This window comes from Ammospiza caudacuta, chromosome 20, assembly GCF_027887145.1.
Source record: "Ammospiza caudacuta isolate bAmmCau1 chromosome 20, bAmmCau1.pri, whole genome shotgun sequence".
NCBI lineage: Eukaryota > Metazoa > Chordata > Aves > Passeriformes > Passerellidae > Ammospiza > Ammospiza caudacuta.
The window spans coordinates 1,554,481-1,622,603 of record NC_080612.1 but is presented as its reverse complement, the minus strand read 5'-3'; the positions used below and the strand labels follow the sequence as shown (position 1 = coordinate 1,622,603).

The following is a 68,123-nucleotide window of genomic DNA, read 5'->3' as shown; positions in this document are numbered from 1 at the left end:
CCCAGTCCAGACAATTTATTCACTAGAAGACTCCTAAAGCATCATCCAGGATGTCTGCAGAGAATTGGAGAGAGACAATTTACAAGGGCCTGGAGTGGCAGGACAAGGGGGAATGGCTGCCCCGTGCCAGAGGGCAGGGTTAGATGGGACATGGGAAAGAGTTCTTCCCTCTGAGGGTGGGGAGGCCCTGGCGCAGGTTGCCCAGGGAAGCTGTCGCTGCCCCAGCCCTGGGAGTGTCCAAGGCCAGGCTGGACAGGGCTTGGAACAACCTGGGATAGTGCAAGGTGTCCCTGCCCATGGCAGGGGGTGGAACATGAGCTTTAAAGTCCTTTCCAACCCAAACCAGTCCAGGACTCTATGATAAATTGTGCTGAGCATTTCAGATTACATTTTACCAAATCTCATTTTATTTGCATTGAATTTATTTGCAGGGAAGGCTGTAGATGTTGTTTTTCTGGATTTCAGAAAGGCCTTCGACACTGTTTCCCATAGCATACTCCTACACAAGCTAGCTGGCCGTGGTCTGGATAGGAATACCCTTTGCTGGGTTCAAAACTGGCTGGATGGCCGGGCCCAAAGAGTGCTGGTGAATGGTGTCACATCTAGCTGGCGACCAGTCACCAGTGGTGTCCCTCAGGGTTCTGTGTTGGGACCAGTTTTGTTCAATATTTTTATTGATGATATGGATGAGGGCTTAGAGTCTTTTATTAGTAGTTTCGCTGATGATACCAAATTGGGTATGAGTGTAGATCAACTAGAGGGGTGTAGGGCTCTCCAGAGAGACTTGGAACGGCTGGACATATGGACAGAATCAAACGGGATGAACTTCAATAAGTCCAAGTGCCGAGTATTGCACTTCGGCCACAATAACCCCCTGTACCGATACAAGCTGGGGATGGAGTGGCTGGATAGTGCCCAGGTGGAAAGGGACCTGGGGGTGCTGGTTGACAGTCGATTGAATATGAGCCAGCAGTGTGCCCAGGTAGCCAAGAGGGCCAATGCCATCCTGGCCAGTATCAGAAATGGTATGGCCAGCAGGAACAGAGAGGTCATTCTTCCCCTGTACTCGGCACTGGTGAGGCCTCACTTGGAGTACTGTATCCAGTTCTGGGCCCCTCACTTTAAGAGGGACGTTGAGTTACTTGAGCGTGTCCAGAGGAGAGCAACGAAACTAATAAGGGGCTTGGAACACAAGCCATATGAAGAGCGACTGAGGGAGCTGGGGTTGTTCAGCCTGGAGAAAAGGAGACTAAGGGGTGACCTCATCACTCTCTACAACTTCCTGAAGGGTGGCTGTGGTGAGCTGGGGGTCGGCCTCTTTCTCCGGGTGACAACAGATAGAACAAGAGGACACAGTCTCAAGTTGCGTCAAGCTAGATGTAAGTTAGAAGTAAGAAGGAAATACTTCACAGAAAGAGTGGTCAGAAACTGGAATCATTTACCCAGTGAGGTGGTAGAGGCATCATCCCTTGAAGAATTTAAAAAAAGACTGGATGTGGCACTTGCTGCCATGATCTAGCTGAACAGTTAGAACATCGGCTGGACTAGATGATCTTATAGGTCTCTTCCAGTCTTGAAAATTCTGTGATTCTGTGATTCTGTGAATCGGACTTCAAATTAGGCAGCCTCTTGGTTTCTGTCTGAAGGACACACTGCATAGCTACTCCAGCTGGTAGTCCAGGGCTGGTGGCACTGCTGGCACCCCATGTGCCACAGGGTAGTGTCTTGTGCACCCAGAGCAGTGTCTCGTCCTCCTGGCCCTGTGCAAAGAGACCATGGCCCCACTCAGGTTCAGACGAACTTTTCCTCCAGTGACACACTGTCAGCCTGGCAAGAGCCTTGGGGCAGCCTGGCAAGAGCCTTGGAGGAGAACGGATGTACCAGGGGATGGACAGACCAAGGGTGAACACTGGAGACAGAGTTTGGGCTATTTTTCTTTCCCTGGATCTTGCAGCCCTGAAGCACCCCTGCCCTGCGATGGGCAAACTCCCCACACTTGGAGCTTTCCCACTCATGGGGTTTTGAGGGGGGTGGAGGGGCTGGAGCTGACAGACCTGGAGGGATCTCCTGAGGAGGGGACCAGAGACAGCAGCATAGGGACCACCCACATCCAAACAGAAGTCCTCTCTCTTCACCCCAGGCCCCAGTACCACAAGGTTGGGGTGAAGCCACCACACAGGCATCTGCCACTCCCAAATCCCTGCCTGGAGAGTGCTGCTGTGTCCCACAGATGCCACAATGGGATCTCTCAAGGATCCTCTGGGCTGGAGAGGATCAGGTCCAGCAGCACCCTTTGCCTTATGAGATATTTCAGAGTAGCAGCAGTCATACCATTAACCACACAAGGTTCCCCAAATCAAGCCTTTATTATTTTATTCCAATACAATTCACAACAAAGTCAGCACTACATGGCAGGCTGAGCACACACACTGCTCCAGCAGCCTGTGAGATGAGTATCAGGACATCAGTGATCAGGGGACTCCCCTGTCCCCACTAGTGGCACAGAGGGTTATGGCACATTCCTGCTGCAAAATGCCTTCCCAACACATGGCACACGGTGGGTGTCACACATGGCAGGTCACCCCAGCAGCCAGAACTATGTGAGAATCCTGTCAGGACATTCACCAGGGCACTGAGGTTTTCCCCTAGTGCTGCCCCACTCACCAGGAGAAGCTGGTTGGGCTCCCAGGTTTCTGCCCACCAGTGACAAACCAGGGCAGCCACTCTCACAAGATGATGCATCCAGTCCCCTGTGGGTCCCTGACCCAGGAGATCACCAAGGGCTCTGCATTTCTGCCCCCCAAAAAGGCACCCAAGAAAAAGAGAGGCCGGAGATTGCCTGAGAACTTGTCAGTGAAGGTGTAAATGTGGGAGCGGTCGCTGACGTTGTAGAAGGAGATCTCTCCCGCCTCGTAGTCCAGGAAGATCCCAACGCGCCGGGGCCTCACGCTCAGGGTCACAGGGGACACGGGCACGGTCAGGGCCTCGTAGGTGCCCCCGTTTTGCAGCCGCAGCACCCAGTAACCATTGTTGGGGGAGAAGAGCACAGAGCCTTTGCGGCCAGCCGCCTCCCGGCACAGCCCCAGGCCCCACTCGGGCTTGTCTCCCACCTGCACCTCCCAGTAGTGGCGGCCCGAGAAGAAGCCGGGGCTGCCCAGCACGGCCGGGGCGCTGCCGAACCTCCTGGGGCTGTCGAAGAGCGACAGGAGCAGCTTCTTGCTCCCACGCCGGACGCTCTTGCGGTCCTCAGACACAGAGAGGTCTGGGTGTGCTGTCTCTGGGTCCAGAATCACGTCCACTGAACAGAGAGAAGGATGGAAGGATGAACAAGGCTTCAGGCATCTGCAGGCACAGACACAAACAGGTGCCTATGACCTGAATGCTGAGCTCTCCCAAACCTTCCCACAATTATTTGCTCGTGGTTTTGCACAGCTCCCAGCACTGCCTGGCAGTGGGGAAATGTAACACAGAAAATGAGCCTCATCAAAATACTTGGTGTCAGGCTGCAGAGCCAAGCCAAGGAGGGCAGTTCCACAGCTTCAGAAAGAGGTCTGAAAGCCAGACATCATGGGCAACATGGTGCTTGAAACCCCCGAGGGACATCCTGGGCTTCAGGGTCCCCTCATAATCCATCCAAGACCACAACAAAGGTCTTCCCACCAAGAAACCAGCCTGAACTCATCAGTGCACAAACCTGGAGCGGCTGGACAAAGCTTATTAGAAAAACCTCCCTGTGCCCCAGGGTACTGGGGAAAACCAGAACCCAAATGTGCCAGGAGCTGCCCCCTCACCTTTGAACTTCTTCAGCATGTCCCTCATGCCCAGGCAGCGCTCAGGAATGCTGTAGTTTTCCTTCAGGGTCACAGACACAGCCTTGGGGGACTGGAATTTTACCCCTTCACACCTGAGAAGGGAGGGATGCCCTTGGGTTGTATCCACAGCCTGCACCATGGCCCCTGTCCAGCTGGGAAGGGGGTCAATGCCCTTGTGCTGCCCTTTGCCTCCCTGGAGCTCTGGCTGGGAAGAGCACTAGGGATAATTACTTGCATATTGGCAATCCAAATGAGATCAGAACTAAATGATACAGGGAGCAGCAATGCCAGGCCTGGGGAAGGAAGGAAGGAAAAAAGCCACTGGGCAGCACATCCCTTAGGAGGGGATGCAGCTCACATGTCACAAGCCATGCAAGGCCGTGGCTCTGAGCCTCTGGAAAACCTCTGAGGGATTGTCTCAGTCCCTCCTGCGTCTACCCCAGGAGGACCAAAGCAGATGCTGGGCAGGGATGATGGGGTGGCTGTTGTGGAACAGATACAAACATCTGCCTCAAAGCCCGGAGGCATCCAGGACAGTAGGAGGAACAGCCATGGTACCTGCCAAGAATAACCATGGGTACCTGCCAGGAATAATCATGGGTACCTACCAGGAATAATCATGGCACCTATCAGGAAAAATCACCCACCTACTCAGGATGCTTTTCATGTCCTAGAAGAAGACAAAAACGACTCTGGGTTTGTCTGGGCCAAGCCACCCATCCAGGTGACAAAGGCACCAGGGCTGAGTTAGTGGTGCTGGTGGCAAAGCCTAACCTTGAGCAGCCCATCAGCTGGCTGCTGACTCTTCCCTTTTATCTCCAGGATCAGCTCCTCCAGCAAGCACTTCTCCTCCACCAGCCTGGCCAAGTTTTCATTGATGAGCAGCAGAATCTGCTTCTCTTCCTCCTCCAGCTTCTGGAGCAGTAGCTTCTCCTCATCAGCCAGCAGCCGATGCAGCTTCCCAAACTCACTCACAATCCTCTCCCGCTTTTTCTTTACTGTCTCCTTGGGACAAGAAGATTCATAGGGTGAACGTTATCCAGGCAGCCAAGACAGAGCCAGATGCTCTGGCATCCACGCCCGACATCAGGCCCTGGGAAAATACTGCATTTTTGTGAAAAGTGCATGAATTCAAAAACAGCCAGAGGCAAACTTGTGCTTCCACCTCACTGTAATTCCTGCTGTGCATCCTTGGTTTACCAGCAGCAGGAATTTGCCTGGGGCATTTCTGCTCAGCTGGACCCCAGAGGTCTGGGGTGTGTTGGGCTGCAAGGAGGTGCCCTCAGGTGTCAGGGTAGGTTTTTATTACAACTCAAACCTCCAGCCAAATCCAGGCTAATAAATTTGCTTGGGCAGGTGGACAATGCTGGGAAAATCCCCAGTTAAGAGCAAGAGGTAGAACAGTCACAAAATCATGGAATGGTTTCAGTTGGAAGGGATCTTAAAGACCATCTGCTTCCAGCCCTTGCCATGGGCAGGGACACCTTGCACTAGAGCAGGTTGCTCCAAGCCCAATGCAGCCTGGCCTTTGACATTTTCAGGAATGGGGCAGTCAAAGCCTCTTTGGGCAAGAAGCCATGGCTTCAGCACTCTCACATGGAGGAATTTCTTCCTTATATCTAATCTAAATCTCTCCTCTCTTAGTTTAAGACAGTTCCCTCATATCCTGTCTCTATCTGCCATGTAAAGGAAACCCTGGAGCTGTGGGGGATGAGCCCAGGAGGCTCCCCAGGTTTCACTACAAGGTGAAGAACCAGCAATTGGCAGGGTCTGCCAGTGCCTTCAGGGCTTTTCACCTCATCCCTAAAAGCTGGCTGGAAACCTGGAGCTGCAGAAAGACACTCTGCAGTGGGCTTGGGTCAGGAAATCTCAGAATTAAGAAGATAAAGGAAAGGAAATTTAACTTCTTTTTTTTCCCCATCCAAGTACTTGAACCTGAGTCATGAAGACTTGATAAGCCAGGACAGCTTCTTCCCCCTACCACTCACAGGGGAATCTTTGCTCTTTTTGCTATAAAAGCACAACCAAAGGAAACTGGAGGCAGCTGAGCCACGACCCTGAGCTGTGACTCAGGCAGATGGGAGGACAGTGACACAGCTCTCACAGTCTCTGTCCTTCTCTCCCCGTGGGGGCAGAGGGCTCATAGGGACATCCTTGAAACCCACCACCATTTGTCTGGACTGCCACAGGCAAGGGAGATGAGTGAAAAACTAGGGGAATTCAGAGAAACCTGTCTTCCCTGCCAGAGCTGATTAACCATCTGCTCAAATTCAGAGCTGGATAACTCATCCAGCAGTTTCATTTCCTTTTCTGCATTTACTTTTACTTTCCATCTTTCACTCTAAGAGATTTGAAGTCCAGCTGTTTGCTGGCGTCTGCTCTTCCCAGAACTGTCTGGAGTGGGATAGAGTTGCAATAATTCAGTTTGTTTTTTTCTTATGAAAATACTTCTGGTTCCTGTTGCTGTGGAGTGGAGCTCACCACACAGCTCACGCCTGGCTTGGAACTGAAGCACATGTTGTAAAACAAAAGGCAATAAAAAATAGCCCATGTCTAATTGTTAACCAGCATAAATTTCTCATTATTCCGGGGAATCTGGCATGCTGCTCCTTGCAAATCTTTTTATAGAGCTGCACACGGCTACTGAGCCTGGCTTCCAGCATTGCTCATACATGTGACAGCAGAACACAGCCTGAAGACAATGATAAATCTGTGTCCCCAGACAAGATCATTCAGGGTGTTTTTTTCTTAAATCCTGATATCTCTGAAGCTCATTCTTTAAGAATTAAGACAGGCACCTGCCTTGCATTCCTGGGTTTTCATCCTTTCTGCTGACTCATACTTCTTCACCTCCTCCACTTCCTTTAAAAGACTCTCCAGGGACTTCTGGAGTTTGACCTGGAAAGCAGAAAAATGGGCTCAACTCACCCCAACAGCACCTGCTGAGCACTGCAAGTTGGCTGAGTCTCCCCTGCCTGTGGGGGGGAGACACTGACCCAGCGCCAGGCAGTGCCAGGCACTGGCACCCAAACAAAGCAGCTGCGCTCTTCACTCAGCTCAGTGTTAACCCTCCCCATGCTCCGCAGGTTTCCCCTGTGTTTTTCCTCACTATTAAGGTTCTGGAGACCAAAGCGACAGCCCTCTTTCAACGCTGGGGTGAAGGGTGGATGGTGGCACTGTCAGGATCATAGCTGGGATGTGGGATTTGGGTGCCAGCATCCCTCCACCGGGGCAAAATGTCCTCTGGGACCCACCAGCTCAGCTTCTCCAGGGGTTGTGAATGGGCAGGGAGCCAGGCTGCGTCCCTGAGCTGGATAGACGGGGTGAGCCTGGCTCCACCAACAATTTGGAAGATAAGGCAGGTCCAGCTTTATCCCTGCAGCGAGGGCAGCTGGCGGGGGAGGTGACCGTCTACGCTACCCCTCCTTTTGCTTTCCCAGCGATGCCACTGAGCTTGCTGGGGTCCCGGTGGCCGCACAGCCCCGTGCCAGAGCGCCTCGGGCAGGGCAGGGACCCGGCGCCTCACCCTCCCGTACCTTGTAGACGTGCGCCGCCTCCTCGATGGGGTACACGGTGTGCGGGCGGTGCTGCAGCGACTCCCGACACACCACGCAGATGGGCTCCTCGTCCTCCTCGCAGAACAGCTTCAGCCGCTCGTCGTGCTGGGGGCACAGGGGGGTCCCCGGCTCCAGCTCGGGCCCCAGGCCGCCCCGCAGCCCCAGCTGGCGGATGCTCTCCACGATGTTGGCCAGCTGCCGGTTGGGTCGGAAGCCGCTGCGGTGGCAGGAGGCCCGGCACTGCGGGCAGGAGAAGGGCCCGTCGGCCCACAGCCCCTTGTCCTGGCAGTGCTTGGCGATGCAGCCTCGGCAGAAGTTGTGGCCGCAGTCGATGCTGACCGGCTCGCTCATGTACTCCAGGCAGATGGGGCAGATGGCCTCCTCCTGCAGCCGCTCCAGAGCACCTGCCAGCGCCATGGTGGCCCGCTGGTCTCCACGGGCGCTTCCCTCGGCCCTCGTCAGCCAGCAAAGGCGGGCTCCCAGGCAGGCATGGCTGGCACAGCCCCACGGCGAGGAAGAACGGGCAGTGCCATGAAAGCCTGCAGGACGAGCCGGCCTCGCTACCGGATAGTACCGGCCCCGGAGCCTCCGTGCTGCCGGGGGGAGGAGCTGGCACCGGCCGGGACAGCTGCAGCCAGCCCCAAAGGCTGGGACTGCCTCCAGCCCGGCGGGGCAAAGCCAGAGAAAAACCCCGCGGGGAGACCGGGACACATTTGGAAGCACCAGAACTAACCCGTGGCCAGAGACAGCCCGGGGCCGGGACAGTGGTGGAGATGGGGTTGGGTCTGGTGATGGCTGAGCTCAGCAGCCCGAGGAGCCTCTGAGGCACCTGCCCGCTGACCAGAGATGTTGGCCGAGGTAAATGACCCCTCGCCCCACCAACAATTGTGCCAAAACATCCCCCGTGATACCCACCCACTGCAAAGAGCCAGGAGTTTGGAAATGTGCCGCGGCGAGGAGGCAGGCGGGACAGGCAGGATGAGAAGTGCTCTCCCTTGCATGCACAGAGAGGCTGGGGGACAGCCAGGTGTCACCCCATCACCCACAGACCCTTGAGTGTCAGCCCTGACCCCCTTCCAACCATTGCTACACACCCCAGTCTCCGTGGAGCATCCCAAGAACCACTGGGAGAAGTTGCAAGTTTTGCTCCTTTTTATTATACAAAAATAACTTCAACACTTTCAGTACAATGGAGAATGAAAAGTTTCACTGAAAATGTCAAATAAATTAAGACCGGCATTGCACAGCCTTCCATAAAAGAGCTAAACACTGAGTTGAATACCCTGCCAAATTCCCAGGCAGTGAGAAAATAGATTATGTCTTGGAGGTGTCCATGAGAGCATATTCCTGCAGAAGTGGTGCTTGGAGAGAGCAGGGTATTGCTTATCCACTGTGCTTATTGTCCTTTAATTGATTCATTATGTCTTTGACCCACTTGTCATTGGGGTTGGCACAGACCAGCTTGTTCTTGATGGTGGTAAATCTGGAAAAGGAAATCCAGTGAGGAGAGGCAAAGGAAAGGAAGACAGAGAGAAGAGTGAGACCACCTGCTCCACGCCAACAGTGACACCCACCAGACACCTATACAGGCTGCAAAACAGCCCTAGGGAAATGGGGTGGGAGTGATTCCATGTCCTTACAGGTGTCTTGCTCTCTGCACTTAAACTGCTTTGTCCCCAACATCTCTACATCTGGGACACCGTCCTGGCTGGGTCCCCCTATCTGGGGTGAGAGGGGTGACCAGCAAAAGCTCTATTAGCTCAAATCTAATAAGGAGGTTCACAAATTCGCTGTCTAGGATGTGGGATTGCCCTCTGACATGTTCCCAGGCTGTTTGCACATGGGAGAGCCTTGCCCAGTGCTTTTCCATGTCAGGATGAAGTATGATGTGGGGTTCCCCCACACTGTCAGGACAAGCAGGGCAGAAGATGTACTTACATCACAGCTGGCTTGGAGCAGTGGCTGCCCGTGGGCACATAATTCTTCACACGGCTCAAGGGCAATGGTCCGGGGTTGTACTCAACACAGCAGGGACCAGAGTGGAGAGAAACTGGAAGAGAAGTTTTCTGTTACATCAGACCAGGAAAAGTGCCAGTGGGGAGAAGTAGGGTGAGAAGACGAGAAGATTCTCACTGGAGGAAGTGCTGCTCCCACAGTGGGCTCCCACCATAGCCATCTTCCCATCAGGGAGCCAAGGTAAGACAGGCTTCTCTTTTCCTACAGCAGATGCTAGTAAGAGAAACCTGCCAAGCATTACTAGACCTTATACAGCAGACAGAAAGAGGAGACAGCTCCTTGGAGAGGAGAGATTGGACTCACTTGGAGAGAAGGTGGCCTGGTGGCAGAAGACAACCACAAAAAGTACAGAAAGGGCTGCTGTGAAGGTCTTCATGGTCCTCTTGGGTAGAGGTGAATTGTAGGAGTGAGGCTGGACTGTCGCAGAGTGTCCCTCACTGTTCCTGGTATGGGATCCCTGAGTTCTGCCCTCTTTATATAGGCAGACAGCAACCAAGGATGGAAACATTGCTGAAAGCCATGACACAATGGAAAAAGTGCAGTGTCAAGGATAGCACACAGCCTTGCAGAGGAAACCGTCCAGAGCCCTGATGACAGCAGTGTCCTGACATGGCATAGGGTACGATACCATCAGATACCACAAGTGGACACAGAACAGGATATGACCTCTCATTTCATTTCCCGTGACCTAAGGGTTCTGCAGAAAACGTAGAATTGGTAATTTGGAAGATCAGTAGGTGGACCTCTTGCCTAGAAGTCACAGCAGTGGATGAAGGTCAACCATGGTTGTCACGCCCTTGTTTCCCAGAACATCTGCATCATGGACAAACAGGAGATCTCACCTCTGCCACAGCAACTAGAGCGGGGAAAGTCTGAGAGTCAGGCTGACCACCCATGTGCCCACCCAGCCATGCTGGGTCCCACTTGCACTGGGGGCTTCCTCCATGGGACTCTGAAGGCCATTGGTGCATAAATGTGCAGAGCAGAGGGTGGAGCACGGTGCAATTCCAGATCTGGGCTCCTCTTATGTCCTTGAGCATCCCTTGCAACAAGTCTTTGGGGAACCAGTTCTGCTACATCACAACTTCTCAAATACTAGTGACAGCTAAAATAGTATTCAGTTCTTCATGGACATGGGAATTGGCCACTGATGCCCACAGTGAACTTTAGGAGCTGATGACTATGTTAGCAAAGCAAAGCTGACAAAGATGGTTATTTGATTCCAGCACATTTCGGTGAGGGCCTGAAGTCCTACCACCATCATAGATCCACTCTCCCCCACACTGCACAGAGTGGGACCAAGAAAGGTGTGAGGAGACCAAAAGCCAAAGCTAAGCAATAAAGAGTGCAAGGACAGGGACAAACTGCCCGCATACCTTGGAAGCAGGAATGCTGATGGAGCTTGGTGTGCCACTCCAAGGGACACATGGAACAAAGGATGGAGCAACACAGAGACACTGCAGTAATTCTCTGTTGAAATCAAAGCAAATATAAAACAAAAGATAGAGTGACACAGCAGTGTGTGGATAGACTCCATGGAAAACAATACAGCTAATGAAAACTAAGTCAAAGGAATGATCTAGATAGAAATCAAAAGCTGAACTTTGCTTAACTCAGAAATACATATTATGTTTCTCACCTCTATTTATGCTACTAACTAAAGTCAATCAAATTCCACCTAATCTGTAAATGACATCAACTGTAACTTTTATCTTTTGCCAAGAAAATATTATAAATGTGGCTGAAGTGGGGAGGGAGGTCAAGAGACTCCAACATTTTTGCGGTCAGTTACTGTCAGTGGCAACCTCTAAACCTGTCACAGTCTTCACTGAGCAGTGCTAATAAACTGCTCAGTGTGAGTCACAGAATCACAGAACCACAGAATAATTAATGTGGGAAAAGTCCTCCAAGATCAGGTGTCACCAACATCTACTCCTTCCATCCCCTGCTCTTTCCATTTCTGCCAATACATTCAGAAACAAACTTGCACAAATTCCCATTGAGACCAACTCTACACTGTTCTGACACATCTCCACACAGGGACCAGAATAAAACTGAGAGGAGGAGAACAGACTGAGGAATGAGCTGGAGCCTCCTCGCTGATGGCTCACACAAACACAGCCCAGCTCAGAGCAGCTTTAGTTGAGTGTTCTGGATGTTCCACAACATTCAACTACAGGTTTGATCGAAATGTCAAGATTTGTTTTGAAAAATCAGTGTTTTATAGCAGGAATATAACCATTGTGCCTCAACATTGTCAATGAATTCTCTCTCCTTTCAGATACACCTTGCTGTATTTCCTGCTTCCATTCAACCAAAAGGAATTTTTGGAGGTTTCGACACCTCTGTTATTTCCCCTATTCACTGTTTTCCTCAACTTTGTTCCTTCTGATTCTGTATTCTTGCTCCTTCCTACCAAGACAAATAATGCAAACCTCTAAATATTTTGATTTCTAAAACCTCCTTCATATTATATATCCTAAATAGTGGCTATTTACGGAGTCTATAAAACCTCTGCCTTATGGTATGCTTCAGCTATAGATAGAAACCAAACACAGTATCTTTGGATCCATCACCAGGACAGGTTGGGGATGTGAGAGGAAACCTCTGCTCAGCCCTGAGGGTAGCCTGCTCCACCACACCACCTCCTGGCTGGACCATGTCTGGGGGATCACTTTATCACAGTGCTCCTGGGAACTGCTGGATCACTAATGTGGGAAACTGGGTTTAACTGTGAGCAAACCAGTTGGAAACAGAAAGAAAATTCCTGGGGCCAGAGATCCCAGGGTGGTGCAGCTCCAAGCAAGATCTCAGATGAGAAGAAGTATTTTCAAGAAGAATTGAGACTTTCCACATTGAATTGAAGTCTGCAAGATGATAAGTGGCCTAGAAAGAGAGACAAAGTGAATACTCACTGCCCCAGAGCAGGAGCCACGGATTATTCAATGGAGTGGGCAAGAGGAAGGTTCAAAAGGAACAGAAGGAGGCAGCTCTTCACATGAGGAGCTCCTTGCCAAGGGACATAGTGAGGACAAGGAAATTTTCTTGAGTCTGAGCTCAGATTTCAGGGTGATAGGCTTGAGAAGATTTGGAAAATGAGAATGGTTGGAGGCTGGGAGCACACTCCAGGGTGCAGTACAAATATTGATTGGTCTCTTCAAGGGGTCTGCTGTGACCACATCTAGAGGTATCAAGGCTGATGTAGATGGATCCTTAGTCTACATCCTCCGTGACTGTTCATCTTTGATTCTCCAGGACCATTGGTCCAACAAAACCATCAGGGCTACAGAGCAGCTTACAAAATTGCATTGAAATCCCTGGACTGAAATCTACAGGCACACCAGGATGTGCCTCCAGAGAAATATTTTTGGTAAATGTCAGCAGAAAGACTCCAACAGTTTCTAAGCACACAGCAAGGCAGAAATAAATTGCTGCAGTCCATGCAATTTTCCAAGACAAATTTGGGGCACCTATAAAAGCTTCACTTTGTGACCAGGAGTCTAAAAGAACAAGATGTGGCTGGATGCCATGTTGGAATGTGGCCCTCACAGAAATGTGGTGGTACTTCCCAGGACAGCCAAATGATGCCTCTGCCACAACTCCTTTGTTTCCCCAACAATGTCCTCAGTACTGAGCAGCAACTGGCCTGGAGCAGATCAGGACTTGTCCAGCAGCTGCAGCACAGCATGACAGGTTTAGCCACAGTTCAGAGAAAGGAAAAAAAAACATTTGGTGTTGGGTTTGAGACGGGTAGCACCTGAGGCTGCCGAGTTCCAGAGTGACAGCTGCATTGTGCTTGCACACTCTGCCGCCTGTTGTCAGCAGCTGGAGGTACAGGGGGCATCTGCAAGTTAGGCCATAGAGTTGCAGGAATCCTGAGAACAATATTTGACAAGAGTACTTTGTCGATGTTGGATCATGGAAAAAGATAGAAATCATGGAGTCATTCAGGCTGGAAAAGATCTCTAACATCATTGAGTACAGCACTGCCAAGGCCACCACTAACTGTAGCCCTAAGCATCACATCTCTGTTTCTGTTAAATCCCTCCAGGGATGGTGACTCTACCACTGCCCTGGGCAGCCCATTCCAATGCTCAACCACTCTTTCAGTGAAAAAAATTTCCTTAGTATCCAACCTGAACCTCCCTTGGTTCAACTTGAGGTGTTTCCCCTTGTCATATCACTCCCTAGGAGCAGAGCCTGACCCCCACCTAGCTCCACCCTCCTGCCAGGGAGTTGTAGGGAGCCAGAATGTTTCCTGTATCATAAAGGGAAGACAGGGATATACTGGCTCTCCACATTCATGCTCATGCCCTGCTGCAGTACCTGCCTTGTGCTCTCCCAAGACTGCTCTGCAATGAGCACACAGCTCCCACACTCAACTCTGCACACCTCAAGTCTCACACAGAAATCCTTTCCTCAGTAATCCAACTCTGGCAGCCAAAGCTCCCAATACAGAAATAAAGGAAGAATTAGGAAGAATTTATTCACAGAAAGGGTTATCAGACATTGGAATGAGCTGCCCAGGGAGGTGGTGGAGTCATCATCCCTGGAGATGACTGGATGTGACACTCAGTGCCATGGTCTAATCGACATGGTGATCAGTCATAGGTTGGACTTGATGATCTCAGAGGTATTTTCCAACCAATTGATCCTGTGAAATCAGGCTTGCCATGTCCTGCCTTGGAAGAGACCTGGGCTTGGTGGGGTGCTCCAGCTGGACCTGCTGGCCATGCCAAGGGGACACTGTCCAGCAAGTGGCAAAAACACTTCCCACCTCCAGGTCCTGCTCATGAGCTGGTTTCTCACCTAGGCATTTGCCCCTGCAGCCCAGTGTCCCTGTGGAGTTCAGGTCTTCTCCTGCAGATCCATCTGGAAACCTCTTCAGCTTTGCTTTTGAATTCTTGGGCAAGCAGAGGCAGTTGCTGAGGCTTCTGTGCAGAAAACACAGCAGATGATGTTTTGGGGTTACAGCCCTCCTTGTAACACCTGGGCAAGTAGGAAACCTAGACAGGACAGAGGTGAGGGCCCCACTGGACCTCAAGCACCTTAGCCAAGCAGTCCTCTCCAAGACCCTCTCCCAGTCCCAGACTGTTCACCTGCAATGCTCTCCCAAGACTCCAATGCTCTCCAATGCTCTCCCAGGTCCTGCACCAAGACTGTCCCTGCCCCACATAGCAGCCCAGGGTCTCTTTGGGAGCACAAGCAAAGACTCAGCAGCAAAATCTGTTTGCCAAATCATTCAAAACATGGGATCAAAAGATGAAAATTCTCCCCATGCTCCCATGCCTGCTCCTCCTGGCACAATCTTTGCTCCCCAAGGACCCTCCTGCTGGGTCTGGGCCACTACCCTGCCCTTTCCAGCTGGGTACTTTGGCTCACAAGTTTTTATCCCAGAGTCTGAGCAAATTATCCCATCACCAGGGATCTGGGGCTGCAGGATCTGGTTTATGGAAGGCCTGACATAGCCACTGCCCTTTTAAGACATGGCCCCAGGAATTGCTCATCTGCTTGGGTGCGATCAGGATGGTGTGCCTTGGAATGTGTAAAGGGACTACTGAAGGGGATCCATTTGGGATCCATTTTTCCCACCTCCAAGGGTGAAACAGCAGGATCTTAGCACAGCCCACTCTGGCACAGTCAGCGAGATAACAGAGGAAGGACTGTGGAGCTCTGTGATTCTGTTTTCCTGTTGAAACAAGGGGGATCTGTGCTCTCCCTGAGCCCAGGCCAGGCCACGGGAGGATGATGTGTGTTGCAGCAGTACCCTGGGACTCTCCAGCTCTGGCTAGGGAGGGAATTGTAAAAAGAGACTCCAGCTCCCAGCCCCTGCAAAAGGAGCATCCCTGAGCCCCAGACAGGGCCCATAGCCCCTGCAGTCCCTTCTGGCCCCTCTCCTGCCACTTGTCCTTCCCCTTTGGGTTAAGGATGTCCTGACAGAATGGCTCCTGTGGACAGGAGCCTCTGGGCATGGAGCAGGAGAAGGAAACTGCCCTACAGAGCCCTGCAACAGGGGAAGGATGAGCTCCAGTCCCACCTGCCTGGCCTGTGCAGCACTTGATGGGTGCCACATACTGCTCAGCAAGAAAAAAGAGAGGGCACACATTGTCGTCTCCATGTCCAGACAATGTCTGTCCCCATACAGGCCAGACACTCCTATGAAGGGCTCTGCCATGACCCTTCAGTCCAGCCTCTTGGACAGGAGTGAGGACAGAGCATTCAGAGCAGGTGAACCCCAGCCATGGCTTCCAAAAAGGACCTGCTGGGGAGGAAGAGCCCAACCTGCTCTACCTCCATACCCTGCTCAGTTTCAGCCCTTTCCCATTATCTCCCCGTGGAACCTGAGACAGACGAACAGATGCTTCACAAGAACAGCTCTGTGCCTCCCCCTCTCAACTACCTGAAAACAAGGCATCCTCTCCCACTGCAAAGGAGCCTCTCAAATCCCTGCAAAGCCCCACAGCACATTCCAGCAGAGATGCTGCATGAATGGGCCAGCCCAGGGTGGTCTGACCAGCCGCTCATGGGCTGGATCCCAGTTCCATCCTGTTACAGCCCATTCCTGGGAGAGGCAGGAGCAGCCAGTAGAATCAGCCTGTTCTGTCCCATATCCAAGCACCATCCTCTGCTCCTGCCCAAGTCCCAGAGTCAGCACTGAGCCCTGGCTAGGGAAGAAGAGGATGTGGCTCTGCTCTTCAGTGGGAGGGCGTAGCTACACCAGGCCTCAGCCTAGTGATCCCTTGCCATGGGCTCCAGGAGCAGGATGTTCCGAGCGAGGTGAAGGGTGGGAGAGGTCACAAGGATACCGCTGTCCTTTGTCCAGTGCTCTTCTTTGCTCTTCCTTTCCTCCATCTCTATTCAGGAATTATGTAATTTCTTCAATTATTAATCATCTTGCTGCAACAGTGGATGAATCAAACCCATTAAACCTCCCCTGGGAGCAGTCCCAAGGAAGGAGGCAGGTTTCCAGAAAGCACATTAAGGACAATGCAGACAGGCAGTCGAGACAAGATACAGTGGGAGGAACGGCCTTGCTGCTCTATGCAGGCCATTTCCCATCAGCTGGGATTTGATATCCAATGCACAGGGACTGGGAAGGCCTGTGATGCAAACAGCCTGTCACATACCCGGCTGGGCAGCTCCAGGAAGGTCCTGGTGTGGCAATTATTTCAGCTGAAAAGCCACAATAGAGAGATATGCTGGCAGAATTGCTTATACAAGAGCTCCTGACAGCCCACATGCTAAAAAGCTGTTTCCAGATTGCCCCATCATCCCAGCCCAGCTCCTCCCCACCCAGAGCAAAGTCATTGATTTGTTATGATCTGCTTTTAAGGATGCAGGAACCCAGCTGGCACAACCCCAGCACAGCCCATTTGCCGTACCTGGGGATTCAGTTTTCAGTCCCTGCACAAAAAAAAAAAAAAAAAAAGTAATTTCTCCCAGTATTGCAGAAATGTTCCAAGTGAGAAATTCGCCTCTGGAATAGGATGGTAGTCCTGGTCAAAATTACAGGAGTCATCAATTCACCAAGTTGAGAGAATCCCAGAATGGTTTGGGTTGGAAGAAACTTAAAGCTCATCCTGGCACTGAAACAGCAGGAAAAACACAACCTTTCCAACAATTTTTAATGTTAGAGAACTCAAGCATTATTTTATTCTGGCCAGGATGATGTTCTGGCCAGAATGTGCAACAGAAGTAATTTCATCCACACACTGGGTTGTGCAAAGAAAATAATTCCATCACACGTCTCTTTTCTAGATTTTTCACATACTTATACAGTCAAAACTCAGAGAGATTAATTGGTTCAATGTTTATTGGTCCCAAGTTACACAGTTCTTAGAATTTGGTTTCCTGTTGGTTATTGATCCCTTCACCTTAGCTGCTAATCAGGTCCTCTTTCTTCTCTTATGATCTTTTTCCAGACCAAGTGTCTCCAACACACCAGGAAGGATGTTCAGGTGTGGATGTTCATTAATAGTCGCTTACCTCTTGTGCATCCTCTGGCGGCTCCCAGTCCCTCAAGATGTTAAGCTCATCGGGTCTTGCCCAGGGAACAGTCTCTTGAAAAGAAACTTCCATTTCCTTCCTGGGCAAAGATGAACAAAATCCCTGATTAAAAAAAGTTAGTTTAAAAACTTAGAAGTTGTATGATTTCCAACAATCCTGTTCCACCCCCTGCCACGAGCACACCTTCTACTAGACCAGCTTGCTCCAAGCCCCGTGCAATGTGGCCTGAATAACTTCATGGATGGGGCAGCCACAGCTTCTCTGGGCAACCTGTGCCGGGGCTTCAACCACCCTTACAGCCAAGAATTCCTTCCCAATATCCAATCTAATTCTACAGAAATCTCTGATCCGAGTGACAGCACCAGAGACACAGGCTCAGATCAGGTTATAATAAAACACAGTCCAGCTGTGCAGGGGAAGCAAAATCCTTCTGTCACCTCTGCTCTCTTCTTTTTCAGACACCTGCAACCTCATTTTGCCCCTCTGTCAATGCTACACTCCTCCTGCTGGGCTCTGCCAGCTGTGCCTGCAGCACCCCCCTCCAGAGCTCCCACCCAGAGCTCCCACCCACAGCCCGGTTCCACCAAGGCAAAGCCTCATACAGCCCTTCCGCAGGCTGCCGGGGGAGCCGCCTCCCCACCGCCGGCCCCAGGCAGGGCTGGGAAGCCACGAACACCCCGAGTGCCATTGCCCGGGGGCTCAGCTCCGAGAGGGGCCGGGCTGCACCTGAGACGGGCAGCAGGGAGGGGACAGCAGTGTCGGGTCACCCCCGTGGTCACACTCTGGCCTCGGCTGAGGGGCCGCAGCCTCGCAGGCCGCACGGACAACCTGTAAGGACCCCCGCGGCCTGCGGACCCGAATGGCTCAGCCGCGGCTCAGAGCCGTTGGACAGCGGCTCCCCGGGCCCGGCGGACCCCGGGGCGGTGCCCCGTACACGGCCGAGCCCTTCCCGGCGAGCCCCGAGCGCGGCCCGATCTCCCCGAGGGCCCGGCATGAGCGGCATCGCCATGGCCGCCAAGGGGCGCCGCGCCCCGCACCGGTGAGGGGCGGGGCGGGACACCGACGTCTGAGCGGCAGGGCCGTGAGCCAATTACAGCAGGGGACCGCGCGAAGGCGTGGCCGCAGAGCTTGGGTGGGCGGTGCTAAGAGCGCGGCCCCTTAAGGCGGAGCAATTGGCAGGGGACTCTTGGGGGACGGGAGCTAGCGTTGACTGGCGTCCAGATGAACCAATGAGCTTGGCGGGTGCCACGCAGGGGCTGGGTCTCCCGGCCGCTCCTCCCCAGGGGCGACGCCGGGAACCAATGAGAGCGAGGAATCGGACCTGCGGGCGGAGCTGCGGGTGGAAGGGTGGAGCTCGCGGGGCGTGCCCCAGCCTGAGTGGCAGGTGGGCGGGCCAATGGCGCGGGGCCCGCGCGGCGGCGGCGCTGCGCGGGACGGCGGGGCCGGGGCAGTGGCGGGGCCGGGGCGGTGGCGGGCCCGGGGCAGCCATGGACCGCGTGAGCAGCACTATGAAGCAGGTGTCCAACCCGCTGCCCAAGGTGCTGAGCCGGCGGGCGGGCGGCGGCGGCCTGGAGGCGGAGCGGGAGAGCTTCGAGCGCGCCCAGGTGCGGGCGGGACAGGGCGGGGCGGGGGATGCGAACGGCGAGGAACGGAAGGTGGCAGCTGAGGGGGCCTGGCCCGGCTGGGGCGCGGTGCGATGGGAACGGCCCGCCGGGTACCTGGGGTGGGTACAGCGGGGCGCGGCTGTGCCGGGCGGGCGGGGTTAGCCAGGGTGGGCGCGGTCAGCCAGGTGAGCCGGGGCGGGGACAGCTCCCGTTGCCCAGCGGGTTGGTGCTGGCCCAAGGGGCGGAGCTTGGGCGGGTGGGCGCGGCCGGGCCAGGGGGGCAGGGCTGGCCAGGTGGGTGGAGATTGATGGGCGGGGCGGGGCGGGGCGGGGCTGGCCCTACCCTCCCGGGAGGGCCGTGGGTCGCAATGCGGGGGCAGGGATGGCGACCCCCCGGGCCCCGTGGCTGGGGCTGAATCCTGGCCTTAGAAGAACACCCGGGGACATCAGGGTGCGGTGGCACCCGGGGTGCCCCAGCCCAGCTGTGTCCGCTCAGCCTGGCCTCCCCGCCAGCGGGGCTAGGGAACATTCACCCGCTGACCTGAGCTGCTGGGTCTCCAAGCCCAGCCACAGGCGGGCATCATGCCCAGGACAGTGCCACCCTGTCCTTGGAACCATCCTGGGCACGCATAGCCTGTGTCTTCACTGGCTGGAGGGGACATGGAGTGGCTCTTTGGCCAGTCACCCCACTGGGTTCTGTTCTGGTGTCACTCAGGGACCCCAGGTGTGGACAGGGTCTGTCCCTGCAGGTGGCTCCTGGAAAGAGGCACTGATATGTTGAAAAGCAGACAGAATTTGCTCCTCAGCAGCATCCAGAGTATCTGAATGAGGCCCTTCATTCAGATTTTAGGTGATGGATTGGTGTCCTGCACAAAGGAAAGGTGGCAGCCAAGCTGGAGGGGTGGCAGGAATGCTTTGGTGGAAAAAGCTGGTGATTTGGGGAAAGGATGTGCTTGGAGCAGCTGGGGATATGCCTGGACAAGGCATGGGGGAAGTGAAGAGGGATGGCAGCAGAGGGAGATGGGGACAGCTTGGCCATGCTCCATGTCCAGGGATGGAAAGTACCAGTGAAGCAGAGCTGTCCAGACCTACTGCAGGAGAGAAAGGGAAACTGAGGCAGAAGCAAGGGTAGAAGTGGGACCAGTGGGAGCAGACTTGGATGAGCCCAGAGTGGGAACAAGCATGTGAGAGATGGCTTAGGGATGGAATAAACATCAGGGATCATGTCTGAGGAGGTTTTGCAGGAAGAAAACCCACCAGGCTTTGAAGTTGGATGCAGGATCGTGTGCAGGGCTCTGCTCACCTTCCTGCTCAGGTTACCTCAGACATCAATTATTTACTCATACTGCTGAAGGTAGGAATGGAACTGGTTTGCTCCTGGAACCTGCTGGCTCCTTGTGTCAGCAGCAGCCCCGTGGGCCTGGAGCTCCCCCTGCACTCGTGGTTTCCCGGGAGGGGCCGAGTGGAGGGGGCGGTGGGGCAGCGCCGCTCCCCACGTCGCTACGAGCTGGATTTCATCTTCCTCATCCGATTTCCAAACTGATGACACAGCATCGCCTTGTCTGGCTTTTCCTTCTTCTGTGCTTCAGCTCCACGCAATTCCCTTTCTAACTCATTTTCTTTTCCTCGTGGTTTTTTTTTGGTGGGGTTTTTTTTTTTTTTTTTTTTTTTTTTTGGTTTGTTTTTTTTTTCTCCATAATTCTCTCTCTGCAGTTTAGAGAACTTGCCAGGCACCCCTTAGGTCTTGGTCCTACAGTTTTTGTCCAACTTCTTCTTTCTGAGGTTTTTTTAAGAGAAACTTTGTGGGTTTGGGGTTTTTTATTTTTGAAAGTGACTTCTTTTAAGAAAACTTTCATCTGTTAAATGGCTTTAAAATGAAAAATTTCCCTGTGTTTTCAGCAGGTGGTACAGATACCTTCCCTCCCCGCCAATCCTGGCTGTCTCAGGGCAGCAGCACATGCATTGCAAAGCCTATTTTGGGCTAAAAGGGCCCAAACAGGCAGAAAGTGTGTCCAAATGGGTCTTTGGGGAGCCTGAGGAACCTCTGCTTGGGTTGGCAGCACCCAATTTCTGTGGTCTGAGCTCAGTCTGGAAGAACAAGAGCACCCCAAGAGGCTGTGGTGGTGGTAGGACACCCCAGTAGTGGAGAGGTCTGGTGGTGGGATGTTCCTGTGGTGGTGGGATGTTCCTGTGGTGGTGGTAAACAGGTGCTGGAGTGCTTCCATGGTGAGGGGATATTTTGATGGTGGAAAGCTTCCATGATGGTCATTACATTGCACAACGACTCTGCGCTGACAACCTTCATCTGTTGGCTTGCAGACAAACAGGAATAAATTTCCTGGTGGCCTCTCTTCTGCTCCTACAGTTGTTCAAGTATCTTGATTTTCCTGGGAATGCAAATGTGGGAAACCTGACGACATGCCCAGATGTGCTTTTCCTTTCATGCTGTCCTTGCTGCCTGCTGGGCAAGAGGAGCTCAGGGAGAACAAGACACAGCCAAGGACTCCAGTCTTCCTTTTCTGTTAATGCTGATGGTTTTCTTAGGAAGTTGAGCAATGGGAACACCAAATCCTGCAGTTCTGCTGCCATCAGAACGAGCTGGGTGCAGCCCTGCCATGGGAGTATGAGTGTTGAAGTGACTGTTCCCCCTTTGCTGGTGTTTCACGTGGTGATTCACCATTCATCACCTCAACCTCGGCACAAATCTTTGGGCACAGCAAAGGTCACCAACAGAGGAGAAAAAACACAGAAAGTGAAAATTCTGCCATATTTTAAGATAAATGTTTGTGTTTCATATGGTGTCTAATGTTTGCGTTCCCTCCAAGTTCTCCTGGTTGGATTAAGGGGCATGTCCTGGAGCTGGAGCTCTGCAGGAAAGGTCTTCTTTGTTTGGAGTAGTGCTTGGGATCTTCCCTCCTTGGGACCTTCCCTCCTTCTTCCTCTTTTCACGCTGTAATTGTCCACAGCAGACATCCTTGTGCCATCATGGAGCCAAGGATTGAAATTCCTTCTGTGCTTAACCAGTTGGCAAAGACTGGATGTTCAACAATCAGATGAGCTGAAGTGTTGAGGGTAAAATCAGAGCTGGAAGGACACAGGACTTAGGCAGGGCAGGGATGATGCTCCACGGGTGAGGTCCCAGGCTGTCCTGCTCCTTCACTCATGTTTTGGACTGCCATGGGATATTTCCCTTCATTCCCAGCAGGGCATCAGTGCACGTGCAGCTGCAGACTCCCAGAGGTGGTACATGACATTCCCAAGCAAAGCAGCAGCTGACTCCTGGAAGGCTGGAGGTGTGGAAAGGTCCTTACACAGCTCAGCTCTTCCTGCACCAACCTGTTCCTTCTTTTTGTAAAACCATCACTGGATGGGGCAAAAATGCTCTGACATCAAAACTGAGAGAAGTGCCCTTAAAGTTGCAGCAGGACATGCCCTGATCTTTTGTCCTTGTCCCTGCCCTGTGGGTTTTGGGTGGAAGGGAGGCAGCATATTGTGGTGATGTGTTATCATCTCCTGGGCTGCAAAGTCACCAAATAATTCTCTTGTGTCCCCCATCCTGAGCACTGCTCCAGTGCCCAGCTGTGCTCCATCAGGAGCCATCATGTCCCACACCACTGCAGGCTGCCCTGTCCTGAGTCTGTGCTGTGCCCCAGGGATGAGGACATGAGGTGGGGACAGTGCCTGGGGCTGTGGAGGAGCTGCAGAAATTCCATGTTTGTTTCCCAGAGCTCGTGGCTGCTGGAGCTTTGTACCAGCCAATGCGGCTGCATGGACAGCATGGTCCCTGCCATAGGGACAATTCCAAGGGTGGTCCATCCTGGCAAGGGTGAGGGTTGGGAGGAGACACTTCTTTAAAATTTCTGCAGAAAATCTAAACATCTTACATTTTAGGTTCTTTGGCTGCAGTTTTTTTCTGGGAAATTCAGGGAGTAGCAAAGGGGAACAGGGACCACTTAGACTGCCCACAGCTGCCACTACCTCTGGCACATTTACACACTGGCTCCTTAGGACTGTGTGCAACAATAAAAGCAATTGATGACTCAGAAATTACCCTGCAAAGACATATTTGCAGCAGAAGGTGATTGCTCGCAACGTCTCCTCTCCTGCCATCAGAGTCCCCAGGGTGGTGCTGGGGATATCAGACCCTCCTGCTCAGGATTTCCCAGTGGGAAAGTGTGGCATTTCCATGTCAGGGAGATGCAAAACTCTGAATGCAGCTGATGCTACATCTCCTCAGGAAGGTTTTAATGTCCTTAGTATGAGCCATCCCTCAGGCACTGCAAAGCTGGTTTGCTCCCTACCTTGCTGCTGGAGGAGCCTTCTCTAAAACCAGATGCAGAGGAGATGGTGCAAAAGAAAAAGTATTAGGTGCAAATAAAATGGATTTTTTTCCTCCCCCAGTGTCAGTTAATAAATCCTTTTGATATGTGATCCCAACTTTTTCACAGCCAAATGCAGGTTAAAAGCAGCTTTGTGCCCATCCTGTCCCTGCCATGGGCTGTACCACCTCTGGACTGCCATCACAGCCCCATTAATGCAATTCATCCTTTTCTCCCATCATTCTTATAAGTGGGAATATGGTCCTGTGTCTTCCAAGCACAGCAACCCAGCTGATTTCAGATCAGACCCACCTCGGTCCAACTCACAGTTGCAAAGGAAATACCATTTGCTACTGAAAAAAACCCAATTTTTGTGGTTCAGATGCTGCAACCACCAGCAGCTTTGCCAAGAAATTCAGTTCTTACACAGGAAATGAGGCTCCTTTCAAAGCACCAGAGTGGGGCTATATATATACAGCCTCTCTGAAAAGATATTTAAAGAAACATATTGACACTAGCAAGAACTGGAAAAAATAGCTCCTGGCTGTGGGGAGGGAGGGCTGATGGCAGCTGAGCCCATCCTGGGGGAGTGGGTGGTGCAGGAATTCATTCATGGCCCTTTCATCTCCAGGAAAAGGAACTCCTGGGGTTGGTGCTGTGTGAACCCCTGTGCTTTTGGTCTCCTGGCTTTTACTAGGAACTAGAGGTGCTGGGGATTGAATGCAACTTCAGCAGTGAGGTAATGAGTCATCTCGTCTCTTTTCAGAGAGTCCCTCTTAGAAACTTATTTCCATCCCCAGGGAAAGAAAATAGTTTGCCTTGTACCAGATATGGGGCTGCTTTTCTCATTAGTACATGCAGGGATGGAGGCGTTTAGGAGTTTTTTTTTAGATATAGAAATATCTATTTTAGATGCAGAAATATCTGAGTTTTTTAATGTGGGGATTGACTCCAGAAGCAGCTAAGCCTCTGGAGGATGAATAGATTTGGTACTGAGAGTACTGCCACCGAGTCCAGGAGCTTCTGTAGCTGGGAAAACATGATGGTTTTGGACCATCAGGTGGCAAGGGGGAACCTTGCCCTGAATTGCACCAGAGGCTGAGTTGGAAGATGGGGATGCTGGGGCATGTTGCTGCCCCAAAAACCCCTTTCCCTCTCATTCAACATGTACTTCCCCACCAAGGATGTCCTGTGCTAGGGGTGCAGGGGGTTTCTTGCCCTCTGAAATGTATCCAGTTTAACTCCATCCATCTGCAGAGCTGAGGAGAAACAGCCAGGAAAGCAGAGTTTTCACTAAATTCCCTATCAGAAGACTCTGGACTGAGTGTGGTCCCCTGTGCTGCCCCTGGCCATGACCCAAGTCGGGAAGGGCATGTGGAATGTGGCATCTGTCATGAGGAGGGGGTGACTCATGCCAGCTTTGCTCTCCCAGAAGAAAAACCCTCTGAATAGGGGCTGGAGCTGCACGAGGGACAATTTTGGCTGAAAGATTGAGAATCCAAGGATGGGGAAAAGGTGCCCATTGCAGCCCATTGCATCATCCCATGTACGTGCCATGCGGTCAGGATGAGCGTCACCTGCTCCAGCACTGTCTGGCACATGGCACTGCAGCACAAGCCCAGCCCCTGGGTTCTGTGCTCATCCTCATCCCATCACCCTCTGCTGGCTCTTTACCCTCTGGACCTGGGACAGAGGGTCAGCAGCTGGGACTCATACAGCAGCATGAGGGCTGGAGGAAGGGCTGGATCCTGGCCCTCATCCCTGCCACCAGCTTGGCTGATTTATTTTGCGGTCACCAAATAAGAAAACTTTCTGGGGACAGCCTGTTCCCTGGGTGAAATAGGGGAAATAGCAGAAATAGGCAGCACAGCCGGTGCTTTAGCCTGGATGTGCAAGTCCAGCCCATGGCTGGAATACATGGTGTGCTCTTCCAGGCTAATCACTGGGCAGACTAAATGATCCCAGTGCACTGTAGAAAGGTGAATTATTCTCTCAAAGGTGTACACAGACACTGAATAGTTTATTATGGACTCACTGGAGGGTTGGATTGGAAGGCACCTCTAAAGTTCAGCTTGTTCCACTTCCTCCATGGGCAGGGACACCTTCCTAGACCAGGTGCTCCAAGAAAGAGACCAGGTTGCTCCAAGTTCTGTCCAGCCTGGCTTTGGACAATTCCAGAAATTAAAGTCGAGCTGTTGGAGTGAGTCCAGAGGAAGCCACAAAGATGTGCTGGGTCCTGGAGCCCCTCTGCTCTGGAGACAGGCTGAGACAGATGAGAGTGTTCACCTGGAGAAAAGAAGGCTCTGGGGAGATGTCAGAGCCCCTCCAGTGCCTAAAGGATCTCCAGGAGAGCTGGAGAGAGACTTTGGAGATGGGGCTGGAGTGACAGGACAGGGGGAATGGCTTCAGAAAGACAGAGAGTGGATGGATATGGGATTCTGGGAAGAATTCCTGGCTGTGAGGGTGGTGAGGCCCTGGCACAGGTTGCCCAGAGAAGCTGTGTCTGCCCCATCTCTGGAAGTGTCTAAGGCCAGGTTGGATGGCACTTGGAGCAGCCTGGTCTTCTTTCTAGTGGAAGGTGTCCCTGCCCATGGCTGGGGATAGAACTGGGTGATCTTTAAGGTCCTCTCCAACCCAAACCACTCCAGTATTCTTTGCTATGTGAGTTCAAGCTTTCCTTGTGCTCTTTAGGCCCAGTGGGCTATGACTGCTGAGCTCTCCCCACTGATGCCATCCCCTGTTTTCTGGGCTCTTAGGAGGAGAGGGGCCAATTCCTGGGTGTCCCTGAGGTTCTGGCACAAGCACCTTGTAACGCAGTTTGCACTTACAAAACCCTGTGTTCTTGTTCACTTCCATGACAACATGGAACGAAACTATTTTCCAACCAGCATCTACTAATTCAAATAAAGCACAATGCCACAGGCTCTCTCAAGAGTGCTGAGCTGCTCACGTCTGACTTTTATTCCAATAAAAGAGACAAATGGTGACAATAAACAGCAAGTCTCCAGGCTGGCCCTGCTGAAAGAAGCCACTTCTCCCAAAGGGTCCCTTTCTCTGATGGAAACTTCCTCTTTCCTGCATGGAAAGCACTTAGCACAAGAGGACTAAACACCCACCGGGGAGGGGCACAGGCTGATAGTGTTAAACTAGGATTTAGTGCCATCACACATGTAGGAATGTGGTTTTTGTTTGATGGAGTGATAAAATTATTTTTTGTTTTTTAAAAAAGGAAAAAAGTTTAAAAGTTTTTCTTTTTAATTAGGTAAAAAGATACTTCATAAAGCTTTAGGGTCTTTTCTTCAAACTTAAAGATAGTTAATTGGACAGAAACTGAGAAAGAAACAGAAAAAGTCTCGCTTAAGTAATTTATTAGAAAAAGAAGATAACAAAAATAAATAATTGTTATTATGAGGTGTTTTATTAGGAGTAAGAGCTTTTTGTCTTAGGTTGGTTTTTTTTGTAAAGAGTTTTGTTATTTTGCTTTTTGTTAAAACTTTTTTGTTTTCAACACTGCCACAGAAGCCATCCTGCTAATTTTATGCCATCTGAAGTAGCTGAGCTACCTTGAGTGTGATATAGATCTCCAAGAGCTTATAAGACCTGGCTTGAAAACACCCCTATATTACACACAAAGCTGGCTACCAGTCAGACTAGGTAAAAATAGCATCTAAAATTGTGGAAGTCTTAGAATAAAGTAGCTACAGCTCAGCAGAGTTTTATTAGTTTGCTCCACTGCCAAGCAACAAAGGATCTTCTTCACCTCAAGACTTGAGTATGGCACATTGGGGCAACCCAGGTCCCCTTGAACCTGAGTTTCATGGCCAAACCCTCAAATCAGCCTGGCAACCTCCCTATGAGCTGAGTACAGCTAGAGCAACTCTGGAGCTGCCTGATTCCTCAGTCCACAATGTTCCCAGCCCCTGGACTGGTGGGAACAAATGTACCTTTTTGTTGGAGCACCAAACTTTCACAACCAAGGGGCAGGAGGGGGTCGGTGAGTGAGTGCCGAGCATGAGGAGGGCACAGGCTGCAGGACAAAGCTGATGGACATTGCCAGCCCAGCCCATGGTTGGGACTGACACCCTGTGTTGGCCTGAGGATGTTGTTGGGAGCCGTGGCCAGGATCTGATTCTGCAGCAGATCCAGAGCTGATCCCATCGTCATCACACAGCAACAGCCACAACCAGCCCTTAGGGCAGGCTCTCCATTGGGGTGAGGCTTGGCAGGCAGGAGCAGTGTCCATCAAAAAGGGACTGAGATTCTGCAGTTTGAAAAGGCAGCTCCTTGTGCTAAGAGACTGTTCTAAAACATTAGGGTTAGGTTGGAAGATCTTTAAAGATCTTCTGATCCCAATCCCCTGCCGTGGGCAGAGACATCTTTCTCCAGGATCAGGCACCTGGGCACAGGAAGGCTCTTTTAGCTGCTGAAAAGAGCAATTGGCATCTTCTGCACAAACCAGATATGGCCCTTAGATCCCCAGCCTGATCCTGGTGGAGTCACAGTTCATCCACAACCTCTGCATTCTACCTCTAAATGAACTAAATGCAACCTCTGCATCCCACTGAATAAAGCATGGATCAGCACTCTGGCATCTCCATGGGCTTGGCAGCAGGCCACACTGGTGCTGGCCCTCACCTTGCTGATCCATGGGCATCACAGAATCCTTTGGATTGGGAAACACCTCCAAGGTCATCAAGTGCAGCCTGTGACTGATTCCTACTTTGTCACTCAGCCCAGAGCTCTGCATGCCATATCCAGTCATTCCTTAGACACCTCCAGGGATGAGTACTCCACCACCTCTCTGGGAAGCCCTTTCCAATGCTGGACGATGCTTTCTGTGAAGAAATTCCTTCTGATGTCCAACCTGAACCTCCCCTGGTTCAGCTTGAGGCAATGCCCTCTTGTCCCATCTGTTGTCCCTCTCATCCTGAACCATGGTTACCAAGTGTGCCAGCTTTAGGTTGCTCCATATGGACTACCCAGTCCAGCTCTACAACCCTTGGAACTGCTCAGGAGGAAGGTCCCACAGCACCAATTAGCGGTGTGAGGACATCTTCTGAGGTCTTAAGGGAATGCTGAAGTAGTGGCAGAGGAAGACTTTGACTTTCTGGGTGTTGAAGAAGTCAGTGTAGGCTGGGAATGGCTATGCCAGAAGAGGTGCTTCTTATGCACTATGTCAGTGAAGCCACTGAAGAACTCATCTCTTGGGCTGGTACTGTTCCCAGTCAGTGACCTGATGGTGTTTTTCCAGCCAGGAATGTTTTGTGCACTTCACTAATGGGAATGAAATGTTCCAACAGTCTGCAAGGTTTGGCTGCTTCTGCAGAGGTAAATACTGGTCTGGAGAAGGCAAAGGTGGGTATTCCTGAGTCTGCTGAATTTTATGGTCCTCTGGAACTCACACAGTCCCTCCTGTCCTGCTGGGATTCATGGAGCAGGTGGGGCTGTTAACCCTTTCAACAGCCTGGGGAAAGGAAAGCTGTGTTTTGGTGGAGCTCCTTCCACCTTGTGATCCCAGGGGACACTCCATGCTCTGTCCCTGCTTACCACGGTACCTTTGATCCTTCCCAAGCACAAGGAACACAGAATTGTGTTGGAGTGATGGATGGGGCCAGTCCTAGACCTTCTCCTCACACAGGAGGGGTGACAGGTGGTGGGGTGCCTTGGGACACGGCACAGACAACATTTTGGTGGGTGAGATCCAGCCTGGCATTTCTGCTGTGCCCCACAGCTTTCCTTCCTTGGGGGCGCCTCAAGAGGCAGGTTGAGCAAGACCCTCTCCTGGCTTTACCCATGTCCTCAACAGGAGGGCAAACTGCTCCCTTGTTTGTTGTCCTGGCTCTTGCAGTCCCACTCCAGCTCTTTTTATAGCTCGAGAAGAAGTGCCTTGAATTTCTGAGTCGTCTTGGAGGCCAAGCACACAGGGAGGAGTTGCAGCTGGAAATAGGGCTGCTCTCTGCTCCTGCATTCCAGATTTTTTATTTTTTTAGCTGAAATGTCCAAATTTGAAGAGTCCCATTGCCACAGGCAGAGAACTGGGAACAATCCACATTTTTTCCATTCACACTGGATCCTCTTTCTCCCTTGCCTCATTTCCAGTGCCCTCACACCAGCCACTGAGCCCCCTCGGGATGATTTTCCCAGCAAATGGGGTCTGTCATCCCTGACTGTGTTTTCTGTAACCCCCAGATTTTACCTTTCAACACAGCTGGTTTGGCAGGAGAGCTCCCTGAGGAATTAGTAGTGTCTGGGGGGTGGAGGAGCAATCAGGTACCAGCCAAAGCTTCTGAGTGGTGAGCAAAGAGCTCAGACTAAATATCCAGCAATTTCTGCCTATGGGGAGGGAAGCAAAGCTTTGGCAGCAGCACAGACACAAATAAACCAGAGAAAATGAAAGAGGAGAAATTGTTGGACAAAACCTGTGGTTTCCAGCCCATTATTGTCTGGGATTTTTGCTGTGGTGCCATGCTAGGGCAGGGGCACGTGGACAGAGCTGTCCTGGCACAGCATCCCCAGCATCCTGAGGTCGGCTCCTCTCTCCCATAGGAGCAGGGTATAATTAACTGTGTCACATCTAGACTTTTCCATTAATCCCTTAATATCTGGATACCAATGTGGGGCACACCCTAGCTGCAGTCTCCCCTTTGAGAGTTCTTTTAGCACAGAACCACTTTGGTTGCCTGCTGCCCCTTGTCTGTCAGCCTCCAGAACGCCATGTGTGTGCACCAGCGTCTCTGTGAGCTGGGAATGGGGTATGCCAGGGAAAAATAGATCTGGGATCAAATCTGAAACCAATCTTTTTTCTAATCAGCCATCACATGGAAAAGACAATTAGCCAGTGTCCCCATTAGATCTTTTATCATTTTAACCATTTTCCCTCCTTTTCTGTGGCATTCACTAACTCTGGGAGTAGTTGCAATCCAACTTCTCTTCCCATCAGCAGGAAAAAGAAAATTTTCACATGGTGGGAATACTAAGAGCTATGGGTTCCCATCAGAGGGGTAAAGTCCGTCAGGCCCTTTCATTGGATAATAAGCAAATTTTGGGTACCCATTCCCCGCACCGCAAAGGGATTCTTTCTTTCCAGGTGCAGCAGGAAGTGCTGTGATTTCTGCTTGGGGAAATAGCAAGCATCTCATGAACAGGGTGTGTAGCCATGGTTGAAGTCTTCTGCTTCTTCTTCCCATGGGTATTTCCATCTTTCCCAGCCCTGGAGGGAAGGATGGTGCTCAGCTCCTTCCACAGTAATCCCCAGCTGGTCCCACAGCCTGGGTATTTCAGGACCTGGATGTCTCTGGGTTGTTTCTGATAATATCATACAGCAGATTTCTTGCACGTTTTTCTTTATTTATCTTGAAATGTGAAAAAAAAAAAAGTCCTGATTCCCTGAACGTCATTGGAGCACAAAGGATTTTCTCCACAGAAGAAACTACTGCACTACTGGGTGCAGTTCCCACAGTGCTGGGGCTGGTGCCAGGCTTAGCCATCCATCACCTTCCCGTGGCTTTTGTGTCCCAGGAGCCGTGTCCCTGTGTCACTGCGCCCAACCCTGTCACCTCCCTGTGTAGTGTGTGTCCAGCAGGAGGATGTGCCAGGGCGGGTGGGGACTGGGCTGGGTATGAGCACCAGGGTGTCCTGGGCTGGGCTGGCCTCACCTTGCAGTGCCTGACAGCTGCTGAATTGCTGGAAAAGATGGAAATTGGGTCTGTTTAGTGTCTCTCAGCGCCAATTCCTCGTGTTTGCGTGTCCCATATGCGCCTCTGCCAGTGTCAATGGTATTGTGTGTGCTCCTGTGATTTGCATTCCAGAGCAGAGATTTCCCTCCCACATTAAACCCCCTGTTTTCCTGGAATGTCATGGAAATCCTGGGGCTGCCCTTCCCTCTGCCCTGATGAACTCTAGCAAGGGCATCCCTGAGGTGCAGAGCCCTTCAGGCACCCCTCTCCCACCTTCATCGTTGTGTGGAAGATCCTGCTCATAAGGGCCAGAGGAGGCAGGGAACGGAGTGGCAGGCACAGCCATCCATGCCCAGCCCATTCCACTGTGGATTTACACATGGGGATGCCCCCCATGCCACAGGGAACCAGTGGCTCCCAGCACAGGGGCCATCCCCTGCTGTCAGAAAAGCTCCCGACGGAGCTGCTTCTTGTCATCTCTGCTTGTTCCAAGTGCCTCCCATCCGTTTTCCCAATGCTTCCAGTAGACACAGGCATGTTTTCCACACCCAGAGCTGGGTTTCATGCTCTTAGTGCCCCTCCAGCCTCGGTACTGGCGCTGGCCGGAGCAGAACAGTGCAACCCTTCTCCTTGGGCTGGGTGAGCCTAAGGGTATGCTGGCAGTGCTCCAGCGAGTGGTGTTTATTTCCACACAAGGAAAATGAAATATTTATATGTCAGGAAGGGGTTTTGCAGCCTTTTTCATGGAATCGTGCCTGCTATTCCCTCCTCAATCATCTCACGCAGGCAGCAATTACACATGAAACACAGTTTCCTTTATGTGTCGGGTTTTTTCCACCTTGGGCTCCACCCGGGTCGCAGCAGAGATCCTTGCGCCAGCCCTGCCAGCTCCCCAGGCTCTTCTGAACCTTCTACCAGGGGGCAGGCAGCTTGCCAGGTGCTCTCAGTTATGGGCCTCTTGCGGGATCATCACCTGTGCAGGAGCAGCCACAGGCACTGCAGAGATGTTGGATGTGGGAGCAGGCACTACTGAAAGAGTGCAAGGAATGCTTGAACTTGCATAGCAGAGAATCCTGGAGTGGTTTGGGTTGAAAGGAACCTTAAAGACCATCTCACCCCACTCCTTGCCATGGGCAGGGACACCTTCCACTAGAGCAGGTTGCTCCAATCTCTACCCAGCCTGACCCTGGACACTGCCAGGAGTGGGGCAGACACGGCTTCTCTGGGCAATGAGTGGCAGGGCCTCAACACACTCAGAGGGAAGAATTTCTTCCCAATATCCTATCTATCCCTGCCCTCTGGTAGTGGGAAGCCATTCCCCCTTGTCTTGTCACTCCAGGCCTTTGTCCAAAGTCCTTCTCCAGCTCTCTTGGAGCCCCTTTAGGCAGAGGAAGGGGCTCTAAGGTCTCCCCAGAGCCTTCTGCAAGTGAACATCCCAAGGTATTCCAGCCTGGCTCCAAAGCAGAGGGGCTCCAGCCCTCAAGGTTCACCCATGGGGTTTCATCCTGGCACTGGTGCATATGAGGGGATGCCAGGCAGGGAATTTACTGTGTCATTTTTAGCTGTCATTTGGGCACCTATTTGCTCCAACATTTCCCCCTTGGCCTGAACTGGGTCTGCTGGGAGGGAGAGCAGCTCTTGGCCCCTCTGCAAACCCACAGCTCTCCAGAGCCCATGGCTCCACGGCCTTTTGGGGAGGAGCTGGTTGGGACATGGGGTGCTGGACGGGGTCTCGGTAATGGAGTGGGGGGAGAGAGCTGGGAAGTGGCCTCTGGTGCCAAAGCAAGCAGCCAAACCTGTGGGAGCAATAGGAGGAGGCAGCATTGCTGTGAGCCAGCATTGCTTGCTCTGCTCTGACCTCCCCCTGCAACCACACAGCACATAAATAGGAACAAGCTCAGGGCTGGAAAGTGTCCCCAGGCTAGATGTATGTTGCATATTTCCTATAAATACCTCAACTGCTGCCTATTAGCCAGAGGCCGGCCCAGCACCCACATCCCCTCCATAGCCCAGCACTGCTGAGGGGGCTGCAGGCAGGGACTGGCCAGGGGCTGGCCTTGTAGGACGTGGTCTGGTGCAGGGAAAACACGTGCTGTGGCATTTCCCAACCTATTGCATCCAGTGGTTTTACTTCAGGCGAGTTTGTTCCCCTTTTGCTACGCATCTGCAACAAAACCGCTCACATTTAGGACTTGTGAGAGATGCTGAGGTGTGTGTGCCTGTACTGGAGCATCCACACAGCCTCCTGCTCCCTTGTCAGGGTTCACAGGGATATAAAGCTCAGCAGAAGGTGGAGGAAGCTCCTGGGAAGTGGTTAGGGGCTGGGCACTGAGCTGAGCACCACACTTGGCATTGCCAGGCTCTGCTGTCTCAATTCAAGGGGCAAGCAAAAGCAGATAATTAAAGTGATTCCTCTGATGGGGCAATGGAGGGATCACCTAAGGCAAATGTTTGGAGATTCACAAGGGCCTCACTATGCTTTGGGGGAGGGAGGAAGGCACCTGAGGGCAGACACTGAATGTGTTTTGGCACTGTGCTTCGTGTGAAGCCTCAGCTCCCCATTTATGAAGTCTTCAGGGCAGAACTTGGCAACTTTAAAAGGAAATGAGTGGGAGATGTGTTTTATGGCTTCAAACTGAAAGAGAGTAGGTTTGGATTGGGTATTAGGGAGGAATTCTTCCTTGCAGGGGTGGTTGCCCAGTGAAGCTGTGGCTGCCCCATCCCTGGAAGTGTCCAAGACCATGTTGGACGTGGCTTGGAGCAGCCTGGGACAGTGGAAAGTGTCCCTGCCCATGGCAGGGGTGGAATGAAATGGGCTTTAAGGTCCCTTCCAACCCAAATCCCTCTGGGATTCTGTGATTTATCAACCATCTTCTGAGTCACTGGTGACACTGATCCAAGTATGGAAGGGCTGCAATTAGAGAAAGGAGGACAAAGTTGGGGGTTGTTGATGGGTGGATTCATGGCTGGGGGTAAACACCCCCGTGGATGGGGAGAGCTGTAACCTTTGGGGCTTGCAGGGTGGTGGGTGATATTGGAGCTCCAGTCCACTGGAGCCCAGGGAGCCCTGAGGGTCAGATGTGGCAGGATGAGCCAGTTCCTGCTGCAGCTCTCTTCTTTGCTGACCCTGCTTCCTTCTTTTGGGCGTTGGCTCATCTCAGTTGTGCCAGCGTGAGGCGAGAAGGAAGTGACACCACAGCAGAGCAATGTGTGTGTGCAAAGGAAGAGCCAGCCTGGGGTTCCTAGGAGGGTTCCCAGATAACCTGCATGTAGGGATGGGGCTGCAGGGGACCCAGGAGACATCTGCAACAGGGAGCAAGTTGTCACATAGAGCTGGAGTGTGCAGGTTTACATCCCACTGCCATGATTCACCTGTGCCAGCCCTTTACCTCCCTCATGGTCGAGCACTCCTTCCCCATATCTAACCTGACCCCATCCTTCAACTGTTTAACATCATTGTCCTGTGCTGGGACCCCAGAGGTGCAGGCACCTCCAGGGGGATCTCAGAAGATGCTTGGCTTTTTGGGCTGCCAGCACACACGGCTGGATCATGTCCCATTTGTCACCTACCAGAATCCCCCAGTCCTCTACAGGGTCATCTCCATCCATCCATCCATGAAATCAATGATGGCAGAATACACTGAATCACTATGGAATCAGTGGATCCAGGATATGGAAGTCCTGCAACTAGAGACGAGAGGACCATGTTGGGGGCCATTGATGGGAGTTAATGGCCCCGTGGGTGGAGAGAGATGCTGAGGGTGTTTATCCTCCCAGACTTCTGGGGTCCCTGCAGAGCTCCCCAGTCTATGCTGGCACTGGGGATCGCCCTGGCCCATGTCCATGATCTTGGCCTTGGCCTGACTGAACCTCATGAGGCTGCCATGGACCTACTGCTCCAGCCTGTCTAGCTCCCTCTGAGGCCATCCCTTCCCTCCAGCCCATTGATGGCACCACTCAGATCAGTCTCATCCTTTCTATGGGTTCCCAGCCCTACACACCAGGTAGGAAACAGGAGTTTCATCTGCCTCTGGTTTGCAGCATTGTCAGGAGCTGGAAGCAGCAAGGGGGGAGGATGTTGCTTATCCCATCCCACCTCTCTCTTTCCCTTTTGCATTTTTAATCCTGTTGGCATTGTATTGCTGCTTTCTGAGCTTCTGCTTACCTTGTAGCAGCCCCACTGAGCCGTGTTCCAGAGGGCTGTGTGATTGCTGTAACACCAACAAGGATGGATTGAACAGGGAGCTAAAAATACCAAATGATCAATAATGGCACCATGAACCTGGCTTTTTTGTTTGTTTGGTTGGTTTTTGGGGGGGGGGGGGGGTTGGTTTTTTTGTTTGTTTGTTTGTTTGTTTGTTTGTGTTTTTTCAAGAAAATCTCTATATTGACAGCCCAACCAAGCAGCTTCCTGTAAAGGCAGGAGGGATAATGGAGCTTGGCTCCCTGCTGGGCTAGCAGCAGCTTCACCCACACCTCTCTGTCCATGGCCCTGGGAGCCCTTCTGGATCTCCTGCCTGGGGGGATGTGGAAGGACTGCTCTCCTCCCTGCTTTCCATGCTGGTCTAGTCGTGGTGAGCAGCTGGGGGAGCTTGGTGCTGAAATAACCCCTGGCACTCCATGCCAGCACAGCCCTGGGCACAGCCAACGGCCCTGGCCCTGTGCCTGCTTCAGCCTGATCTGCTTTTTCCTCTCACTTTCACATGTCCAGGAAACTAGAGCATTACATGGATTTGAAAATGGCCTTGAGCTTTTTAAGCACTGCTCCCAAGCAGATATTTTTCCTAAATAAGGATTTGCAAAGGTATTTGGGCATTAGCTGGCATGGGGGATTTCCAGAAGTGTTGGAGCAGCCAAAATACCCTTTAAATCTGCCTCCATGCAGTGCAGGGTTGGGGCTGGAAACAGCAGGTTCACCAAGACTGTGACCATTTGGGGACATTTTTTACATCAGCAGTGTCGGCATGAGGGTTTTCCAAAGGTTGTTCATTGATGGATCTCTTTGGAAAATCACAGTGGGCTGAGCCCTGAGGGATCTGGCTGTACTGCAGTATCTGAGTCGAGAGAAACTCATCACATCTCCAGCTCCTGCCAGTACTGTTCCATCCCTGTATCCTGACTAATCCATGATGTGGTGCTGGCAGTATGGAGCATGCCTGGTGCAGGTCTTGGCTCTGTTTTGAAAAGACCTGGAACAGTGCAGGAAAGCAAATCCCTGTTACAGTGTTCTGACATCCCACTCAGAGGGAAAACTCAACTTGCTGTCACCACATTGGTGCAATGGCTTTTTTCCCCACTAAGTCCCACTATCCCAAACACCCCCAGTGCCCAGCATTCACCCCCTGCTCCTAAAATGGAAGCTCCTTGCACAGCCAGTGCTGGTCATCCAGCTCCAAGGACCAGACACCAAACCCAGCCTAACCCAGCCACCACAGGGAGTGCTCCAGGGCTGGAAAGCTGCTGGAAAAAACTGAAACCTGAAAAAAAAAAATCAGACAATAAATAGTTTTCCAAGTGCTTGGTGATTTTCCCAGTGACCCTGCTAGTCTCCCTAGAGCCCTGAAAATGCCAGGATCCTGGAGCTCCCATATCACAACAATGCTTTAGCAGCACTGGGCAGGTGTAAGCCGTGGAGCAGGATTAGTTTATTGTGAGCTGGGGAGGTGGGTTTAAACTGCAGCTACACTGGAAGAAATGGGAAAAAATACCATTCTCTGAGGAAAATGAATTTAGGAGTCTGAATCCAAGGAGTTGGTTGAGCCCTGATTTGGTTCCTTCCCTTGGGGAAGACTTGGGAAATACAGAGAGATCAAGAAGGAGCAACAGATATTATTAGTCATCTAGGAGGGAGGCGGCTGCAGAGGAAGATGGTTTTTAGTGGAGTATTTTTAGACCTGGTAAAATGAACAGAAGGAGAGGAAAAAAGAGGGAAGGAGACCTTTGAGAGGCACGTAAATGCTCCCTGGAGCAGCTTGGCCCAGGCTTCCCACTCTCATCCTGAGCATCAGCTCAGGCAGAGATTTGCTCCAACAGAAATCAGAGCTGTAAAAGCCAAAGCCTTAGGGAGCATTCTGAGGAGCCTCTCTAGGCTGCAATGACAAAAGGCCACACTTGCTGAGACATTTTACCCTAATTCCCATCATTTCAATGAGAGGTGATTGCTGAAATAGAGTTTAAAAAACTGCTTGCAGAGCCTCCAGTAGGTGGGGGAAAATGCTGAATGTCTCTTCTTTTTTCATCCATCATGATCCAGCCACACATCCCATCCTGGAAGCTGGCAGGAGAGTCACAGAGCTGCAGGAGGGTGGAGGGTGCTTCCAGGGTGGGGAAAAGGGACTTTCAGTGAAGCACCCAGGGAGATTCAGCACTGCCAGGGGGAGAGGAAGGACCTGCAGCTCTCCAGATCAGACTGGAGGATGATGAATGAAGGCCCTCAGAGAACAGGGTGGAGCAAGGAGCTGCCTCCCCTGGTTCTTCAGGGAAGCAGCCCTCACTTTGCCTTCCCTCTTCCCTGTGGGAAAGGCTCCTTCCTACCCGGTGGAGGCAGTGCCTGTGATGCCCTGCAGCTGTGCAGCAGCCCCATCAGTGCATCCCTCCTAATTCCCTCCATCCCACCCGGAGAGACTTGTTAGGGCCTCTGCAAGTGGATCCCAAATTGTTCATATAGGATGCAGCCCTGGAGAGATTTGCTGGAGCCTGGGGTGAAGCGTGTGGGTTTGCACATCTGGCTGGGATACTCTGTGTATCCCCTGCTCTTCATGAGAGCACCTGGGAATAACCCAAGAACACCCTGGGGCCAGGAATGCCTCTTCACCCTTGTGTCCTCACAGTGATGCAGTGAACTACAGCAAGGAACTCCCTTGGGAAGAGCATGAAATTCCTTCCACCTCAGTGGATCCCTGAAGTGGGATTTATCCCCATAGGCTGCACCAGCCTTTCTTGAGCCCTGGATTGGTTGGGTGCTGTCATTCCTGCTTGGTGCTTCCAGCTTTCCTGGCTTCTCTGAAACTGGGGTTTCCCTTTGTTCTGAGGACCCCCCCAAAATTGCTTTTAAGTTAATTTCCAGATTTTCTCCTCGAGCTGCCTTGGCTCTGATTTTTGCTCCCTGGCTGAAGCCCCTCCCATGCTGTGAAGCCAGGTGGATTTGGAGCTCTCTGCCATAGCCCAAAGTGCTTCCTGGTGGTATCCAAACTCTGGACTTTGCCAGCTGGAGCAGCTCAGCCGTGAGGAACCACACTGCAGCTGTGGCCTCAAATACTTGGTTGTCCTGGCTCTGCAGGAGGCCCTGGATACCTTCCCCCTGAGCTGAGCACTTTGTTCAGAGGGGAGCTGGTCTGAAAGCTTGATTTGGAAGGTTAATGATGATCAGCTGATTTTAATTTGGAGGATTGAGCAGGAATGCTGGGAGCACAAAGCCTGTGAGTGGGGGGTGGGCAGTCTGGTTGCAACCAGGTTCCAGTGGCATTACAGCATGTCACTAGTAGCTATGAAAAACTGGATGTATCCTACTTATTATTTCAGAGGCTATTTTTCATGCAGGTGGCATTGTAGAGAAAGCCCCATCTATCCTGTGCATGTGGGGGGGACTGGGTTTAGTCTAGATCCTCTTTGGTTTTGGCTGTGCTCTTTGCATACCTGCCTTAAGGTCTCTTCATGCAAATGAGCCATTAATACTTAATGACCAAGTGCTAATTGCAGCACTGTGGCCTCTGGAAGCTGTGGCTTGGCTTCTTGGTGACTTTGGAGATGGTGCCCTGGAAATTCTGGACTGCCCTCCAGCATATCCTGGGGCAGCAGGCAGCAGGGGTCGTGGCACTGAGTTCAGAGCGGTGCTAAACCCAGCTAAGGGGAAATCAATTAATTCCACGATCCGTTTAAGCTGGGGGAACACTATGCTGGGAGGTGGGCTGCTAGTGAGGATCCAAGCTCTCACTTTTCATGTTGAGAACACAGCTGAGAGTCACTCGCTGTGGGGCTTCACTGGGGGAAGGGCACAAAGCCGGGCCCATGATGGCACCTGTGACAGGAGCAGGTACCGCTCACAGGGGCAGGTGCCTGCCCTGATTGCAGAGCACTGATCCAGGCTCGTTCCCAGGCTCAGAGCAGCATCCAGACTCTGCTCCCAAAAGAACTTGGCTGCTGCTTGAAACCATCTGCTCTAGCAAAACACATTTAGTCCAGCAAAAAACCTGTGAGCTGTGTGCTCCGAGACAAGCAGTGTTCCATCCATCTGTCCATCCCAGGGATCTCACACGCCTTTAACAACCACCTGATGAAAACATGACCTGGATTTCACCCTAAAAGCTCCCCCAACACTGGGATGAACTGGGTGGTTGTGGAGCTGGGTGTTGGGAGAGTGCAGGGGTGGCAGGGCTCTGTCTGCTTGGGGATGTGGGATCCTATTATCTCATTAAGAGAGGCCAAACCATCATCCCAGGGTAAGTGGCTGAGCTGTGACTAGACTGCAGTAATCCCGAGGGATTAGTGTGTTGGATTAGTTTTTGGTCGGGCTGGCCCCACAGCAGCACTTTGTTCTTCGGGCCCTGAAGCATCTCCTCCATCGGCAAGCCAAGGGCCCTGGCAGTGCTTTGGGGTTGCTTTTAGGAAATTCACTGAGTGACAGAAGAATGGTTTCGGTTTCTTTTGTGCCTTCCCATCAGAAAATATTCCTTGAGCCAGGGGGGAGCTGGGATAAACCAAAATCCTCCTGCCTGGACGCTTTCCTGTCCCCTGGTGGGGTGGTCATGGTGGTCAACGAGCTGTTCCTGCCTGCCGAGGGACTGACTCTGGCCAGGGGCTTATTACTACGCTGGTTTAATTGCTCTGGTTGTTGGAAACAAGATGCTAGCAGCCAAATAGGCTCTGGAACAAGGGAACTCTGCGGAGCTGCCAGACAGACCCACCGGTGTAGCCTCACCCCCAGGCACAGAGATGGGGCAGGGGATGGAGCAGGACAGGGAATGGATGAGGGGGCAGGCAACGGGGTAGGGAGTCTGACAGGGAGTAAGAGAGGGGTCGGGCAGCGGGGCAGGGGATGGGGCAGGAGGCCAGGGGTGGGGCAGCAGATCTGGCAGTGGGGCAGGGCTTCGGGTGGGGGTCGTGCATCTAGCAGTAGGGCGGCCTCGCCGAGGAGATGCGAAGCTCCCCACCCGCGAGCCCTGTGGCCATCATCCTCTCCTGCGCTCTGCCGCTGCCCCGGGGTGGGCGGGCGGTGCTGCGGGACGCCCCCGAGCGTGCCGCCCCCCGAGCTCTCCTTTGTTATTCCGGCCGAGCGCCGCGGCCGCGCCCCCGCCTCGGCCGTGCCGCCCCTCGCGGGAGCGCGCCCCCGCCCCGCCCGCTCCGCCGCCGCCGCTGCCCGGCAGAAGCTTCGAGCGCCGCCGCCCCGCGGGGCCGCCGCCATGGGCGCCGCCGCCGCGCCGCGCTGAGCCCGCCCCGAGCCCCCGCCATGGAGCTGGGCAAGGTGGTAAGTGCCGGGCCGCGGCCGCCCCCCGGGACCCTCGCGCCCCTCCCGGGCTCATTCCTGGAATCAGGGTTCGCATCCAGGGAAGCTCCTTCCCGGGGAAGTTCTTTACCCTCGGTACCGGCGGTTCCCGGAGGAGCATCACGGGGAGCGGGGATGGTTCGTGTGGCAGCGGGACCCGCCAGCGGGTGTGGGGGACTCGAATCCGTGGGGATGCGGAGTCTCCCGTGCGGCTGCGGCCGGGCTGGGCTCGCTCCCGCACGTCCGTGTGAGGCGTCTTCCCCAGTCCCCGGCTCGGCCAGGCTCAGGCCGTGCCACGAACACCCGCGTCCCCACGAGCGTTCGTGTCCCCACTAGTGTTGGTGTCCCCATGCATGTGTCCCCACGAGCGTTCGTGTCCCCACTAGTGTTGGTGTCCCCATGCATGTGTCCCCACGAGCGTTCGTGTCCCCATACATCTGTGTCCCTGCCAGCACTCCCCATGCATCCACGTTGCCATGGCCCCACGAGCACCTGTGTCCCCACACACCTGTATCTCCATGCATCTGTGTCCCTGTGCCCAGTGTCACAGCTCCTCTGGCCCATGGGGAATGTCCCTCACCCTGGCAGAAGGAATGAAAACAAATTTGGGGCAAGAAGTGGGTTTTTAGGGACTGCTCCTACAGGGAGCATGTTCACCCCTGTGCTGCTCTCCTGGGAAGAGGGATTTGGCTTTTCCCAGTGCTTCAGCATGTCCCTCAGATGCAGCACTGGGTCCGCGTGCTCATGGCTGCTCTTGGCACCCTTGCAAGATCCAGACATCCTGGGGGGATAACAGGAGAGGGATGCCCCATTCTGCTCCTGGGAGCTGCTGCTCACCCAGAAGCATTGCAAGGAACAATTTCCACCAACACTAGATCTGAGCTTAATTTCAGAATATCCTGCTAGGACAATAAGAGCTGCTGTGTTCCTGCTGGGGTGATGCTTCTCAAGAAAGGTGGGTCCTGGGTGGTAGTTGATCATAAAAATGCATATCTGGATGACATCCTTGTATCTGCTACCCAAATCCTTCATCCTCGCTCCTTTATCTCTTCCTGTTCCAAAAAATGCCTAAATATTTGCATCTGCTGGGAAGCAGAAGACTCTGGTCAGCATGACTGGGAATGTTTCAGGAATTTTTGAAGGTGGTGGTAGACCTTCCTGGACTGACCCTGTCAGACATGGCCACACTCCCTCCCCAGACAGAAATGACCACTGCTGGAAGAGATTATCCTTGCATAAAATCCCCTTTTAAAATTAAAAGCCTGGCTATTGGGGCAGCTCATGGGAAAGGCTCTGGCTGCAGCTGAGCCAGCTGGGCACGGATTGACTGCCCTGAGCAGTAATTAAGTGAGAAGAGTAATGAGCAAATGTGCATGTTGTAATGGAGGGATGGGGATCCTGGGGGTCCCCCTGGATTTCTGCCTCTCCTCAGATCCAGCCCCCTGTGATGGGCTCTGGTTGTGCTCTGGAAGTGCCAGGCAGCCTGGGCTCTGAACTTTACAGTGTCAGCTTCCCCAGCTGTTCCCTCTGAGATCTGGATTTTGTAGCCTTGCTTTTTGTCAGCTATTCTCCCCAAAATTTCTTCTTACCATCATTTTCCCCCCTAGGGTTTATCTGTGTAAAAGAAAAGTCCACGTTCCCTTAACTGGATTTTAAAATTCCATGTCCAAGTAATTAAACTACATAAGTTATTTAAGGCTGGAGGAAGCTAGTTGCCCAGCACTCCAGGTGCTGGTTCCTTGTGGTGGGCAGTGATGTGATCACTGTGGTAAACTCTCGTTTCTGGGAGCCAAACTCTCCCTGTGATCATTCCAGCTCTCCCCTGCTGGCATCGAGTGTCTCACTGGGGCTCTTGGGATCCGCCACAGATTAGTTGGCTGGCTGTTCCCTTCTTTCCTTTGCCTCCAAGGTGGAGGAGCTGTGGGATCACACTGTTTCATCCTACCCCATCCCTCCTGATGGTGTGGAACTTGGAATTTTCACTGGAGGCTCTGGAAGAGCCAATGGTGGGTCAAGTGCTTGCACACAGCTCATGGGTGCATCCTCCTGTGGATCCCAACCTCTGCTGCCCTCAGGAGGAACTGGGAGCTGGTGGAGTGGGCTGTCCGGGCACGTTCCAAATGGACATAATGGGCATCCTACAAATTTATTTTGGTTTTGCTGCTGGGATAGCAGCACTACAGCCCTCAAGGCAAAGGCATGCTAGAAGCTGGGCATCAGCTTCATGCCTTGCATGTCTGCTTGTGGTCAGAGACCTCTGAACCTCACACCACCACTGTTTCCTGGCCTAGGTGTTTTTTTCCCAGGCAACCCCACCTGTGCTGGAAGAGCTCCATAACACTCCTTTATCAGGCATTGCTGAGTGCTGGAGGGGCTGGTGGTGTCATTGATCTGAAGTCATCATCCTCCTGGCCTCAGGGGAGAGAGCAGAGCTGGAGGCAGCAATGCCAGAGCAAGGTCTCTGCAAGAAGAGCATTGTGGCGATGCATTGGATTCCAGCGTGGCTCATGGGGTTTGTTGCCATCTTCAGGTGACTCTGTTTTGGGGTGCTCCATGTGCAGACTGTGGGACAAGGTGACCCCAGACACCTGCACTGGTATCACTTGGGGTTCAGGGCTGTCTCTGGATACCTTCATCCTTCTCCTGCTGGCATCTGGGCTGGTGGCATCAGCATCTCCTGGAGAGGGACATCTGGAGCTACCACCACTGGGAGTGACCCCAGTGGATGCGGTGAGGTTTTGGGGTCTCTGTCACTGAAATATGTTGTTGGTTTGAGGAAAAGAGTTGATTTTATGGCATCAGCATTGCAAAATCTGAGGCTTGTGTCATTTTGGGAGCTGTTCTCACCTGGAGGGAGCAGGAGGTAAGGAGAACAGCAGCGTATTCTGGAATATGCTCACACAGCCTGGACAAAGAGCTTCATCCCCAGAGCAGCTCCACGATGTAGCCAGCCAGGAGAGGAGCACTTGCTTTCCACACTCATGGATTCAGCAGCAGATGCAGCCAAATAGCCTGGATTAAGTGGTGGGAAGGTATTTTTCACATCTCCTGACTCCCTGCTCTCGAGAAGCCTATGGGACTGAGTGGAAAGGCAGTTGGAATACTCTGGAAGAGCCTCCAGTGGAAGAAGTATTCCAATACTGTCCAATACATAGAAATAGATCCCTGGGTTTTACATCCCATGTGGCCAGCCAGGCCTGCCAGCATTGCTTTCCTGCCTTCCTGCCTCCCTTTCCCTCCAGCTGCTCTCAGGCACAAAACCAGGCTTGTTTCCTGCTCCTGCTGCTGCTTCAGGCCGCAGGTGCCCAGCACGGGGGGACCGCAGCCACCCCAGCTGTCCCCAGGAGCTCTTGCCAGTCCTCAGTGGAGCATTGTCTACCCCAGGTGTTACCCAGCTGGCTTTTTTCCAGGATTTTGCTGGACAAAACTATTGCTTGGGTGATGTTTAAAGAGATTCACGGAATGACTAAGTTGGAAGAGACCTTCAAGATCATCGAGTCCAACCCAGCCCCAACACCTCAACTAAATCCTGGCACCCAGTGCCACATCCAGGCTTTGTTAAACACAGCCAGGGATGGGGACTCCACCACCTCCCCGGGCAGCCACTCCAGAACTTTATCACTCTTTCTGTGCAAAACTTTTTCCTAATATCCAACTTACATTTCCCTTGGCACAGCTTAAGATGTGCCCTTGGAAGAGCTTGCCTGGCTCTCATGTTCTGTACACCCTCCAGAGCCTGAGCTAAGCTTTGCTTTACTGGGATTTGCATTTTAATTAAGCCTATGGATTTTTCTTCCAGGCTTGTTGTAGTCAGGTCTTCCTGCTCGCTCCCTTCTCTGAAGCTCCTGTGACTGCAGGGCTTGTGAGCAGTTTTCCAGAGGCAGGCTCCATCCCGGCTCTCCATTTATAGAAAGGAATTAAGAAGAAATGAGGGAGCATTACCAAGAGGATTTGCACTGCGACTTACTCAGTTTGTCCAAATAATTTGCAGTAGCTCTGGATTCTTTAATCAACACTCGTTTCCTTCTGGAAATGAAAGAAGCAGGAAGGCGTTGTGCTGCTCCTGAGCCAAGCTTGGCTCTTTGCCTTCAAATGGGAAATTTTGCATTCAGAGGGCAATCTGGGAAGAGCTGGCGGGGAGTGAGGGTGTGTGTGGCAGAGGGAAGTGCGTGTCAGGGCTCAGAAAGCCTCTGTCATCCCGACCCTCTTCCTCCATGGAGTTTTGGGCTTCTGTGTCTGCAGCCTGCAGATACATGCCTGGAGAGGTGACATGAGAGCTGGTCCATGGGTCACCCTCGTGCGGAGCTGTTGATGGCTCTGCCCTGCTGTGGCATCTCTGTGTGAGAAGGTCTGTCCCAGATCAGGGGTTGGGAATTCCTGTGGGACAAAGCTGTGGTGGCCTGTCAAGCCATATGGTGGCCTGTCAGGCAGCAGACCTTCCACAGGTTTCTGGGAATCCCCTTGATGTTGCAGAGGGAGGAAAAGACTATTGGAAAGATGTCATTGCTTGGGGATAGATAGTCCCAGACTGCTCCTCTCCCAAATGGCCTATGCCTTTCCATGCTCACGTCGGTGGGCTTTCCTCACCCTGCTCTAGTGACGCTTGGAAAGCTAACAGTGCTTGCAGCATTCCATTGCAGCCTTCCCAGCCCTTGCAGCACCCATGGAGCCACTCCCCAGCCTGGCAGAGCCCCGTGCACAGCCTTGCCCCACATCCTGCCCCACTGAGCCCAGTCCTGGCCCTGTGGCTCCTCAGGGCTGACCAGATGACAGTGTCACACTCACACATCTCCGTCTGCAATAGACCCCTCTGCACTCTCCTCCTGCTTCCTGCCTGGCCCGTTGCACAGGAGGAAACTCCAGGGTTTCCTGTCCCAGCAGCAGGGTGAGGTGTGGGGCTGCCCCATGTCCTCTGCCCTGTTCACAAAACTGGAGCAGGGCTGGCCGTGCTGCCCAAATGTGTCCTGCTGGGTCAGAAGTCACCTCCATAGGTTGGAAGCTCATAATTAAATTAAAATTCCATCAGCAGCAGGTGTGGGATGGTGGTGGGGAGCGGCATCTCTGAGTCAGGATGAAAGACCCTCTGTGGGGAAGGGGTCTGGGCTTGCTGTCCAGGCAGCCCTGAATTTCCCTCTGCTCTGACCCAATTTTACAGCCAGATCACCCTCCCTGACCCCACTTGTCCCCCAGAGGTGACAATTCTAGCCTTGGTCTCCCGCTACTGCTCTGTGCTCCCCCAGTTTGCTGATGTGGGCGCTGCCAGAGATGCTGATTATGGCAATTTGGGCAGACCCCAGGTGGCTCTGGGGATGGGACCCCCGCCCTGCACTCCTGGGGATGCAGTGTGAAAGTGGGCTGTCCACAACTACACCCAGAAAGTGAAACGCAGCTTTTCCTCGGAAACCTTTCTGCCTTCCAGATGGATGTGTGTGCTTCAAATGGAGTTGAGGAACTTGGGGATGGAAGCTCCAGCTGGTCCCTGCCTGGAACCGGGGGCTGCCAGCCCCCATCACCTCCCACTGTGTCCTCTCACTCTTGGAGGTCACTGGGGCTTCCTTAGTTAGAAAAAAGTGTCCTTTCTTTGGACAAAAGCTGACACGAAAGAGCAGTTCAACTGGGAGCTCCATTTCTAGCTTTTCCAGGGATGCAGCAAAGCTTCCCTCCAGAGACCACCCCTGTTCTGGTCGTTCAAGGACAGTAGGAGCAGCTTTGGGAAAGTGGGGCCTGCATCCCACTTCTGGCTATGAGCTTCTGCTCCCCAGCTCTGGCTTTGCATTTGGCTTGTTCCTTGTGGGCCAGGACTCCATTCTGAGGTGGAATGTGCATTTATCCTGGCACTTGTCGCTGTGCCGGCTGGTTCATCACAGCTGTCCTGACAGTCTTGGAGGTTTTGGGGCTGAAGACTGGGATTTTGAATGAGGACAAGCTGCCCCTGGAGCTGGGTCCATGACACATGTCCCAGATGGATGTTGGGATGCAGGCATCCTGCTCTAGGCCTCTAGGACATGGTCATCCAGACTGGCATTTTTTTAATGCTGAATTTAATTTTATGGCTTTCCTGACAAGAATTTGGGTCCCCTGACACCTGCATCTTGCTGGTGACCTCCTCTGTCACCTCCATGGTCCTTACTGGTCACCTCCACAGTCACCACCCAGAGCCAGTAGGGATAGGGCTGCAAACCCCACAGAGCAGTGACATCCCTGCAGTTTCTGACACAGTTTCAGCTGAGGGGGTGCTTGGCTCTGGGCTGGGGTGCAGGGCTGGGTTGCAGCTGTGGGTGGGGTCTCGTCTCTCTCAGGCTGTCATCATTCCTGCTCCAGCTGGCACATGCTTTGGTGGCAGAGGGACTTTCTGGGGGATTTGGGCTGTATTCCACCACATTTCGGGCTCCTGTGGGCCCCTCCAGCCCTGCTCAGCACAGACTCACTGGAGTCCATATAGATGAAGCCACGTGGGGCCACCAGGAGAGGACCAGGAAGCAGGGTTGCAGCAATGATTGTAGTGAGAAAGGCACTGAAATGAATCTCACAACTTTAATTGGTTTATATCAGTAATGAGCTGCTTCTGGCAGTGCTGAGCCAGGCGGTTCCTTCCTTTGGCAGCGGGATGTTCATTGGAGCAAGTGCCAAGGAAGCACTTGGTGATGTTGGAGCCTGGGGAGAGGATGAACCTGAGCTGGCATCTTTGTGTCCCCATGAAGGATCAGAAATGGGGTAGAGTGAGAAATCCTGCCTGGAAAATTGTTCCAGTTGCTGCCACTGCATTCCATAGGATAAATGGTGGCTGGCTGTGCCAAGGCTCCTCAGCGTGGACTCCCCAAGGTCCTCAACACCTGCATGGCAAGTGCTGCCTGTGGGTTTCACTCCTGTCCCTCTAATCCATGGAGTAGCCTGGACCTTTGCCAGGCAGCCCTGGCAGTGGTCTTGCCATCCTACTGCCCAATTTTTTGTGCCCCCCCAAATTGTCCTCCCCATTGAGCACCCCAGAAGTGGGGTAGGAGCTGCCAGCTGCTGCCCACGATCCAAAGGCAGGGGAGGAATTTGTCCTCTCTCTGCCTGTCTCACCACTTTGAGGGCAGCAGAGGGTTCTTTGTGGGCACTGCTTTAATTGCTTCATTATTATCCTGAGTAAATGAGTCCTGGCAGCAGCTGAACCTGGTGGATGCCAACTGCATCCCAGAAAGGCATCTGGGAAAGGTCAGCATCCATCTGGCACAAGCAGGGATTGGGGACCTGGATGGAACCCAGCCACTGCAGAACTGGAGGGTCTCAGTGAGCAAAGGGGGGACCATGAGGGAGCCTCAACCTTTTCCTTCTCACCCCCCCATCACTTCTCTCTTGCAGACCGTCAGCATCAATAAGGCCATTAATGCACAGGAAGTGGCTGTCAAGGAGAAACATGCCAGGAATATCCTTCTCAAAGCTGGCCATGGGACTGTGGGAGTGAGGCTGGGGCTGCCTGGAAAAGGGGCAGCATCAAGAGGGTGTGTGGGGAGAGGTGCCCAGGGCACTGGGAGGCTGAGGGCTATTAACAACATTGGATATTTTTCCAGCATGGCACGGGATCCCTGCTACTGCTGTCACAGCCTTTGAATGTTGGTAGGTCCCAGGCTGGTGCTCCCAGCACTGCCGTCCCAGGAGGAGGCAGGAGGGGAAGGTGCCCACAGTAGGCTGCCACCAAAAGTGGATCCCCAGCTGGGAAGGCTCAGCAGAGGCACAGCCCCAGCCTTGCACATGCCATGGTGCTCCCAGAGCAGGGCTGGTGGCAGGAAGAGGGTGGCTTGTGCCGCTTTGGGGACAGCGAATGCCTGTCATCATTAGCTCCCTGTGGTGGCCTGGCCACTCTGGCTGCAGCTGTCTTTGGGTGGCCATTCTCCATCAGCAAAGGGCAGAGGAGTGCTTCCTTGACCACCGGCACCGTGCATCCTGGGCACGCACCACGAGAAGGGAGCGCAGACCTTCTGGTCAGTGGTGAACCGGCTGCCGCTGTCCGGCAACGCCGTGCTCTGCTGGAAGTTCTGCCATGTCTTCCACAAGCTCCTCCGGGATGGACATTCCAATGTGAGTGCCCACAGCTCAGCCTGGGGCCAAATCCTTTCCCCTGCAGGGCTGCACCGGCTGATGGGAGGTGCTGGAGGGTCAGGGTCCGTCTGGGGGGTCTGTCCTGGGGTGGGGACTGGAGTCCTCCCAGAGGGTCATTGGGCTCCCAGGGGTCAGTCCTGAGCAGGGCTGGAGCTGGAGCCCTCCTGGAGGGTTGATGCCCTCCTGTGGGTAAATCCTATGGGTACATCAGTGCTGGAGCTCTCCCAAAGGGTCAGTGCCCTCCTGCAGGTCAGTCCTGGGTGCCAGAGCCCTCCCTGACCAAAACCCAGAGTGCCTCAAACCCCAGTGCCATCTGCAGTGCCAGTGCCAGAGGAAGCTGCTCAGCACCTGCAATGGCGTGTGCGCAGGAGCCGTCAGCAAGGATCCTCCTTGGGGAGCTGGAGGCACCCGGGGCTGGTGGCAGCAGTAAAGGGTTGGGAATGCATCAAGACCTCCCATTTATCACCCAGTTCCTGGTTCCAAGGATGGAACACTGTGTCCTGGTGCTCTGCCTACTGACTGTCACCATCATTCCCCCAGGTCCTGAAAGACTCTGTGCGATACAAGAATGAGCTGAGTGACATGAGCAGGATGTGGGTAGGTGACCAAACCTGCCAACCATGGCGGGGAGACCCTGGCAGTGCTGTGGCCAGGCTGGGAGGGTGTGGGCTTGGGGGATTCCCTCTCCCAGGAAGCAGAGCACAGCCATGGCTGACCTGTGGCTGTTATCACCTACCTGGGCTGGGTTTCAGTTGCATTCTGTGTTCCCTTCCACCAAAATCAAATGCCTCCTTCCTGTTTTATGGCAAAACCCAATAAAAACTCAGCTCTGACAGTGAAATGAAGCATTGAAACATGCAGAGAAGGTGATGAGAAGGTCTGACCAAATCCCTTCAGTTCAGCCAGTCTGGATCCAGGTGATAGTGAGGAGGGTTTGGCTGTGGTTTTGGGGAGATAAGGGAGGGGTCAGTTATTCTGCAGCAGAAGGCTTTTTCACAGCCTGCCCTAGATCTCAGCAGCTTTTTGGGGTTCCCACAGGGCCACCTGAGCGAGGGCTACGGTCAGCTCTGCAGCATCTACCTCAAACTTCTGAGAACCAAGATGGAATTTCACATCAAGGTAAGCCTCCCTGTCCCTGTCCCCAAGGCTGTAGCAAGGGGTGGGCACTGGGGTGACAGCAAGGTACCAGCATTGATATCCTGCTGCCTCCATGAAATATTCCCAAATCTGCCAGTGGCCATCAAAAATGGCCCAAGGACCAATGCTTCAGGGGTGGCAGGATTCCTGGTGGCCCAGGGCTCCTTGGGCTGGGCTGGGAGTTGGTGGATTACAAGTAGTAGGAGACACACACAACTCCATTCTTTCTCAGCTATCCTAGATGGAAAGCTGCTGGAAAGAGGTGTTTTCTGTGCCCATCACCCTGCTTTGGAAGTGTGATGTGACCTTCCCCAAAAGGCCAGGGCAGGTACCCCCTGGGGCAGATATCACTCCATCCTGTCCAGTTCTCTGCTGGCAGCCCTATCTGCTCCCTGCTAGGCAGGTTTCTCAGCCCAGGGAGAATCAGCTTTTCTTGCTGGGAAGAGAACAGATGCTGTGGGTTAGGGATGCTGTGGTCACCCAGGGTTCAGAGACCCTGTGCTACCTCCCTTTTCCCCCACATCTCTCCCCGGGCTCATCCACGAGCTGACTTTGAGGCTGCAGGATCACAGCCCTGGTGCTCCCAGAGCTGTGGCCAGACCAGGAGATTTTCTGGAACCCTTTCATGACTCTGTTTTCCCCACAGAATCCCCGATTCCCTGGAAACCTGCAGATGTCTGACCGGCAGCTTGATGAGGCTGGGGAGAATGATGTCAATAACTTGTGAGTGCAGGGCAGGGCAAGGTCTGGGAGGGAGTGGGTGCAGGTGGGTGGCACGATCTGCCCAACCCCACCAGCAGCATGACCAAGCAGGGACAGGACCCTTCCTCATGGGTGTCCTTGGAGACAGTCCCCAACCATCCTCAACCCTGTTTCCTAGTTTTCAGCTGACGGTGGAGATGTTTGACTACCTGGAGTGTGAGCTGAACCTCTTCCAGACAGGTAAAGGCCTCCATTACTCTGAGACATGGTGGAGTGAGAGATCTGCTGGAGTCCAGCCCCTTGGTGGAGCTGATCCGAGCTGGATGAGGCTCTGACCGGGGATGGTGGCTGAGGCCATCACAGCTCAGCTCTTCTATGGGCACTTCACCTGAATTATGGTTAAAGGAAAAGTGGAAGGTGCTGCACCTGGGTCAGGGCAACCCCTGGTATCAATCCAGGCTGAAGGATGGAGGGATGGAGAGCAGCCCTGCTGGGAAAGACGTGGAGGTGCTGGAGGATGAGGAGTTCAACATGCCCCAGCCATGTGTGCTCTAAAACCCCCCACGCCCTGGGCTGATCCCCCAGCATGGGCAGCAGGTGAGGGGGCGATTCTGCCCCTCTGCCCCACTTAAGTAACATCCCACCTGCAGAGCTGCCTCTAGCCCTGGTGTCCCAGCACAGGAAGGACATGGGGCTACTGGAGCAAGTCCAGAGGAGGCCACTGAGATGCTCTGAGGGCTGGAGCCCTTCTGCTCTGGAGACAGGCTGGGAGAGCTGGGGGTGTCCAGCTGGAGAACAGAAGGGTCCAGGCAGACCTTAGAGCTTCTTCCAGTGCCTAAAGGGGCTCCAAGAGCACTGCAAAGGGACTTCAGACAAGGGATGGAGTGACAGGACAAGGGGGAATGGCTTCCCACTGACAGAGGGCAGGGTTAGGCGGGAAATTGGGAAGAAGTTCTTGGCTGTGAGGATGGCGAGACCCTGGCACAGGTTGTCTGGGGAAGCTATGGCTGCCCTATCCCTGGAAGAGTTCAAGGCCGGGTTGGATAGAGTTTAGAGCACCCTGGTCTAGTGGAAGGTGTTGGAATGAGATGGTCTTCAGCTGCTCCAAGCTGGTTTTGGAGCATCTTCCATCTGGCACACCCAGTACACTCCAGTGGCCAGTGGGACAACAGTGACAGGCAGAGCACAGGCTCACGTGTCAGCTCTGCCCAGGGACATGGCTGGGGCTCAGTCCTGGTTGGAGGCCTATGGTGCCAGGCTGGAGTGTTCCCAGGCCTGGGTGGGAGACCTGGGTGGGAATTTTGCCTCCCACTGAGCTCACAAACTGCAGGGCGGCAGGCTGTGTCCCTAAGGGCCAGCGGGTGTCTTGCTCTGGATGACATCTGTGGATTTGACAGACACAGTGTGGCACCCTGGGGTGCTGCTGCTGCTGGGTCTGATGCTGCACTCCTTCCCTGCAGTGTTCAGCTCTCTGGACATGTCACGCTCAGTGTCAGTGACAGCAGCAGGGCAGTGCCGTCTGGCCCCGCTCATCCAGGTGATCCTGGACTGCAGCCACCTCTATGACTACACTGTCAAGCTGCTCTTCAAGCTCCACTCCTGTGAGTGTCCCCAGCACCACTGCCTTTGACGGGGGGGACACACAGGGAGGCACTGGGTCCACCACTCTGCTCAGCCTGGGCTGTTTGCCACCACCTCTTTCCCCACCTCTTTTGGGGGATGAAGGGAGTCACCATGGCAAAAGCCATATCCTTCAGGATCTGGAATTATGGCAGCCACCAGCCCACACTTCTGTCTGCCCTGAGAAGTGTGGGGTGTGGTCCCCTCCTGCAGCAGGACGCTGTGTGCAGTAGTCGGACCCCCAAGGGAGGGTGGCCATCTCTGGGAAAGAGCTGTCTCCATGTGGCTGTGCTGATGGGTTGTTCCCTGATCCATGAAGACACCCGCTGACATTTGTGCTTTCTGCTTCTTCTAGGTCTGCCAGCAGATACACTGCAGGGCCACCGGGATCGCTTCCTGGAGCAGTTCCGAAAGTAAGTGCCCAGACCCAGAGCATTGGTGCTCTGGGAGTGCTCCCAAGGCACTGAGGTCAAAAATGGGTGAGCAGGGACTTGATGTGGTCTCTGGTACATGATTATTTAGAGTAACCAAAACAAAAACTGGCCACCAAGAGCAGGGAGGGGATGTCATGGTGCCAGGGGAGGTTATCATTGTGCTGAGAGACAGCTTGATTCAAGGTCACAAACTCAAAGAGCAGATAGCAGTGCTGACTATGCTCTGACCACACAGAGACTAACCTTGGGACAGGGATCAACAGTGCCAAGATCCTGACTGGGATGCTCAGGTGACTGGGAGAGATGGGAGCTAGGAGTGGTGTGGCTGGCCACTGTCCCTCCTCCCCAAAACTGGAGGGAGGTACCCTGCTTCTGGGGAGGGTGCTCCTGCAAGAACTGAAGGTGAGGGTGTTGGCTCCAGGCAAGAAGCCCCCTTGCTCCTGATAACTTCGAGTAGGTAGGAAGTAGTTTAGGTTGGAAGGCACTTTTGAAGGTCATCAGGTACTACCCCCTGCCATGGGCAGGGACACATTCCACTAGACCAGGTCGCTCAAGTTTCTGGTCTTTCTCCCTGCCCATCAGGCCTGGGATTTATGAGATAAACCTCCAACAGCAGGAGGACTTCCAGGACCTGCCCTGAGTTTGGTGGCAGCGCAAATCACATTCCCTTCTAGAGCACTGCAGTGGCTGGGTGACCCCCCCAGAGGCAGGCAAGAGGTTGTCCAGGTTGAACAAGAACCATCTCTAACCATTCCCTGCTCCTTGCAGGCTCAAGGACCTTTTCTACCGCTCCAGCAACCTGCAGTACTTCAAGCGGCTGATTCAGATCCCGCAGCTGCCAGAGGTGAGACCCTGCAGTCCCCATGTTCCCTGTGCCCAGGGGCAGCACTGGCAAAAGGCCCAGAAAAGCCTATTGCTGCCTTTCCCAGCTTCTTAGGTCTGGTGGCAGTGTGGGACTCCTGGGCCTTGAGGATTCTTTTATCCCTCACTGGCTGGCATCCAACTGGATGTAGCTGCCCTCTGACTGGAAGCTGGGATCCCCTCTCTCACTGATCCATAGCCCTCGCTGAAATCCAACTCTGCGGGTCCTGCTTCCATCCCTGTGGGTCCTGGTTCCATCCTTATGAGTTCTGATTCTATTCCTGGACATCCTGACTCTATCCCTGTGGGTTCTGGCTCCATTCTCATGGGTCAAGGCATGGCCAGCTCGGCTCCAGGGCAGGATTTTAACCAACTGTGCCTTCAGTCCAGCAGCAGTGCCAGTCTTTCTACCTTAGCCCTGCTCCACTCCCTCCCCAGAACCCTCCCAATTTCCTGCGTGCCTCTGCACTGTCAGAGCACATCAGCCCTGTGGTGGTGATCCCCACCGAGGCATCCTCGCCGGACAGCGAGCCCATCACAGACCTGGTGGAGATGGATGCAGCCTCGCAGGTGAGGATGGTGGGGGCTCTCTGCCTCTGAGCCGGGGGTGTTTCTCTAAATCCATGCAGCGGTGAGGGCTGAGACAGTGGGGATGGCCTTGGGAGCTGGGGAGTGTCACTAGAGAGAGATGGGTTGGTGCTGGGTGACTGTCTGGGTGCTGGATGTCCCATCTGAGTGCTGCTTATCCCATCTGGATGCTGAATGTCCTGTCTGGGTGCTGCTGGGGCTGAACTAGCCTGAATTCTCCCAGTGCTGCTCAGTGGTGTGGTGCCCTCCAGTGAGAAAGGAGAGATTTGTCTTCAAGCATTGCCATGGAGACCTTTAGGTCTTCACCCTCCTCTCCACCAAGGGTTGTCCTCAGGCATTGAGTGGGGATAGGAAGGAGCATGCAGTGACATGGCTTTGGGGATCTTCTCTCTCCAGCAGTTAAGTGGGGATGGACCACAGATGGCCCATGTTCATCAAGTTTGTCACATTCGGTGTCCTGGAAGCAGGGGGAGCCAGCCCCGGTGTCCAGGCAGCTCATAGGCTGGCTTGGCAGTGACACTGGGGACATAGAGGGACAAGGACTCCCGCATGGTAGTGGGGTCACTCTAGGTCTGTCCTGCTTTTCCCACAGAGTCTGTTTGACAACAAGTTTGATGACATCTTTGGCAGCTCCTTCAGCTGTGACCCCTTCAACTTTAACAGCCAGAACGGGATGAACAAGGATGACAAGTAAGCAATCCTGGCGATGCTGCAGAATGGCCAAGATGGTACCAGGAGCTCTCTGTCTGGGATGGCATCGCAGCCATGGTGACACAGGGGACACCTCCCCTCCCAGGCTGTGTCCCCGAGGCACTGAGAGTGTATCCCATGTCTCTCCTTCCTAGGGACCGGCTAATTGAGCAGCTTTATGGGGAGATCACAGCCCTGAAGGAGGAGCTGGAGAACTTCAAGGCTGAGGTGCGTGAATAAGACTGACCAGATCTCTGTCCTGCCCTCTTCCCAGTGGCTTCCCCTGTACAGGGGGTCCCCAGGTGTGCCAGGGGGCTGCATCCCTGTCGGGGGGGTGGGCTCAGGCCCACTGCCTAGCATCCTTGTGCTTTGCCCAGTTGCACTTGGGGGCCGGCAGGGTGATACCCATGGGGGGGGCTGCTGGCCAGCACTGGTGGGCATTGGATGGTACCAGTGGGCATTGAATAGTCCTGGCAAGCACTGAACAGCACCATCAGCCCCCACCTGTCCCCGCAGAGCGCACGGGGTGCAGTGCAGCTGCGTGGCCGTGCCAGCGAGTTGGAGGCTGAGCTGGCTGAGCAGCAGCACCTGAAGCAGCAGGCACAGGACGAGAGTGAGTTCCTGCGTGCAGAGCTGGAGGAGCTGAAGAAGCAGCGGGAGGACACAGAGAAGGCTCAGCGGAGCCTGACAGAAATTGAGAGTGAGCAGGGAGTGCCAGCACTGGTGTGAGGTGGGGCTGAGCCCCGGGCAAGGGGGGTCTCAGGTGCTCAGCTCTGTGTCCCTGTGTGCATGGCAGGACGGGCACAGGCCAACGAGCAGCGGTACAGCAAACTGAAGGAGAAGTACAGCGAGCTGGTGCAGAACCACGCTGACCTGCTGCGCAAGGTGGGCTCCCCAAACCGCCCCCCAGCACCCCCTCTCCCAGCCGTGCCCTCTGATACCGGCGGCTGCTCGGCTCATTCTCTGCTGTTGCCAGAATGCGGAGGTGACCAAGCAGATTACAGTGGCCAGGCAGGCCCAGGGGGATGTGGAGCGGGAGAAGAAGGAGCTGGAGGACTCCTTCCAGCGAGTGAGCGAGCAGGCACAGAGGAAGGTGAGTAGGGATGGTGGGGGACACACCAGGAATGAGCAGGGGCTCCCCATGAGGCACCAGTGCCGCCAACCTCTCCCCTTGCTGCAGTCTCAAGAGCAGGCAGAGGTGCTGGAGACACTGAAGCGAGAGCTGGCAGCCAGCAGACAAGAGTTGCAGGTCCTCCAGGGTACGCTGGAGTCCAGCACACAGGTGAGAGCACCCTTCTGGGCTGGGTAGCTAGGCCTTTACCATTTGAGAGGTGATACCCACCACTGGCTTGAAAACTAGCTCCCTGTCATCATCTTTGCCACATCTGAGCAGGTTTGATGTCACATAGGGGAGTTTCACGCTCCGGAGTGTGGTAGTATGTGGAGTAATGGGCTCCAGCAGCAGGGATCATGGAATAAAAATGCCTGGAAGAACAGGGTCAGTCAGCAGCTCTGTCTCTGCTGTAAGCCCAGGTAGCAGTGTAGCATCACACTGCAAGATGTGCCAGAGGGTAACCCATGCCCACAGAGCTGTGGAAGACAGCAGGGGTGCCTGGGCTTTTTGTAGGAGGCAGAAGCTGGCAGGAAATTGCAGTCACCCAACTATGAGGTGGGCAGACTCGGCAGCAGGATGGAGATGGGGCAGAGGCAGCACCCTGCATCCACTCCTCCATCAGGATGGTGACAATTGTGATAAAAATGCATTTTCACTGATAAAAGTGAAAAAGCTTCCCAGGAGCCTCGGTTTTCACCAGATAAGATCATCAGTGCTGCTCAGTGTAGGGAGCTGTGCTTGTGCAGGCCATGGTGCACCCAGCAGGGACAGTTGGGGTGGCCCAAGCCTGGATGAAGAATGGGTCCCCAAACTGGAGGGTTCATCCTCAGCACAGCCCCAACTGCTGTTTCATGCCCCACCAGGCAGGAGCAGAGCAGAACACTCGGATTGCCAGCCTGGAGCAGGATAGGGACAGGCTGAGCCAAGCAGCAGAGCAGCACAGGGACAAGATGGCAGCTCTGCAGGCTGAGCTGCAGCAGCTGCGGGACACGCTCACCCACGAGCAGGAGAGCAGCAGGACAGAGCTGGAGATGCTGCAGACCCAGCTGAGAGACAAGGTACCACAAGGGTCCTGCCAATCCCTTCTGGGCAGACCAGAGGGGTTTGGGTGGGCCAGGTGCAGGGAGTGCCCGGTGGCCCAGCAAGGGCTCTGAGCTCGGCTCTGGCCCAGCAGGAGAGCACAGAGCGGGCGCTGCAGCAGCGCCTGGCCGAGGAGCGGCTGTCCCTGCTGCAGAGCACCGCGCGCCAGGCCGAGTGCATGGTGCAGGACGCCCTGGCTCGCATGGAGGATCCTGCTCATATCAGCTGCACCGGCTCAGCAGGTGATGCCCCTGCTGCTCCCAAATCTGGTGTTATCACAGGCTGCCTGCTCCCTGTGGTCCTAGCTGAGCCCTGCCTCCTGTCTGTCTGCAGATTGCCTCCTGTCCCAGACGCTGGCAGCCTCCGAGTGCGCAGAGCGGCTGTGGGACGCACACAGCAAGTACCTTTTGGATGGCGCAGGTGAGAGGTGGCAGCCCCGGGCACTGGGCACGGGGACAGCCCTGCCACACGGGGCGGGTGGCCAGCGCAATGGGGGCTGAGGCCTGTGCCCACTGTCCTGCCGCAGCCGTGGGCTCCCTGCTGCCCCACCTGGCACACTTCGCCCACCTGGTCAGCAACACCCTCCTGCAGGGCAGTGCGACCTCCCATGTGGCCCCTGTGGAGCCTGCTGACCGTGAGTGCTGCCCCAGGCCAGGGGTTGGGGGTGATGACCCCTGAGCAGGGGTCAGAATGGGCAGGGGATCAGGGTGAACATGGTGGGTGGGTAGGGGTCAGGGTGGGCAAGGGCTGGGGTGGGCAGGGGACTCAGTGGGCAGGGACCAAGATGGGCAGGAGATCAGTGTGAGCAGGGGGCTGGGGTGAGCAGATGTCAAGGTGGGAAGGCGCCAGGGCAAAGAGGACACTGGGGTGAGCAGAGGTCAGGGTGTGCAGGGGTCATGGCAGGATGCTGGGATAAGGTGAGCAGGATGCTGGGGCAAGTAGGGTGCTGAAGTGGGCAGAAACCAGGGCAGGCAGAGGCCAGCACAGGCAGGATGCTGTCTAGGGTAGGAACCAGACATCTTCCCCCAACATGTGGCCCCTTCAGCCCCCCATGCTGCCTATGCAGGTCTGCTGGAGCTGTGCAAGCAGTGTGGCAGTGAGACTGTGAGCTACCTCAGCGCCCTGCAAGACCCAGGGAAGGTCGCAAGTGCTGACTGCAACCTGGTGACAGCCTACCTGGGCCAGATCAGCGCCATTGGGGAGGTGGGTGGCCCAGGAGGGCTAGTGGGATGGGATCAGGCCCTGGCAGGCACCGCCAGAGGGACTGTGGTGCTCCTGGATGGTCTCTTTCATCCCATCTTGTCCCCAGGAGCTGCGTCCCAGAGGTCTGGACGTCAAGCAGGAGGAGCTGGGTGACCTAGTGGACAAGGAGATGGCAGCGACGGCCGCGGCCATCGAAGTCGCATCTGCCCGTATTGAGGTGAGGGTCACCACAAGCAGAGAGGTGCCCGCAGGCACGATGCTGGGGGCCTGCTGGGGCTACTGTAGAGGCCAGGGAGACACAGGGAGAGAGGCTGTACTGGGCTCAGTACAGCCTCTCTCCCCTCAACCAGGAGATGCTGAGCAAGGCACGGGCTGGTGACACTGGGGTCCAACTGGAAGTTAATGAGAGGTGAGTGATGATCAGAGCACTGGACGAGCCAGGCAGGCAGGATGGGGACAGATGCTGCAGGCAGGGCCGCTGCTCCACAGAGGGCACTCAGTGACGTTTGTCTCACAGGATTCTGGGCTCCTGCACAGGCCTCATGCAGGCCATCCGTGTCCTGGTCCTGGCCTCCAAGGATCTCCAGAGAGAGATCGTGGAGAGCGGACGGGTGAGCTGGGACAGGGGTGGGGGCAAGGGGGTGCTTGTCCAGCTGGGGGTCATCATGCACTTGTTGGGACATGCTGCTCAAACCGTTGTCCTGCTGGGACTTCCCCACCAGCTGCCAGTAGCTCCTTGCTGACCCCAGGGGCACTCACCCTAGTTATGGTTCCCGGGGTGTCGTGGTGATCCCTGATCTCCCGTCCCACACAGGGGACCCCACAGCCCCCAAGTTCAGTGTGTCCCCACCTCCCACACACAACCTGAATGACACCCTGACCTCCTCCTTTTTCCCCCCCAGAGCAGGGGTTTGGGGGTGATAAGTAACTAATTGTGCCTTTACCAACGGCAGGGTGCAGCATCCCCCAAGGAGTTCTATGCCAAGAATTCACGCTGGACCGAGGGTCTCATCTCTGCTTCCAAGGCAGTGGGCTGGGGTGCCACTGTCATGGTGTAAGTGCCACTGTCACCAGAGCAGGGAGAGGATGGCAGAGTCCTACCATCATCACAGGGAGGGGACACGGGTGGCAGGATGATGCTCCAGCTCCTCTTTGCTGTCCCGCAGTGATGCTGCTGACCTGGTAGTGCAAGGCAAGGGGACATTCGAGGAGCTGATGGTCTGTTCCCGCGAGATCGCGGCCAGCACTGCTCAGCTGGTGGCAGCTTCCAAGGTAGGAGCAAGGCTGCTGCCCTTCCCATGGTTCAGGCTTCTCTTACCTGTAGCTGGGGCACCATGTGGTCACCCCAAATCCTGGGGCTGGTCTGCTCGCCTGGCGGGGTGTGACGCCCTCCTCACCGTCCTGCTAGGTGAAGGCAGACAAAGACAGCGCCAACCTCTGCAAGCTCCAGCAAGCCTCCCGGGGTGTCAACCAGGCCACGGCCAGTGTGGTGGCCTCCACCAAAGCTGGGAGGTCTCAAGTGGAGGAGAAAGGTAAGTGTTGGGCTGCAGGGATCTTAGAGTCATGCAATCACTAAGGTTGGAGAAGCTCTCTAAGACAATTGAGTTTACCTGTTCCCCCACCACTAACCATGTCCCCAAGTGCCACATCTACATGGTTTTTAAATCTCTCCAGGAATTGTGACTCCACTATACCCTGGGCAGCCTCTACCAGTGCTGAACAGCCCTTTTCATGAAGAAATTTTCCTTTTTATCCTCCTCTTGAGACTGTTTTCTCTGGTCCTAGTGCTTGGAGCACAAACCTGCCCCAAAACCTCTCCTCTTGGCACTCACCACTCTTGGTTGGCTGTGCCCCTGTGGTCTCTGCCCATGGCTGCTCATCACACCCTCCCTGCATATCCCATGGTACCAGACCCTGCCAGCAGCATGGGAGCTGCTGGGGAGTCTGACTGGGGGAGCAAAGCTTGAGGGGGGCTGGTGGTGTCTTTCTCCACAGATAGCATGGACTTCTCCAGCATGACACTCACCCAGATAAAGCGTCAGGAGATGGACTCACAGGTAGGGGATTCCCATGTTTTGAGAAACACAGCCGGTCAAGTCTCTCTTGGGCTGCCTGAGGTGGGGCATCAAATTTGCGATCACCATGCCCAGCTGCCCCCAGGTAGCACAAGCAAAGGCAAAGCCCAAAATGTGAAGGCAACAGATGGGTTGCCCAGGAGTCACATGCTCTTCGTCCTCAATCCTTCCCCGATGCTGTTCCCATCGTGACATAGCAGCCCGTGGCCACCCCTGCCGCCAGTGTACTGCCCACAGCACACACCTCTGCCTGGCATGGGGCAGCTCTGGGGAATTCCCCTGCCTGGGATGCCCACACAGATTGTTGTGCCTTCACTTGTCTGCAAAAGCAGTGTCCACCTGAGCTCCATCCCCTCCCCAGGTCCACTCGTCATTGGAACACTCGTGGGATGCGCCTCTGTGGTCTTTGGGCTTGATGTTGGGGGCATAACAGGTGTGAAAGAGTAGTGCTTGGCCCAGCTCTGTGCTGGGGTGGGCATGTCCTGGCCATGTCCCCAGGTGCGGGTGCTGGAGCTGGAGAACCAGCTGCAGAAGGAGCGGCAGAAGCTGGGGGAGCTGCGCAAGAAGCACTACGAGCTGGCTGGCGTGGCGGAGGGCTGGGAGGAGGATGGTGAGTGGTGCCAGCCCTGCTCCTGCTGGGCAGCTGCTCCTGGAAAAGGTGGGGCAGGATGGAGAAGCCCTGCTTGCCATCCATGGCAATGAGAAGGTTTTGCTGCATCCCCCACAAGCCTGGGGATAGTTGGCACACATAGTGGGCAAGTCCTATGGGGTCTCTCCACAGGAAAAACCCCATCATGTGGGATCTACATCATCCTCAGGCAGGGGGTTCAGGTGCTACTAGAGCAGCCTTGTGGTCCCAGAGGGATGGGGCAGAGGGATGCCAGTGGACAGTGCACCCTCTGACCCTGTCTTCCCACTTATAGCTGCAGATTAGCACCAGTGGTAGAAGCAGCCCACAGGGGACACCTGGAACCCTGTGGGGGACACCCCTGGGACCCCACTTGGTGCAGTCTGTTGAGAAGAACCCCAAGGAAGTGGTGCAGAAGCCCCCCCTGAAGCACACATCCCCTGTGTCCCCCCAGGAGCCGCCTCCAGAAGCAGAGCCGAGCCGCCAGCGAGACCCCAGGGCTGGGGCGCGGGCGCGAAGCGCACCTGCATTTATTGGAGTGCTGGGGTGGGGGGAGGTGTCCACGCGGGGGTCTTTAACCCTTTAGTTTTGTTTTTGCACAGATTCTGGGAACTCCTAGAGTCTTCTCTGGCTGAGCGAGAGCGGTCAGGCTTCTCTTGCCTCTAGCTGCTTTTCCAGCCTTAATCCAGCCCCTGGCTCGACATGAATGTCCCTCCGCCCTGGGAATGAGCATGCTGACAGCCCCGGGGGTGCCACCAGGTGGGGGGCAGCCTTTGGGGTGCTGCTGGGCTTGGTGCTAAGTGTGCTCCCCCTCAGCGGGACACTGAGTGCCTTTGGCCACTGCAGGCTGAGAGGTGGTGTTCCCATGGGATACCCTGGCTGGTAACACAGGGTGCTAGGAACAGCTAGGAAAGGGGGCAGCAGGAGGAGGGATGCTGCTATGAGCTCCTGTCCCTCATTCCAGGTCACCAAAAGGCCTCCCAGATCCCCCTGAGCTGGGCTGCTCTGCCCTGACAGTTCACTGTGTTCATGCCAGCAATAAACCCTCCGCAAGGTGCTGGGTGTGGCTTTGGGGCCACCACAGTGCCACCACACAAGCCACTAGTTCCTGGGGACGGGGGGGGTGACTCTAGGGCAGCAGCACAGAAGGTCTGGGGGGAAGCCAGGGTGCCCCAAAACCAGAGCATCCCAAAGCCAGAGTAAGCAGCTCCCTGTCCCTGCTCACTTTGGTGCCATCCTGGTGTCATCGCCACCCTCTTGGGTGCAGGGGGACCAGGGCCAGTGTGGCTGTGGGCAGGGGTGGCCATGGAGCTGGCACCAGCCAGGGAACCTTTGTGCCTTGAGCAGGGGGCTAGGAGGGCAGGGGGCATCAGCCACCTCTGGGCCCCCCAGCTCATCTCGCTGCAGTGGAGACAGTGAGGTCAGACCATGCAGCAATGTCCCCATCCCCCACAGTCCTGCTGGTGCCCCTGCTGGGGCCAGTGTCCCTCCACTCGAGGTGCTGAGGACGGGATTTGGCCTTTCTCCCTTTGGGAAGAGGCTGAGTTGTCACTGTGTGCTTTCCCAGCAAGGCCCCCCGCCAGCACCCAGCTGGCACCTGGAGCAGTGGGACCTGCCACTGCCATGGCCTCAGAGCTGCCACCCCTCCACGCAGCCATCCAGCGTGCAGGGAGCCACTGTTCCTGTGTGCCCCCAGCCCTGCTGCCAGAGCACCTGCTCCGTGTGCCAGAGGGACCTGGGCTTCTGCTGCTTCCCCATCCTCAGCCTGTGCTGGCCCCCCTTGGATGCAATACCAACCATCCCGTTCCTGCAGGACACAGGGAGCCCCAAAACCCTCCCCGCATTTTTGGGGGAGTCTCGCCTGCACGCCCAACTACCTCAGGCCTTGGGGCCCGGGAGCGGCATGGGGGTCACGGTGGCAGTGGGGGCTTGGGGACAGCGGCACTGCTCTCGGCCTAATCAGCTTGTCCCTTTTGTATCTCAGCCAGGCGTGGGCAGAGGGTCCCTGCAGTGTCCCCAGTGATGGCAGCTGGTGATGGGGACGGTGGGGGTGCCCCCCCACTGCAGGGCAGGTCGATTCGGGTTTTCATTGTATGATAATGACCATGTTGTTTGTTTTGGATTTTTCAATAAAGCCTTCAGCCCAGCTCCGCAACTTGAAGGGGGGACACAGGGGACCTGTGTCACAAGGGGGTTGTGGGCTCTGCCCTCATCAGTGTGCTCAGTGGCCCCCAAAATCACTTGGTGTCGAGGTGACCCAGGTGTTGTTCTGGTGATGACCTCCTGCCTTTGCCCCCGCTGTCCCACACCTGCGTGTCCCCACAGCCAGCCTGCATGTCACCTCTTTTAGCTGGGGTGTAGCAGGATGTGGTCCCAGCTCAGCCCCGAGGAGCGTGGGTGGCTTTGTCCTCCCTTCCTGGGAGGATGATGCTGTAGTGGGGAGGCCATGCAGATCACCCTGTCACCCCAGCAGAACCAGGTAGCCCACGTAGTCCACAGACAGGAATCTCAGAGGAATGTCCCCTCCTAAGCATGGTTAACCCACCTGGGTGGCACCTAGTCTCCTCTAGCCTTGCCAGGGCCACCTCGACCCCTGGGATGAGAAAGCCCTGTGCCAGCAGCCACTGTCCCGATCATTTTCCCTGCGGGTGTCCCTGCCTGGCAGTGGGGCGGGTTATCCGCAGGGATAGCCGTGTCTCCAGAGGAGCCCAAGGGCTCAGACAGCCAGAGAGGATTTCCCACAGTTCCCAGCCCTGTCCCCAGAGCAGGATGGTGGCAATGGCACCCTTCAGTCGGAACAAGGGGACAGGCTGGGCACGGTGGTGACTGGGGAGAGGCAGGAATGTGCCTGCCGCTGGGTTCCTGTACGTGGGACACAAAGTCAGATCGGGACTGGCGACATATGACAGGGACTGGGACAGCGGGACACAGAGGCTGGAATGGTATAGGGGGGTTGTAGGGCACAGGGTGGGGAGAGAGACATAGGATGGGGCAGAGGGGGGAACACAGAGGCTGGAATGATGTTGCGGGGTTGTTAGAGACAGGACAGGAACACAGAGACCGGGAGTACATGGGAATTGGGATGGTAAACAGGACTGTGGATTGGAGATGGGGAGATTGGAAGCTCGGTGGGGGGAGACGCGGTGGGGAAGGGATGGGGCTGGGGCAAGCCCAGAGGTCCCGGTGGGAACAGGGGAGATGGATGACAGGGGAGAGCCCCCGGCGGGGGAACGAGAAGGCAGGACGGGAGCGCCACGAGGGGTCGCGGGCTGAGCCCCGCCCGCGCCGCGCACAGCATACCGGGAGCCCGCGGAGACAGGGCTGGCCGTGCTCCCGCCCACTTAGCCCCGCCTACCTCGGCCCCCGCCTACCCCGCGTAGCTGGAAGCGCCGCTCCCCCCAGAAGCTCCGCCCCATAAAGCCACGGGCCCCGCGTTGACGCAAGAGGGCCGGCCCCGCTCGCCCCGCCTCTCTCGTTAAGCTCCGCCTACCCATGGGGCCCCCGTCCCTCCGTGCATGCCGGCAGGACTCGTCGCCCTGGGACTGGAAGCCCCCGCCTACTGGGCGTGTTCCTCCACCTAAGCCCCGCCTCCGCGGTACGCGCTCACCCTAAGCTCCGCCCACTGGGGAAGCTTCCGCCCTTCTGTTAAGTCCCGCCCCGCCCACCCTCCGCCCCCCGCCCCGCCCACCCTCCGCCCCCCGCCCCGCAGAGCACGCCGGGAGCGGCGGGCGCGCGGCGATGGCGGGCGCGGGGCCGGGCGGGGGGCGGGATGGGGCCGTGAGGGCCGCGCTGGCCGTGGCCGCCGCGCTGGCGCTCGCCTTGGCCTGCCTACTGCTGCGGGGCGCGCTGCTGGGCGCGGCGGCGCTGGGCGCGGCGGGCGCCTGGTGTGCCATGCGGCCCGGCCCGCCCGCGCCGCGCCCGCCCGGCAAAGCCGCCGCCAACGGGGGCCCGGCCGCCAGGGCCGCGCCGCGTCGCCCGCAGCCCGGGTAAGCAAGGGGAAGATCGGGGTAGAGCGGGCGGGGAAGCCCCAGACCGCGTCGGAGGTGCTCACCGCGCTCTGTCCCCACAGGGTGCCGCGCTGCCGGCCGCAGGCCCCGCGCCGCCGGTACCCGCTGCCTGAGGCCCGGCCGGCCGTGCCGCTGTGCTTGCCCGCCGCCCGCTGGGAGGGCGGCTCCCCCCGCAGCACGCCTTGGGCCCGCCGGGCCGGGCCGCTCCGCAGCCCCGTCACCGTGAGAATCGCCCCGCCAGCCGTCAGCATCGCCCGATCCCCAGCGTGAGTACGGCGGAGACCGGGACACACCTGGGGGAGCCCGCTTGTCAGCCACGGTGGGGACCAGGACGCTGTGGGGAACGCTCAGTCCCCTGTGCTGTGCCCGGGAACAGCATCCCATCCTGAGCGCTGCCATGTGCCTGGGGGGATGGTGCTGTCCAAACCTCCGGGAAGGGCTGCAGGGCGGAGCTGTGTCCTCCCTTCTGTGGGGGGATCAGACCGGGACCCCAGCCTGTCTCACACCTCACTGTGCTCTGTTCCACAGTCTAGAACAGCTGGTCTCGCCACTGGCCTTCCCAGCCACCAGCAGCCCTGACCCATGTGCGAAGGAGACTGTGCTGAATGCCATCAGGGAGAGCAGGAAAAGGGCTGTGGAGGAGGAGGAGGACCAGACTTTTGAGAATGATCAGGAGACCAAAAGAAGGTAAAAAGGGAGCTGTTCAAGTTGCAGACAGTGTGTTGGGAAGGTCACAATTGGGATTCTTGCTCCAGAGGTGACCAATGGGATGTGTCCCAGAGCATGCCAGGCCCCATGAGACCTGGAGTCAGGGCTGGAAAAGTACTGTGAGAAGTTAACTGCAGAGAGGAAGCACACCCCATCCATCACCCAGTCCTTCGTGCTGCATCTGAAAGTCCTCCTTTAAAAGTCGAAGGAATGTGGTTTAGGTGTGGGTCCAGTGTGTTCCCCTGCCTGGCTGGGATGTGTTTTGGGAAGCCTAGATGGGAACAGGCTTGTCTCCTCACAGGGTTTTGAAGACTGAGAAAGCATGGTGGGAAATGTTGGTATCTGCTGTGGGCTCTGTCCTTCCGTCAGCCCCAGGCTCCCAGGAGAGATGGGATTACCAGGTGGAAGCATTGCACTTGGAGAGCTCCAAGCATTTCCCTTCTGAGCTGATCTATCAGTGGGAGGTGAAACAAGAGAGAAAGTGAGACACTGCTGCTTTTGTTACTCAAGGCCAGCAACTTCCATCCCTGAGTTGGAAGGAGGGAGGGTGCTATGTTTCTGCCAGTGTCCATAGGAAGGACAAGAAGCAAATCCTGAGAACCATGGTCTGCCAAAGCCTTTCCAACCACCCAGCCACAGCACTGTTTTGCTATCCCACCCTCCTGCTTTTCCTAGAATCACAGGATGATTTTGGTTGGAAGGGACCTTAAAGGTCATCCAGTGCCACCCTCTATAATAGGCAGGGACATGCTCCACTAGACCAGGGTGCTCCAAGCCCTGTCCAGCCTGGCCTTGAGCACTTCTGGGGATGAGGCAGCCACACTTTGTCTGGACAGCCTGTTCCAGGGCATCACCACTCAGAGAGAAGAATTTATTCTGTATATCCAGTCTAAATTACCCTGCTTTCAATTTGAAGTCTTTCCTCCTTGTCTATGATGGCACTTCTTGATGCAGTCCTTCTCCAGTTTCCTTGTAAACCCCTTCAGATCCTGAAAGGCTGCTGGGATCTCCACACAACCTTCTCTGCTTCAGGCTGAGCAGCCCCTGATGTCTCAGCCTGTTTCTACAGGGAAGGTGCTCTAGTCCCCTTACTGAATTCGTTGCTCTTTTCTGCACTTGCTCCAAAAGTTGCCTTGTCCTTCCTAGTTATGTCCATGGAGCCTCTTCCATCTGGGCTGGGATGGGGGGCTAAGAATGGGGCATTGTCCTGCCCCAGGGCTGCTGCTGTAGGTGGCCCAAGGAGCAGAGCAGGGTAAAGCAGGGTACACTGTCCTCTTCCAGCACTGAATTCCCATCTCTGAATGCTTGGCTCATTGGATCTGAGCCCCACAGGAGCCGATCAGGACAACAGAATGTGTGCGCAGACAAAATCAGTTCAGTGTATTTTTCTTTAAACTGTTTTTGTAATATGTTGATACACAGCTCTGCCACAAAAGCCAATTTTAAAGGCATTAATGTCTGGCAAGCACAAGGAATGGTTGTGGATAGAAAATTTTGTGTACTTGGTGGACAGAAAGGAGCTGTGTCAGCTGGCGAGTGTGGGACCACCTGTGCCTTGGAGTCAGCTTGCCCTGGGCTTGAGGGGAGCTTTTGGCCAAGTGACAGGGCTGTCCTACACCTCCAGTTCCACTTTACAGCAGGGTGTCTTTTGACACTTCAGATCCTCATGAAATCATAATGGGAAGGGGAACTCAGTTTTTTACTTGAACCGTCCAGGGCATTGGTTAGGAAGAGGTCAGAGCTCAAGTCTGTTCAGAAAAACTGAGCAGCTCATTTCTAGAAGTATTTTGGCTTAGAGTAATGGATTTAAGCAATTTTTTTTTTACATGGAATTACTGTGCCAAGCAGGCAGCTGGATGAGCTCCTGGTGTTTGGGGTGAGAATCAGTGAGGACAGGCCTATAGGGAGAGAAAATCTGCAGCAGGGTGTAGGTGGGGAAAAGCTCTGTCCTGAGTATTGGGTGCCAGGAAAAAAGCAAGGTTTGATCTCTCTCTGGGTGCTCAGCCTGCCTTTCCCTAGGCTGGGAGAGGCTTCCACACTGTCATAGGCTTTCACACTCTCTTCCCACAGGCGCCACGACAGCAGTGGAAGTGGGCAGTCAGCATTTGAGCCCCTGATAGCTAATGGTGCCCCTGCTTCTCTTATACCCAAGTAAGTGCCCAACAGCCAAAAGCAGCTCCTGGAATGGGAGGGAGCAAATGTCTGTGGGATCTGAAAAAGGGGGCTTGGGTTTTGCTTGCAGAGCAAGAGAGATTGTGATTGTGGCTTGAGTCTGTCACCTGTGACAGCAAGGCTGTGCTGCTGCTGAGAGTTGTTTCTAAGCAGGATTTCCTTCCTCCACCTGCCCTGTATGAAAAGGACCAATGGGCAGGAGCAGTGAGGAGCTCATCAAACCTTTATCCCCCTCCAGGCCAGGCTCTCTGAAGAGGGGCCTCATCTCCCAGTACCCAGATGACTGCTCCAACAAGAGGTCTCGCACCTCCTCCATGAGCTCCCTCAGCAACACCTACGCCGGCGGGATCCCCAGCTCCATCCGCAACGCCATCGCCAGCTCCTACAGCTCCAGCCGGGGCCTCTCACAGGTAGGGACACTGGATCTTGGCATTCTTTTGGGATCACCTGTGTAATCCCAGCTCTGGGCTCGTGAGGAGACAGCAGTGTGGCAGGGTGTCTGGACCCAGTGTGGCTCAGCCTGGCAGTCTCACCAGCTCAGAGAGCAGGTG

General features: G+C 54.7%; 4 protein-coding genes across 6 annotated transcripts in view; 2 read left to right on the top strand and 2 right to left on the bottom strand.

The window, feature by feature from the left end:
* Positions 1-2,356: 2,356 nt before the first annotated feature.
* Positions 2,357-7,930, bottom strand: LOC131566548 (E3 ubiquitin-protein ligase TRIM39-like). Of its 3 annotated transcripts, none has more exons than XM_058817882.1 (6): positions 7,349-7,930; positions 6,611-6,710; positions 4,587-4,810; positions 4,421-4,482; positions 3,792-3,904; positions 2,357-3,298 (listed from the first exon to the last, which is right to left on the bottom strand). In XM_058817882.1, the coding sequence occupies exons 1-6, from the start codon at positions 7,784-7,786 to the stop codon at positions 2,727-2,729; spliced, it is 1,509 nt and encodes a 502-aa protein (XP_058673865.1). In that variant the 5' UTR covers positions 7,787-7,930; the 3' UTR covers positions 2,357-2,726. The 3 variants fall into 3 exon arrangements, with proteins under 3 accessions (XP_058673865.1, XP_058673864.1, XP_058673866.1); XM_058817881.1 differs by having other exon boundaries at positions 4,587-4,817; positions 6,615-6,710; XM_058817883.1 differs by having other exon boundaries at positions 4,460-4,482; positions 4,587-4,817; positions 6,615-6,710.
* A 710-nt stretch (positions 7,931-8,640) lies between these two features.
* LOC131566551 (C-C motif chemokine 5-like) lies at positions 8,641-9,761 on the bottom strand. Its single transcript, XM_058817885.1, has 3 exons — positions 9,689-9,761; positions 9,308-9,419; positions 8,641-8,852 (listed from the first exon to the last, which is right to left on the bottom strand). The coding sequence occupies exons 1-3, from the start codon at positions 9,759-9,761 to the stop codon at positions 8,753-8,755; spliced, it is 285 nt and encodes a 94-aa protein (XP_058673868.1). The 3' UTR covers positions 8,641-8,752.
* A 30,626-nt stretch (positions 9,762-40,387) lies between these two features.
* On the top strand, positions 40,388-62,678 carry HIP1 (huntingtin interacting protein 1). The gene is made up of 31 exons (XM_058817880.1): positions 40,388-40,453; positions 47,816-47,879; positions 48,390-48,532; positions 49,094-49,150; positions 49,592-49,672; positions 50,337-50,413; positions 50,571-50,632; positions 51,853-51,993; positions 52,368-52,425; positions 53,215-53,290; positions 53,746-53,877; positions 54,488-54,585; positions 54,741-54,813; positions 55,102-55,285; positions 55,382-55,470; positions 55,562-55,678; positions 55,766-55,867; positions 56,563-56,757; positions 56,874-57,021; positions 57,113-57,199; positions 57,306-57,413; positions 57,846-57,982; positions 58,089-58,199; positions 58,333-58,391; positions 58,500-58,593; positions 58,936-59,036; positions 59,149-59,254; positions 59,391-59,514; positions 59,978-60,039; positions 60,556-60,667; positions 60,981-62,678. The coding sequence occupies exons 1-31, from the start codon at positions 40,436-40,438 to the stop codon at positions 60,989-60,991; spliced, it is 3,027 nt and encodes a 1,008-aa protein (XP_058673863.1). The 5' UTR covers positions 40,388-40,435; the 3' UTR covers positions 60,992-62,678.
* Positions 62,679-64,177: 1,499 nt separating this feature from the next.
* The window catches only part of POM121 (POM121 transmembrane nucleoporin), a 12,868-nt gene continuing 8,922 nt past the window's right edge, over positions 64,178-68,123 (top strand). The window contains exons 1-6 of the mRNA XM_058818027.1: positions 64,178-64,280; positions 64,395-64,671; positions 64,755-64,958; positions 65,221-65,379; positions 67,471-67,551; positions 67,811-67,982. Coding sequence (XP_058674010.1) covers positions 64,178-64,280; positions 64,395-64,671; positions 64,755-64,958; positions 65,221-65,379; positions 67,471-67,551; positions 67,811-67,982 — 996 coding nt within the window. The remainder of the gene's footprint in view (positions 64,281-64,394; positions 64,672-64,754; positions 64,959-65,220; positions 65,380-67,470; positions 67,552-67,810; positions 67,983-68,123) is intronic.

Bases quoted from the DNA above. Each gene is read 5' to 3' on its own strand.
- LOC131566551 (XM_058817885.1), bottom strand. From the start codon at position 9,761: ATGAAGACCTTCACAGCAGCCCTTTCTGTACTTTTTGTGGTTGTCTTC. The intron at 9,420-9,688 runs GTGAGTCCAATC...CTTCTCTTCCAG, and splicing joins CCAGGCCACCTTCTCTCCAA to TTTCTCTCCACTCTGGTCCC. The intron at 8,853-9,307 runs GTAAGTACATCT...TTCCTTTTCCAG, and splicing joins TGCTCCAAGCCAGCTGTGAT to ATTTACCACCATCAAGAACA.
- LOC131566548 (XM_058817881.1), bottom strand. From the start codon at position 7,786: ATGGCGCTGGCAGGTGCTCTGGAGCGGCTGCAGGAGGAGGCCATCTGC. The intron at 6,711-7,348 runs GTACGGGAGGGT...TCTGCTTTCCAG, and splicing joins AGGCGGCGCACGTCTACAAG to GTCAAACTCCAGAAGTCCCT. The intron at 3,905-4,420 runs GTAGGTACCCAT...CTCCCTTCTCAG, and splicing joins AGGTGCCATGATTATTCCTG to GTGTGAAGGGGTAAAATTCC.
- HIP1 (XM_058817880.1), top strand. The intron at 47,880-48,389 runs ATATCCTTCTCA...GACCACCGGCAC, and splicing joins CAAGGAGAAACATGCCAGGA to CGTGCATCCTGGGCACGCAC. The intron at 52,426-53,214 runs GTAAGTGCCCAG...TGCTCCTTGCAG, and splicing joins TTCCTGGAGCAGTTCCGAAA to GCTCAAGGACCTTTTCTACC.